General features: G+C 41.3%; 1 protein-coding gene across 1 annotated transcript; it reads right to left on the bottom strand.

Annotated features, from left to right (window-relative positions):
- Positions 1-14,806: 14,806 nt before the first annotated feature.
- Positions 14,807-52,742, bottom strand: LOC143933385 (cell adhesion molecule CEACAM2-like; the record flags this gene model as incomplete). The annotated part of the gene is made up of 7 exons (XM_077456252.1): positions 14,807-14,903; positions 22,679-22,708; positions 41,534-41,672; positions 43,252-43,357; positions 44,026-44,174; positions 46,856-47,110; positions 52,442-52,742. Coding segments are annotated over 7 exons (1,077 nt in total), but the record flags the coding sequence as incomplete, so codon positions are not given.
- Between the last annotated feature and the right edge of the window lie 266 nt (positions 52,743-53,008).

The following is a 53,008-nucleotide window of genomic DNA, read 5'->3' as shown; positions in this document are numbered from 1 at the left end:
CAGGGCGGCATTGAATATTGGATGTACATGTATGCCAATATGCCTGCCCGTGCCATTCTGTCGACGTACATCGTCGTGCGGTGTTCGGAAACCGGTTAAATCCGGACTGTTTCACACCCTGCATGTCCAGGCAAGTTTTCAGGTTTCAGCACTGTCACACTTTGAATGACAAATACTCAGTTATGCAACACTGTACCCAAATTCATTTCATATGTTTTTGCAATATAAAGGAAAAAAGATCAATCCTGATGTGCTGACTGCCTATTTCATTTGTTGAGGCCCTAAAATGCACAGTACAAATTCCTCTCAAATGACCTCTTTTAGGAAAGTGGGCAGTCCAAGGTATTTATTAACAGGCATGGTGAGTTTTTTAAAGTTGTATTTTTTGATCACGCTTTTTTGAAAAATGAATATATTAAATAAAATGTGTTTTTTTTTGTTTCACAAGTTACAATTTTGCAATTTTCACAAGTTATTTCTCACACAATTACACCCTAAAACACATTCTGCTTTGCTTCTCAGTATGGAGATACCACACGTGTGAGTCTTTTTCATAGCCTTGATGCATAGAGGGGCTCAAAATCCAAATAGCACCTTTGGGTTCTTAGGGATCATAAACTACATGTCTAGTTTCCTGACTACATATCATATTTCTTGAGTCCCTGAAGTGCCGGACAGGAGAAACACTCACAAAAATGAAAACAAAAGGCAAAAGCTAAGCGCAACCACAATGTAGTAAACAAGGGGAACAATATTTATTAACCACTTGGCGCCCATACTACGTCTATTGACGTCATGGGCTTTTGGTGGTTATATCTGAATGATGCCTGAGGCCACAGACATCATTCAGATATCGGCGTTTTCAGCCGGCGATTTCCTGCACCATAAAAAGATCATAGCGGCTGTTCCGCTGCTTGATCGTTCTTACGGCCCCCCCTCCCGCCGCCCTCCGGTGCTTGTACCGACTCACCGCTTCCATCGGTGAGTCGGTGACAGGATCCGCCGCCCCCCGCCAGTTACCATAGAGATTTCCGGCAGACCAGATCATCCCCGGAGTCTCTATGATCGTTCGGAGGTCGGGCGCGATGTTATGACGTCACGCCCGGCCTCGTTATTCAAATTAACGGCGCCGATTTGGCAGGGAAGCCAGGATCGTTTTTTTTTTTTCATTTTATTCTTCCCAGCCTAGAGGTGAGATATGGGGTCTTATTGACCCCATATCTCACTGTAAATATGTCCGATCGTGCCATATTCCTATTACAAGGGATGTTTACATTCCTTGTAATAGGAATAAAAGTCATCAATTTTTTTTTTTTAAGTGTAAAACTAAAAAACTAAAAATAAAATTAACAATAAAAAAAAAAAAAAATGTAAAGTGCCCCTGTCCCCGTGAGCTCGCACACAGAAGCGAACGCATACGTAAGTCCCGCCCACGTATGAAAACGGTGTTCAAACCACACATGTGAGGTATCCCCGCGAACGTTAGAGCAAGAGCAATAATTCTAGCTCTAGACCTCCTCTGTACCCCAAAACATGTAACCAGTAAAAAAATTTAAAGCGTCGCCTATGGGGATTTTTAAATACCAAAATGTGGCACCATTCCACGAGCGCGTGCAATTTTGAAGCGTGACATGTTGGATATCTATTTACTCGGCGTATCCTCCTCTTTCACATTATGCAAAAAAATTGGGCTAACTTTACTGTTTTGTTTTGTTTTTAAGCATGAAACTGTTTTTTTTCTGAAAAAAACGTGTTCGAAAAATTGCTGCGCAAATACCGTGCGAGATAAAAAGTTGCAACAACCGCCATTGTATTCTTTAGGGTCTTTGCTAAAAAAAAATATATAATTTTTGGGGGTTCTATGTAATTTTCTAACAAAAAGATTAGGAATATTACATGTAGGAGAGAAGTGTCAGAATTGGCCTGGGCGCGAAGTGGTTAATAACTACAAACGCGTTCACAAAAGGGGAGCTTGTGCAAAGCAGGCACCTGAGCCGATGTGGAATTCCCCTGCTTTGGCCATCAGCGGGGGAGAAGAGCACAGGCAGGAGGAAGACGCTGCTGCAGGAAGACAACCAGACCAGGAATGGAAGCTGGAGTGTGGATGGAGAGGATACCTGACATGGTAGGGAATGTGCTGGGAGATAGGAACGCATTTCAGTATTTTGCTTCTTCCTTAGCCTAAAAGTGGCTACCGCAGAAACGAAATGCTGCACTAAAGGGTTGGGTCTAGGAATGGCTGCAACTGCTCACCAGAAGGGTCAAAAAGCCACAGGTGCTGGTGACTGAAGCCAGCTGGAGCCACAAAGGGCAGAACGTAGGAGAAAGGAGTGAACTACTAACACATATCATACCCCCTAAAAAGGCTGGGTTCACACTGAAGCACATAGCGACTCACAGGGGTCCAGTGGGTGCCTGTTCACTGTTTCAGGTCCGATTTCACTCTCCGAATTTTTGGCTGAATTCGGACCTGAAATAGACCAGAAGACACACAGGACTCCTGTGCAATTCACACAGGAGCCGCCCACGGACATGTGTGAACTGGCTCAGTCACAATCTCCTGACATGCAAATTTGATGCAGAGAAATCCTCATCCAATTCACAATAATGTGAACCTGGCCTAAGAGCAAATAATAAAGTTGTGGCTGTGTAAAATCATAATTATAAAAAAAATATCAAAAGGACCAAAACACCTTAAAAAACTGTTTTGCAATTGTATATACATTATAAAATTGTACAAATATACGGTAAATGTACCTCTCAAGACCGTACAATAGAAATCAATGTAAATATTTTGGATGAAACCAGAGATAATGGCTGGGCACTATTGTCTGGAATTAACTGTTGATTGAGGCACTGGTCTGGTGTGGTGACAATCAGGAACAGTAATTGGTGACAATCAAGAACAAGAAGTAGGAATTCTAGCAACACTTGTCTGACAATACTGTAACTAATGGGGTGGTGATCAGAGATGCTGACTGGCTACACCATTAAGGCTCATTCACATGTGAGGTTGGGGGGTTGGTAAAACCTTCTGGTGGAGCTGTGGTTTTACCGCACCTCAACCGTTACCACCTTTAGCTACAGAGGCAGTGGTCAGGGGTGTACACATGCTGTAGCTACAATGTTTTGCTTCACAGCTGTGGCAGGAATTATACTCCCTATACGCCTGCCAAATGTGGCCCGTTCAAGTGAGTTGCCTTGCTTGTGCAGGGTCCAAGGAGTTAAAGCAGGTGGAGAGGAGGTAAGACAACACCTCCCCACTGCCTGTCAAATGCTCTCTTAAGAGAGATCTGCACAAAGATCACTCTTCGTAGAGCAGAACACGTGTGAACAAGTCCTTATGGTGATACTATGACTGGTGTGGCAGTGATCGAGGCACAAAGACTGGTGTGGTGGTAGTTAGAAAAACTGTGACTGGTAGGGTGGTAATCAGGGAAACTTGACCTTTGCTTGCCTTTTGGGGCACAAGTCCCACAGTTAAGTTCCTCTTCAAGTTTTGAAATGCAAAATAAGCATAAATTTACAGCTCACTCCTGGAGGGGCTGTTGAGTATTTGCCCAGGTCTCCCTTGCTAGTACAGAGGCTGCCAGTCGCAAGCACAGTTCCATGCACAATAACCAATACCAGTTCTGTTTAGGGGATAACTTTTAGAATTTATTGTTGTGTAACTTCGGTAGGTCTTACTCACAATGTCCCAGGAACATTCTGCCACCAAGCTTCCATAGGTAGTTCCTCAATGGAGGAGATAAAAATAATCTTTCTCCAGACCAGTGCTCAGGACAGTTCCTTCCAGCAAAAATTCATTAGTAATCTTCTCTCTGGGCCCCCAGTGCTGCACCTGGTGAGCCCCAGATTGCAATTCTTCAGCACACGCTAGCCGCCTCCCAGGGGCATGAGGCCCAAAGAACAGACACCTTACCTGAAGAAAAAAGAACCCACTGAAAAGGCTCTTAAACATCTATCACCTCCCCAGCCACCTTCTGGATGCCTGCTTCCAGGGATTAGCTGGTGCATGTTAAATATTCATACTGGAGTTTGACTCTCTCTGATCTATATTCTGGAAACTTCTCCCAGAAGCAGGTAGGAGAGATCAAATACCCAGTTTAGGAAGCCCTGGTCAAACAAATAATAGATCACTGCTCCACTGACTGCAGTGAAGCCAAAAACTTTAAAAAGTTTTTCAAAAATTTAGCCCAACAGCTTAATTAGAGACGGGTGCTACAAAAGTAAGGGAATACTTTTGGCAAGTGAATTCTACACTGTTTGTGAGAAATAACTGTCTGAAACACTTCCTGGAAAGTCAATCTCCTTTATCCCCTCCGTAGTAGACAGTGGTCTCTTCCTCCAACCTCTATGTCACTACTGAGTCTTGTAATGATGTAAAGCCCAGAGGTAAAAAACACTGAATAATAATAATGGTTAATGGATACTCCAAAAGGAGTTTGTGTTAGAAAGTTTAATTTGTCTAATATTATTAATTTTTATTAACAAATATTAACAAATTAATGAATGGATTAGATCTTACAGAATAATTGGGTTGAATATATATATTTATTATTTTTACTATGGAAAAAGTGAAATTATATAGATTCTTATACTTGTAAAAGTATATATATGATGTTATTAGCTCATAAGCATTTCTTTGGCGAGCTCACATGTGGCAATAATTAGTTGGTTTCCTTCACCTTCCCCCATTTGTGAGAAGGAAGGATTCACATTTTTTTAAGATGTAAAAGTTTTTCTTTTCTTGATTAGGATATTGGTTTTATTTGTAATATTCTAAATATACTTACACACACACATATTATATATTTAGGATGTTAAACGGTTTCACACACAGTTTTTGCCCACTCCTCAGGAATGTCAAAGCAACTCCCATCATTACATGAGGAGGATAAGCCTGTAGTTTCCTGTAGAACAAGAAAGCTCAAAGAAACTTTAAACCAGCCCTTTTAAAGATAAAGTGGGGGTCAGTTTTTAGGAGTAAAAAGCTAGTAACAGAAGACAGAAAGGCAGATCTGCTGCAGACACACCACAAGACATTGACGAAAGCTGCCATATCTACATACACACACATCTGATTCCATCTTCAGTTTAAGAAAATAATACATTATTAAAGATATTTTTACAGTCTACATTTTGATATTGTTCTTGTACTATTTTGCTATTTTTATTATTAAATCAATTTTTGAGTTTTTACACAAGAACTGAACGGACTTTCTTGGGATTTTCCTAATCAATATGAATTATTGAAATATCGATATTAAAACTATAAAACAATATTTTAATATTGGCGAGCCTTAGCCATCTTCATTTTGTCTGAATAGCGAACATTTTTAAATTATTTCTCCTTCTGCTTGCCGAGAGTCAATACAAGCACAAGCATTGATTATGAAGTCAAGTTTCCAGGAGAAATAGAAACAGCAAATGAACTTTCGGCACCATTGAATGAATTTGGAATCATAGAATTAGTGAAACGTTTGTGCATGTGCAAGAAAACTCTGATTTTTGATAATGTAATTTCCCGCCAAGAGAGGGAATGTGTTACATGAAGGAAGTCTGTCTAAATTGTTACGTAATTAATTTTCTTGACAAATTATCTAGTGAGAGTAAATTAGAATTCAAAAATCTGTCGAAATGTGTTAAAGATTATGAATTATGGTGTTACATGTTCAATGAATGCTTACTAATATTAAGAAAAAAAAATGTAATTTTAAGGAATTCAGCAAACAAATTAGGAATTTGATCCAGTTGGTTAAAGTTTAGGATACAATGATAATAGAAGTTCCTAAAAGGAATGTTGTTGGTACAAAAGACTCAGCAGGATAATATGTGTGTTATTTGTCCGATTTTGATTAAGCGAATAAATGATTTGCAAAGTGCAATTCAAATAAAAGATATTCAGTTGTCTGAATTACAGAATAAATATAAATACGATGGAGATCTGCCTTTCTGCAACATTATGGTGGACAGATTAGACACTTTTGACACTTTTTTAAGACCATTGCCATTTATACAGTGTGCCCACAATGCCGTGTCTTAAAGGGGACGTACAGGTACGCCCATTTGTGCAGCCGTGCCATTGTGCTGATGTATATCGTCGTGAAACTGGTCAGCAAGCAGTCAATGATAGTGCAGACTCTAAACAAAAGTCTTTTGTACCAGATATGGAGTCTATAGAGATTGATGACCAGGATCATGAAGGTCTGCTTAGACCAAAATTAATGAATAAAGATACAGTATGCACAAGTCTAGACAGACAAAAACAAAATGGTGATCAGAGAGTTGCCATGTGTATGGCCACAAAGGCAGAAACAAAGTTTCAGAGCAGAAAGGAAATGTTATTTGCTTACATTGTAAGAAATGTGGCCATGTACAGAAAGAATGTTTAAAATATAAATTAGATTCACAAAGAACAACTTTGGAACGTTGGAATTAGAAAATGAGGACATTTCTAAGCAATTTATTCATCTTTCTCCAAACAATAGGTTGATTGATTTGCCTTATGTCTCAGAAGACAAACAGATTAGTACACTTAATGACAGTTCAATCAATATGACAAACAATGCTAAAAATAAGAGAGATGGATTACTTCCATTGCCAAAATCGGGATTTAAAAAAGTATTGACTTGTCCAACATTAAAGGGGTTGTAAAGGTAAAGGTTTTTTTACCTTAATGCATTCTATGCATTAAGGTGAAAAAACATCTCACAGTGCCGGTGCCTCCAGTCCCCCCGTTTTACCTACCTGACCCCTCGAAAGTCCCGTGCACGCCCCTGTCATCCTCTTTGCCGCTCAGCCTGACCGCTGATTGGCTGGAGTGGATGGATTGAAAGCAGCGCAGCCATTGGCTCGCACTGCTGTCAATCACATCCAATGACGCGGCACGCCGGGGGGCGGGCCGCGTGATACAGCGAGTGGCTATAGCCACCAGCTGTATCACAGGAGTGCGCCCGCAGGTGCTTCTCACCATGCGAGGGAGCTCGCATGAATGTGAGAAGTACCTGAGGGAGGAAGCCGAGACAGCCGCCGAGGGACCCCAGAGAGCAGGTTCGGGGCCACTCTATGCAAAACGAGCCGCACAGTGGAGGTAAGTATTACATGTTTGTTATTTTTATTTTATTTTTTATTTTTACTTTGCAATCCCTTTAAATTATGTTACTACAATTTTAATAGATCCTTTAATGTAAAGTAATGTTGGAAATTTTTGTACGGCAGTTGATATGTTTTTTAAGATTATAATTGGCCACATACAGGAACCAATCTCGTATTGGAACAATTGGTTCAATCACATAAAAGTGTTTGGAGTTAGACCATAATTGATACAGGTTCGTTTAAAGATATTGAAATAGAAATTGAGGGAAGAGAACCTGAACCCCAAGTTCAATATAAGTTGCCACAATAATCAATAAATCCAATTTCTGGCATTGTACAAGGATTTTTACAACAGGGAATATTAAAGAAGGCACAATCAGTGGTTAATAATTGTATTTGGCCTATCAAGAATGCTGATGATTCGTATTCTTTATCAGTTGATTTAAGATCACTGAATAAATGCATTACAAATAACAAAGCTATTGTTCCTAATTTTAATTTAATGTCACACATGGATGCCAAAGCCAAAGTATTTTCACTACTGGAAATCGCCAATAGTATTTTTTTTAGTACCAGTAACTAAAAGCTGTCAATAAAAACTTGCCTTCCGCTTTAATAAAGAAACCTATGCATTCACTAGAATAATTACAGGATTGGATATTAGTGACACTTTAGTGCACAAGCGTTTAAAGAAAGTATTATCAACATTTTCTAGGCCAGAATGTATTTTCCAGCATGTGGACAAGTTTTTGTTGTCTACACAGAGTATAGAGGAACATGTCACAAAATCAAGTAGAATTCCTTTATATGCAAATTAGTCATGGACAGAAACAGTTATCTCAGGAAAAAGTTAGAACCATTTCTGCTATTCCAATCCAATTAAGTAAATTGTTGCAAAGAGTTTTTACAGAAATATAATGATATAATTAAACCAATATTAGATATTTTGAGACAAAAAGATGTTGTGTTTGATCAATGGGGTCAAACCCAGACAGATCCCTTTGACGTGTTGAAAAGGGATCTGCAGATTGCTCCTTCACTGAATACAATTGAAGTTGGTTTATCTATGCCTGTTATTTTTCATACTGGTGTATCTGAGAATTCGATTTCAGTAATTTTGTCTCAATTAAAAGAAAGTGCTCAGAAAATAATAGTTTTTTTCTCCAGAGGTTTGACAAATATGGAAAAGACATTTGATACACATATGAAACAATTGTTAAGTGTTTATTTTGCAGTCAAAGTAACACAAAAGAGTGTGAGATCTAGTAAGATCATATTACAGACACCTGATCTATCATTAAAACGTCTAAGAGAGAATTAATTCAGGAGAATTTTATAACAAATATTGCCCATTTTTTTAAACTTTACAATTCAAACCTATACAGGTATATTTGGTAACAGAACATTCTCAGCTCACAAAATTATGTTTGTACAAATGTGTTCAGAAAACCTGTAAATGGTATTTCTAGAACAAGTGCTGAGAGAGGCTTTATTACAGTATTTGTTAATGTTATTAAATGTCGTTCAGCAGGTCTTTTTATGTGTTACCCAAAGAATGGTTATGCTATTCAGCAACAATTCTACAGAAATTGCTGAATTACTCTAATGCCTTGTACACACGGTCAGACACACCGACCACAAAATCCGTCTGATTTTTTCAGACGGATTTTGTCCCAAACTGGTGTTGCATACACACAGTCTGATCGTTCGTTACGACGGGACTATGTTGAGGCTAGTAGCCAATAGCTTTGGTCTCGTAATTTTATCTGAGCATGCGAGGCACTTTGTCTGATCAGAATTCTCTACAAATGATCGGAAAAAGTCCTATCTGATTATTTTGTCTGAAAATTTGAGATCATGCGCTCAAATTTTTTCTGTCTGAATTTCTGATGGAAAAAGTCAGATGGAGCCCACACACGTATGTACAAGGCATTAATCTTAAAGAGGAGAAGTGAATGGATATAGTTTGCTTCAATCTTCTGGATTGATTTTAAACTTTTCTTTGTTTGTAAAAAGGAGGTTTCAAATCATGACAAAAAGGAGAAATTGCGTCCTGTTATATTTAAAATATTTAAAATACGCAGAATAATAGCATAAGGAGTATAGGCCAGTTTAAGAGCAATAGAGCAAAGTAAGGTAATTAGAAATGTTATTACTAAAATATGTCTTTCATGTCATAATAAAATACTAGGACTGTCGTATGTAAAATTAAGGCATATTTTGCATTAGTAAATGCAAAATAATGATACTGCATTTTGTTTCAGGACCTGACTTGTAAGTCACCAAAAGAAGAACAATTTCATATTTCTAGACCTTCCATATGAAAACAAACCCTTGAAGTTTAAGAATGTCAGTACTGGAGAAGATTTGACACAAGAGATTAATTTGTCATAATTATTGTTGTCTTTTCATGTTCAATAAAGTTTTTCCAACTTTACAGAGTGCAGGAAGAAGAATAATAAAAAGAAGAAACCTCAAGACCCTTAATAAGAGAAACTTCTAAAAACAATTGACTTTTGATTTTTGACTACTGATGAAATAATTTATCCATCAGATATATTGCAGTTTTTTATATATATACATTTTTTGTGACGTGATATGTTTATCATATTAAGATGAGATATTTTTTACACAGCAAATTTTACAAGCACATATAGAGAGTTATTTACGAAAGGCAAATCCACTTTGCACTGCTAGTGCACTTGGAATTGCAGTCGCTGTAAATCTGAAGGGAACATCTGAAATGAGAGGAAGCTCTGCTGATTTTATCATCCAATCATGTGCAAGCTAAAATGCTGTTTTTTTATTTTCCTTGCATGTCCCCCTCAGATCTACAGCGACTGCACTTCCAAGTGCACTTGCTGTGCAAAGTGGATTTGCGTTTAGTAAATAACCCCATAGCGTATTTTCAGAGTTGAAAGGGTTAAACATCCTTACAGTAGAGTCACTTTAGTTAGGAGGAACATCTGGTGTTAATTAAGATAACAGTACAATTTTTCTAAGTCATATAGACAAGATAGGACTAACTTTACATTGTAATATGTATTTATTTTTAAAATCATCTCACATATATGAATGAATTGAAGTTAAGAAACATTTTAAGTTCAAACTTTGACAAGGTTATTAGAACGTTTATATGGATTATTGATTTATGCTAAACACAATTTGGAGGGAAAGTATGAAACACATATTTTTGAAGTGACATCCATACGTCAAAGTATCGTACTACATTGTTACCTTTATGAAATTAAATGGATTGATTATTTGGTAAAATATAAATAAAATAAGGGTGAATTTTTTTTATTGTATATGAAGCAAAAGGTTTAATAATTAAATTTTTACTATATAGAATCAAAATTACAAATACATTCAAACAATTATCTTAAAGAGGAAGTAAACTCTTCCACTCTGATGCTTCTTTTCATTTAGTCCATTATAATAAGTAATTATCAAACTATAGCCACTGTAATCCAGCCCAAATTGCATGTTAGTTACTGTTTAAAGAAACTTTAAAAAACTTGTTTCCAGGGGTTAGGGAGCGCCATTTTAAGTATTGTTTTCTGAGTCCACAGTGGAGTGTATTTCCGTCCTTACATTGAGCACTTCCTGTACTGTTAACTAAGCCTCCTTCTCAATCCAACGTTTCTATGGCAACCCTGCTTCCCCGTTCATAGCTGACATGTTTATTTCATAGTATTTACTTGTACTGATTACCTAGTGTTTGCCTGTATGAGTCCTATCAGCTTCAGCTGATAAGACTGCAGTACTGCTGTCCCATCCCCTGCTTTACACTGAATGTGAGGTCACATGGTCACATGGTGTTTAGAAGGAAGCTACATTAGCAGCCTGCTGGGAGTTTAGTGCTGTGCCGTAGGAAGTCCTGAAAACAGATAGATAAGACATAGAGAGTGTGCCGTAAATCAGGGGAGATCTGGGCATGCTCAGTGACATCATTCTAACGAACAAAAAGGATTACAACAATACTAAGCAAGTAAGGAGCTATCTACAAGCAGTGTTCATTAGGGTTTTTTATCCTGATTCACATGGGGCAAAGTTGTAGGGGAGGGTTTACAACCACTTTAAGATCTAAAAGCATGTATGGATATGAATGAGATGTGGTGGTAAATGAATTTAGATTAGAAAATGATTAAGATTGTTAAATCAATCATTTTGAGAGGGAAATGTTGAAAAGTTTCTTTTGTCTAATATCTAATATCCATCTATTAACAAATATTAACAAATGAGTGAATGGATTAGATCTTACAGAATAATTGAGTTGAATATATATATATATATATATATATATATATATATATACCTTTTAGTATGGAAAAGGTGAAATTATGTAGATTCTTATACTTGTAAAAGTATATATACATGATGTTATAAACTCATAAGCATTTCTTTGGAGAGCTCACAGATAGCAATAATTACCGTATATACTCGAGTATAAGCCGAGATTTTCAGCCTCTTTTTTGAGGCTGAAAGTGCCCCCCTCGGCTTATACTCGAGTCATCGCTGTCTGCCCGCTCGATCAGCGTGTCGAGCAGACAGACAGCGGCCATTCTATAATTCAAAAGCCGCGCCTCCGGCTCCGCCTTCGCCTGTGATAGGCGGAACACTGAATTTCCCAGCAGCCTGTGTTCCGCCTATCACGGACATCGTCTCATCCTCGTACTACGGACGAGGATGAGACGATGTCCGTGATAGGCGGAACACAGGCTGCTGGGAAATTCAGTGTTCCGCCTATCACAGGCGAAGGCGGAGGCGCGGCTTTTGAATTTTACAATGGCCGCCGAGGCGCCGACGAAGAGGGCACGGGACGGAGGCAAGGCACGGCACGGCACGGGACGGGACGGGACGGAGGCAAGGCACGACACGGGACGGAGGCAAGGCACGGCACGGGACGGAGGCAAGGAGGCAAGGCACGGGACGGAGGCTCGGGACAAAGGCTCGGGACACAGGTAGGCTGGACACACACACACACACACACACACACACACACACACACACACACACACGGACACACACACACAGGGATGGATGGATGGAGACACACACACACAGGGATGGATGGATACACACACACACAGGGATGGATGGATGGATGGAGACACACACACACAGGGATGGATGGATGGAGACACACACACACAGGGATGGATGGATGGATGGAGACACACACACACAGGGATGGATGGATGGATGGACACACACACACACACAGGGATGGATGGATGGATGGACACACACACACACAGGGATGGACGGACACACAGGGATGGACGGACACACAGGGATGGACGGACACACAGGGATGGACGGACACACACACAGGGATGGACAGGCATGTCTCACCCTCGGCTTATACACGAGTCAATAAGTTTGCCAGTTTTTTTGGGGGTAAATTGGGGGCCTCGGCTTATATTCGGGTCGGCCTATACTCGAGTATATACGGTAGTTAGTTTCCTTCACCTTCCCCCACCTGTGAGAAGGAAGGATTCACATTTTTTTAAGATGTAAAAGTTCATGTTTTAGTTAAGATTATAAGTTTGTTATACTACAATATTTCTTGATTAGGATATTATTATTTCTTCATTAGGAATAATAACATTAGTTTTTCTTGTAATATTCAAAATATACTTACATATATATAAATATAAAACCATATATTTAAACCAGCCCTGTTAAAGATAAAGTGCGGGTCAGTTTTTAGGAGTAAAAAACTAGTAACAGAAGACAGAAAGGCAGATCTGCTGCAGACACACCACAAGACATTGACGAAAGCTGCCATATCTACATACACACACATCTGATTCCATCTTCAGTTTAAGAATATAATACATTATTAAAGATATTTTTACAGTCTACATTTTGATATTGTTCTTGTACTATTTTGCTATTTTTTATTATTAAATCAATTTTTTAGTTTTTACACAAGAACTGAACGGACTTTCTTGGGATTTTCCTAATCAATATGAATTATTGAAATATCGATATTAAAACTATAAAACAATATTTTAATATTGGCGAGCCTTAGCCATCTTCATTTTGTCTGAATAGCGAACATTTTTAAATTATTTCTCCTTCTGCTTGCCGAGAGGGAATACAAGCAGATCTGCTGTAGACACACCACGAGACATTGAAGACATTGAAGAATGCTGCCACATCTACATACACACACATCTGATTCAATCTTCATCTTAAGAATATAATACATTATTAATGATATTTTAATTTTTTAATTTTTGTAATATTTTAATGATATTTTTACATTCTACATTTTGATATTGTTCTTGTAATATTTAGCTATTTTTATTATTAAATCAATTTTAGAGTTTTTACACAAGAATTAAACAGACTTTCTTGGAACTTTTCTCATCAATAAAATTTATTAAAATATTGATATAAATACTATAAAACAATATTTTGTTTGTTTCCCAGCTACAGCCATATCCCAACTAACCACACTTTTCTCTTATCATAATGTAAAAAAAAATAACATTCCAGATCATATACAGTGGATGTGTTAAAGCTTATCTCCAGCATTAAAAAATAAAATAAAACATCACAGAAGGTATACTACAGCATTAAAACATCCAGAATGGTGATTAAGAACCTTTCCAAGGGACAATTATTAGGATTGGTAGAGTTCAGAAGCTCCTGTCAGTGCTGATGCGTTACAAGGTTTCCACCCCTTCATCAATGTAGTGCCACCAGTATGAATGAATGAATGAATGAATAACTTGTATAGCACTACATATGTGAACTAAATCGCCACAGGGCGCTTTAAGGAAGGTATCTAGTGCTAACATTGGTATAGAGTTTGAGTGCTCTCCTCTTCTTAGTACACCATCAGGAACTGATCACTAAAGCTACACAATATACCCTTCCAAACGATCTCCTTGTGGTCTTCTTTCATACCACCACTATGCCTGTGGGAGCCTATAAATGATTGCCCCTCACCTCTTGAATGTTGCAAAAAGTCTGAAACCATTATTATGGAAGCAAAGCACAATCCCTACACGAAGAGGCTGACACATTAGGGTGCCAACTACAATGGGAGATGAGGAATGGGTACCTAAAGTAAAGAAAGGCTATAAGCAATTCTATACGTCTTGGACCGCCTAGATAGAATTTACCACCTCTACTGAATATAAGACAATCATGATAATTATAGTCCAAGTCCTCTTGGTGCATGCCTAGATGCTGAATTCAGAGATGTGAGATGATATAATAGGTGTTTTCTTAATGTTTCTCTTCCGCTTTCTTACTCTTTCTATATCCATTCTTTATTGTTTTCCCGATTCTGTACAGGTGTAGATTAACAATGTGTTCAGTCCAACCTTGTGCTCAACTACTATTGTAATTTTCTATGAACTGGATTCAATTCAATGACCTCAATATGGAATCGGTTTATTAGGCATGAAGCCTAAATTAATTCACTTGGATTTTGCCTTTCCTCAGTAATCCTTTCATACAGTTTGACATTGTTTCACATTGAAACTTCTGCTGCTTTCTTCAGGCCAGCCAATTACAGGTGGAGCTGTATTGTACATCAATATGGATTTATGATGGGCATGATACAAGTGTGACCCTTGTAAGTGTGTTCCCACTTTTTATATTTGTTATTAAATTATTTTTTTGCACAATCCAGTCTTACCAGATATTTCAAATTGGCAGGTATTGATAGGTGAAAAGGAGTATCTTACTTGGTGAATGTGTTCTCTTTTATATACTGTGACATATAATACTTTTTATCTTGTATTTCAGTTGAATCTTTTTGAAAAACCCCAAGGGGAAACCTGAAGACAAAGTATGATATAAAAACAAATAAAAATATAAAAACATAATATATATAGTGTATGTACACACACACACATACAGTATACTGTGTACAGTTCTGCAAGCATGTGCTGAAATAATTAATTTAGGTGGAATTATTTTTTGTCCTCTGGTAATTTAACATATTTGTATACATTACTACCCAATCTTACAGTTTTTTTTTTTTAGCTTAAAGCCTTTGTTACCTCAACACTTCATATTCCTGACACGTGCCGCTTTACCATGTACTTGTATTAGAAAGTATACTGTTTTCTTTGTATTGCCTCCTTTATGTGAAATCCCTGGTATTCCTGCTAGTCTCCCTGCTTTCCTATTGAAAATATGAGCACACTAAGCAGGAGAGCACACTGCGGTCAGTTCTATAGCTATGCTGGGAACTCAGCCTGCTCTCCTCCAATGAATTGTCCTGACACCCCCCCCCCCCCACACAGCCATTTACTGGGGAGATCAGTGTGCTGCTGCTTCTCCTCCCCCAGCTCTTATGCAGCTGAGAACATAGGGAATGTGATCACTTATAAAAAAAGAAAAAAAGGTATTTATAATTATATATATATATATATATATATATATATATATATATATATATATAATGTATTTGCCTTTCATTTATATTTTAAACAGAGTGGATTGTTTTACAAGGCTATCATCTACAATCACTTTAAGCCCCCGTACACACGTGTTGTCGGATAATCCGACTGTGTGTGGTCTGCATCGGACTGTTTCCGTCGGAATATCCGTCGGACCAAATTTTCCAACTTGTTGGAAATATTTTCCGACAAACTGGTCCAATAGGACATACTCCGATCATGTGTAGAGAATTCCGATCGGACAAAGTGCCACGCATGCTCAGATCAAATTCCTACACCAAAGCTATTGGCTACTAGCCTGAATGTAGTCCCATCATAACGAAATTACGTCATCATTTTCTGAAAGATCGGATTTTTCGACAACTTTGTCCGACCGTGTGTATGCAACAGTTTCGGACACAATCCGACGGACAAAATCCGAGGGATTTGGTTGGCAGAATGTCCGACCATGTGTACGGGGGCTTAGACTGCCCATACATAAACAATTATCTTGTACAATTTTCCTTTAGGTTTACCAAAATCAATATGAGGTCAGACCTAAACACTGTCAGTTTGTATGCAATCAGGCAGGCCCTTGTACTACATAGTTGAAGGTAAATCTAAAGGAAATTGAATAAGACGATTGTATAAGGTATGGCCCACACTGCAAGGGTTAACTGCTCATTTAGTCTTGGGGAGAGTTAAAGCAATTTAATTTACCTGATCCTCCACTCCCCAGGCAGATGACACCACATATGCTCTGGAGTTGGACTGTCTCTTGGTGTTATCATGTCCATGCGGGGCTAAGAACCCTGTGTTGATGCTGATGAAGTAAGGACCTTAGACCACTGGAACATGGATGAAAATATGCTATGAGGACAGGTCCAGCAGTGTAATGAAGTGGAGGATTAGGTAATTATATATTCTTTCTCTGCCCCTTAGACCTAAACAAACTAAATCCACACTGCAAGGGCTGATTTTTAATTTTACTGTAGTTTGGATTTAAGTATATCCTCACACTAAAGTTATCATTGGGGGAGTATAAGCTGACCATGAAGTAAAGTGAAGAAGTACTGTATAGGCGGACAGAGCAGAAGCAGAGCATGGACCACAAGGGATAAAACAGGAGAAAGAATGGAGTCTGAGCATAAACAGGAAGAGGGAAGTAAAGGAGGCAAAATTACAACTGGTTGAAGACCAGGGGGCATAAAGGAGGCAGAGGGTGAGCTATTGATGGAAAGAAGTATAGAGGACAGGGTGACAACACCTAATCATAAAACACTAGGAAGGGTTGAGAAGGCAGCATAGAAGTTAACCAAAGAAGAAAGAGGCATAGCAAGAGTGAGAGAGAAAGCACATCGTAGAGGATCGTGGGCCAGGGAAAGAGAGAGGAGAATGTTGGATAAGCTCATAGACAGGGGATAGAGGAGGCAAAGTGGATCATTGAGAGAATAGGTAGAGTGAGACTGAGCATGATTATGGCTGGTGGGAAGAAGGTAAGGGTGAATATAGACAAGGAAGAGAAGAGGTAGAATGGAACTAATTGTTGCTAGGGGAAGGAGATGGGAGAAGACTGACAACGGGTCATAGTCCAGTGGAAGAGGATGCAGAGGAGGAATTGGTCAGCCATGAATCAAAGGATAAAGAGATAATAGGCAAAGAGGGAGCAGCAGGGTTTCTGCTAGAAATCACAGGGCCCCATACAGCCTACCCAAGAGGTCCCCCTCCGGCCAAAAGTGACTAAGGACATAGATTTATCAGTCTCTTTCTCTACAGCCCCAGCTGCACAGATGAATGAATAGGAAGCAGTCTGAAGCTTCCTGCTAATTCACAAAATGAAGCATAGTAAACCGTTTGTTGAAGCTGTTATAGCTGCAAAGGGTGGGCCACCTCAATATTGAACCCTACAGGCTAAGACTGGGATGCCATTAAAGTTCATGTGCGTGTAAAGGCAGGCATCCCAATACTTTTGGTATTATCGTGTATGTGGGCTTCACAGGGACTGAAATAAAAAAAATGTCTGGCGTTAGAGACTTTAATAGATATTCAGTAAACCTGTTCTTACCATCAGGGCTTCCCAGTCTTAGATGGAAGGGTGCTGTATATGGTTCTGTCCTTATGAGTTAATTGCTGTTCAAAGTATGAAATTGATGAGTTTACATATATTCATGGCACAGAGACTACGGGGCTCTTACACTTGTGACAAGAAATGCTAGGTTCAATGTAAAGCACTGGCGGCCCATCTCCTTAACCGATTCAGCCCCAGAAGATTTTACCCCCTTCCTGACCAGAGCACTTTTTGAGATTTGGCACTGCGTCGCTTTAACTGACAATTGCGCGGTCGTGCGACGTTGCACCCAAACAAAATTGACGTCCTTTTTTTCCCACAAATAGAGCTTTCTTTTGGTGTTATTTTAATACCTCTTCGGTTTTTATTTTTTGCACTATAAACAAAAAAAGAGTGACAATTTTGAAAAAAACGCATTATTTTTAAAATTTTTGCTATAATAAATATACCCCAAAAAGATATATATATATATATATATATATATATATATATATATATATATATATATATATATATATATAATTTTCCTCAGTTTAGGCCGATATGTATTCTTCTACATATTTTTGGTAAAAAAATAAAATAAAAAAATTGCAAATAAGTATATTGATTGGTTTGCACAAAAGTTATCGTCTCTACAAAATAGGGGATAGTTTTATGGCATTTTTATTATTAGTTTTTCTTTTACTAGTAATGGTGGCGATCTGCGATTTTTATCGGGACTGTGACATTATGACGGACACGTCAGACAATTTTGACACATTTTTGGGACCATTGGCATTTACACAGCGATCAATGCTATAAAATGCATTGATTATTGTGAAAATGTCACTGGCAGGGAAGGGGTTAACACTAGGGGGCGATCAAGGGATTAATGTGTTCCCTAGTGTGTGTTCAACCTGAAAGGGGGAGTGGACTGTGTAGGGGGACAGATAGATTGCTGTTCATACTCTGTATGAGCAGACAATCTATTACTTCTCCCCTCAGGCCGCGTACACACGCGGGGACTGTTCGCCCAACTTTGTCCGTCAAACAGTTTCGGCAAACAGTGCGCTCAAAATTAGCATGGACGGACATGGCCACACACGACGAACGAACAGTTTGCTGAAACCGTGCGCGATGACGTGAACGGCACGTACGACGGGACGAAAAATACGACGTCCTATACACTGCATTATAACTTTCGGCGTGTAAATCCTTTCTGAGCATGCGCGGAACTTAGTTTGACGAACAAGCCTACACACGAGGGGACTGTTCGCTGAAACAAAGTTTCAGCAGACAGTTTTTCGGAATTTCCGAAAAACCTTGTTCAGCGGACTGTTCGCTGAAACTGTCCGCTGAAAGCCCACACACGAGCGGACTGTTTGCCGAAACACTGTTCAGCGGACAAAGTTGGGCGAACAGTCCCCGCGTGTGTACGCGGCCTCAGAGAACCAGAAACTGTGTGTTTACACACACAGATCCCGGTTCTCCGTGTCCCCCGTGGAGCCCGTTGGTGATTACGACCACCGTGCACTCGCATCGGCTCTGTGGGCGAGCAGGTGGTGCGTGTGCCCCTAGTGGACAAAGACTGAACCGAGATAACATGAATATAAAATATTGGGTTACATCAAGTAAGTAGATACCAAACATCAAAAATAATCAATCTTGATTGGGAAAGTGAAGTTCCACTTTAAAAATGCACTAAAAACTAAAAAATGTGATATGCATTTTTACCACTTTTTTTTAATGGACCAGTGTAAAAGGCCCTTAGGCATGCAAAGTAATAAGCGCATAAACATTTCAGTTTAAATGTATCTGATGTACATAATTATATTTGAAATACCAAAAAAATATTGATAATTGTGATTACAATACTTACCTCGTATTGAGATTCTTGAGTTGCTTGCATCTATATTTAAAAAAAAAACATCCAAAATGTATAATACATGGGAAAACAAATATCAAGAGTCAGATGACGCCAAGCTATGCAGTGGAATAACGTCCTTACAGGATGTCTCCAATTTACAATTTAATTGGGCAACTAAGTGGCAAATGAGGTTTAACCAGTTGCCGACCGCCGCACGCCGATGTACGTCGGTACAATGGCACGGGCAGGCATAAGGACATACATGTACGTCCCTTGCCTCCCGCGGGTCGGGGGCCCGATCGGGCCCCCGCCCGGTGCCTGCGGCGGTCGGTATTCGTACGGGAGCGATCCCGGACGAGGGGACGGCCATTCATTCATGGCCACCCCCTCGCGATCGCTCCCGACGAATAGAAATCCCCGGTGACATCACTTCCTCTCCTGTAATGTAAACACAGGAGAGGAAGTGATGTATTCTCTCCTCCGTGTCGGTATTTTTCGTTCCGACACGGAGGAGAGCGGATCAGTAAGTTGCACCAACACTCTACACACACAGTAGAACATGCCAGGCACACTCACACCCCCCCTTTACCCCCCGATCACCCCCCCAATTACCCCTGCCCCCCAGTCACAGTGACACCAATGTCATTTTTTTTTTTTTTTTTTTTTTTTTTGCATTGGTGTCATTTGTGACTGTAATAACTGTTAGGGCAGTTAGAGTTAGCCCCCTTTAGTTCTAATGTACCCCCCTAACCCCCCCAATAAAGGTTTAACCCCGTGATCACCCCCCGTCGCCAGTTTCACTAAGGCTGGGTTCACATTGCAGCGGTTTATGAGAACGAATGTGATTCGCACCGCACTGCAGTGCAAATCACATCCGATCTCTGTGCGATTCGAGTTCAGCCATTCGCCGCACCCGCCGCACCCGCCACACCCGCCGCACCCGCCGCAAATTCGCACGGGACCCTTTTTTTGGCCCGCAGCAGAATCGGATCGCATGGGTGTTCACACCATGCGATCCGAGTTTGCAGATCGCACTGCGATATGCGAACTGATCTGGGGGTGTCAGTAACATTTCACTGACACTCCCAGCAGTTCGCATAGGGCAGTGTGAACTGCCGCCGGGAGGCATGCGATGCGGGAACCCGCCGCGCATTCGTGGCGTTCCCGCATCGCTCCAGTGTGAACCCAGCCTAATAAGCGATCGTTTTTCTGATCGCTGTATTAGTGTCACAGGTGACGCTAGTTAGGCAGGTAGGTATTTAGGTTCGCTGCAGCTTTTTATAGCGCCAGGGACCCCCATATACTACCGCATAAAGCCCCCTAATTGCCCCCTAGTTAACCCTTTCACCAGTGATCACCATATAACTGTTACAGGTGACGCTGGTTGGTTAGTTATTTTTTTATAGTTTCAGGGCACCCGCCATTTATTACCTAGTCTCACTAGTGTACCCCTAAATTTAGGGGTGTCTACTTTCCAAAATGGGGTCATTTGGGGGGGGTTTGTGCCATCTTGGCATTTTATGGCCTTCAAAACTGTAACGCCCTTAGAAAGCCTGAAGGCGGTGCTTGGTTTTCGGGGCCCCGTACGCGGCTAGGCTCCCAAAAAGTCCCACATATGTGGTATCCTCGTACTCAGGAGAAGAAGCAGAATTTATTTTGGGGTGTCATTTCACATATGCCCATGGCATGCATGAGCAATATATCATTTAGTGACAACTTTGTTAAAAAAAAAAAAAAAAAAAAAAAGTTTGTAATTTTCCCGCAACTTGTGGCAAAATATAAAATATTCCATGAACTCAACATGCCTCTCAGCAAATAGCTTGGGGTGTCTACTTTCTAAAATGGGGTCATTTGTGGGGGTTTTGTGCCATCTTGGCATTTTATGGCCTTCAAAACTGTAATAGGTAGTGAGAAGTGAACTCAAAAATTTACGCCCTTAGAAAGCCTGAAGGCGGTGCTTGGTTTTCGGGGCCCCGTACGCGGCTAGGCTCCCAAAAAGTCCCACATATGTGGTATCCCCATACTCAGGAGAAGCAGCAGAATTTATTTTGGGGTGTCATTTCACATACGCCCATAGCATGTATGAGCAATATATCATTTAGTGACAACTTTGTGTAAAAAAAAAAAAAAAATTTTTTTTTTGTCATTATTCAATCGCTTGAGGCAAAAAAATAAAATATTCAATGGGCTCAACATGCCTCTTATCAATTTCCTTAGGGGGTCTACTTTCCAAAATGGGGTCATTTGGGGGGGTTTTGTACTGCCCTGCCATTTTAGCACCTCAAGAAATGAGATAGGCAGTCGTAAACTAAAAGCTGCGTAAATTCCAGAAAACGTACCTTAGTTTGTAGATGTGACAACTTTTGCGCAAACCAATAAATATACAATTATTGACTTTTTTTTTACCAAAGACATGTGGCTGAATACATTTTGGCCTAAATGTATGACTAAAATTGAGTTTATTGGATTTTTCTAATAACAAAAAGTAGAAAATATCATTTTTTTTCAAAATTTGCGGTCTTTTTACGTTTATATCGCAAAAAATAAAAATCGCAGAGGCAATCAAATACCATCAAAAGAAAGCTCTATTTGTGGGAAGAAAAGGACGCAAATTTTGTTTGGGTACAACATTGCATGACCGCGCAATTACCAGTTAAAGCAGCGCAGTGCCAAAGTGTAAAAAGACCTCTGGTCATTTACCAGCGAAATGGTCCGGTCTGAAAGTGGTTAAAGTGGTTGTAATCCGTTACAAACCACTTTGACCTACAGGTAAGCCTAGATTAAGGCTTACCTGTAGGTCCAAGAAATATCTCCTAAACCTACACGGTTTAGGAGATATTTACAAAAAGACAGGCACCGATGTCTACGTTAGTGGCCGCTCCCGTGCGCATGCAGTGGGTGGCCGGAGCAGCGATACCCGGAAGAAGATGGACGCTACGTACTACAGGGGACAGCGGTGACATCACTGGCTTCTGTGTTAAGTGACACATAATGGGCTACTATGTGATGCATAGTAGCCCATTATGCTTTACCTTTGCAGGGAGACCAAGAAGAAGTAAACCCATCAGGGTTTACTTCCTCTTTAATGTTGATAAATGTAAAGTTATGCACTTGGGGGATAAGAATATGCATGTATCATACATACTAGGGGGAGTAAAACTGGGGGAATCAATGATGGAGAAGGATCTGGGGGTTTTGGTAGATCATAAGCTTGAAATATCAAACAATTTTGATAATTGTGATAATAATACTTACCTCATATTGAGATTCTTGAGTTGCTTGCATCTACATAAAAAAATAAAAAATAAAACATCCAAAATGTATAATATATGGAAAAAACAAATAAATGTCAGAAGTCATCAGAATTAATTTTATTAACTATATTTGAATTACTTCTAGTAGGTTCTTTTTAACAAATTGTATTTCCTCTCGAAGCAATAGTCTAATAAAAGATATAAAATTTGTGTTGGATATCCCAAACGTGAGATGTTCCCCATCATAATTCCTGAAGCTATTCCGTGTTCATTGGGAGCTGTAAGTAATTCCACCATCTTTGGTGTGTTCTAGCGCCTCCTGTACCATTCCCCATAATAGAAAAAATATAAATAAAATTCAACAGGCACGTGGGAACTTCTTATAATGGCCACAACAGTAGGTGCATAGGCCCAGGAACCTGAGCAGAGATGCAGAGATATATCACCAGTAGGGATGAGCCGAACACCCCCCGGTTCGGTTCGCACCAGAACTTTCGAACGGACCCCACGTTCGTTACGAACGTTAGAACCCCATTGAAGTCTATGGGACTCGAACGTTCGAAATGGAAAGTGCTAATTTTAAAGGCTAATATGCAAGATACTGTCCTAAAAAGGGTTTGGGGACCTGGCTCCTGCCCCAGGGGACATGGGTCAATGCCTAAAATGTTTTTAAAAATGGCCGTTTTGGCGGGAGCACTGATTTTACTGACGATTAAAGTGAAAAAAAAAAGTGAAATAATCCTTTAAATATGGTACCTGGGGGGTGTCTGTAGTATGCCTGGGAAGTGCCACGTGTTTCCCGTGTTTAGAACAGTCCCTGCACAAAATGACATTAAACGGAAATAACACCATTTAAAACTGCTTGCGGTTTTAATGTTATATCTGGTTCCTGCAATATGGTTGAAAATCATTCAGAAAAATGGCATGGGTAGCCCTCCCTGCCCATTACCAGCCTATTTGGGTCTTGTACGCATATTAAGGGGAACTCTGTACCCATATTAAAAAAGGAAATGCGTGTGGCCCCCAGGCCCTATATACTCAGAACAGCAGTATACAGGCGGTGCAAACAAGACAGGGACTGTGTAGGTTTGTTGTGTTAAGTTGAATCTGTTTGTAATTTTCAACTGGTACATTTTTAAAGTGTAGCTCCAGTCAAAAAAACGATTTTTAAGCTTTTTGGAAAACATAGGGAAGGGTTATCACCCCTGTATAATTTGTTTTGTTGTCCATCTTTTTTCATCTCACTTGCTGTTGTCTCCTTCCGTTTGCAAGTAGGAGATGTTTGTAAGTTGGATGTTTGAAAGTAGGGGCCTGCCCTATATGCTCTGCAGAAATGGCGGAACAAGGTGTTGGTTTTGCCACAACATTGTAAGCCCTCAAAGTGACTCTTGGTGGGCGCTGGAGCGCCCTGCTGTGAACGATTATATCAAGAATTGTAATTACATGCCATTGTTGAACAGTGGTAGAAAAAATGACCTTTGGTGGTTGTGGTGCTGGTGCCACAACACTATAAGTCCTCACCGTTACTCTGGGTGGGCACAGGAAGGGGCCCTCCTGTGAAATATTATATCAAGAATTGTAATTACATGTCCCTGTTAAACAGGGGCAGAAAAATTGGGCCTTAGGCACTGGTGCTGGTGCCACCACACTGCAACCTCTGCCATATACTCTAGTTTTATTGCAGGAATTAGCCCTGCTGCAAAGCATTGCATCAAAAATTGTACTTAAACGCCCCTGTTGCGGTTCAACATGTCCAGCTGCCGAAAAGAAGGACAAGCATGTCCCATGGCCACGTGCTGATGACAATGCACCGCGTCCATGACCAGCACTGTTGTCTCTAGACACAGAGCCTGCTTGCCCTCTTTTATCGGCTCGTGCCTGTCTGCCTCTCCTTGCTGGCCTTCCAGACATGGTAATGGCCTGAAGGGAGTTGGGTAAAACAGCAGTTGGGTAGTTTATATTGTGCTGGAGGCACACAACACCCACTAACTCCTGCAGATGCCTTTTTTATAGAACACCAGTGATAAAGGGGTATATACAGATGTATCTCCTAAAACTACTGACTGCAAGCTCTATTATTAAAGATAGATCACTAGCTATATAGGTGAGGTGAATATCGCGGTGTATACTGCGGTCAGGGCATGCAGACAATAACCAGAAAACAGCAGAGATAAAGGGGTATATACAGATGTATACTGTGCTGTGCTGGAGGCACACACAACTTCCAATAACTCCTGTAGATGGCAAGTGGGCTCAAATAGAGAACAGCTATGTAGGTGGATATAGCGGTATGTACTGGGTACAGAGCACGCAGACAGCACGCACTATCTCCTAACACTACTGACTGCAAGCTCTATTATTAAATATATATAAATATAGTGAAGTGAATAGTGAATATAGTGGTGTATACTGCGGTCAGGGCACAGACAATAACCACTACACAACAGCAAGATAAGAAATCAGCCAAAAACGATCGGTGTGTACTGTGTTGAAGGTACACAGAACACCCACTGCTTCAGATGCTAACACACTACACGAGGCCGCCTCAATGGCGGCCTTATATAGTGTGGGGCGTGCACTACACAGCCTGAGCTACGATTGGCCACAGGCATCCTGCCTGTGGCCAATCATGGCTCTCCTCGCTGCTGGCGCTGCGATTGGCCAAGCATGCGGGGTCACAGTGCATGCTTGGCCAATCATGAGCCAGCAATGCACTGCGCCATCGCAGTGCATTGTGGGCCGTGAGCGCCATGCGAATTTTGACGCGAACGGACCAAGTGTTCGGATTTCGCCGAACGGACGAACAGCCAATGTTTGAGTTGAACGTACGTTCGACTCGAACACGAAGCTCATCCCTAATCACCAGTACAGAAAAGCTCCTATTTTTATATATATATATATATATAAGTCCACGTCGGTCATTGTAACATGTGCAAAAGCAATCAAGCCCTCCCAAGGGTTTATAACATACCAAAAAAAAAAAATCAAGAGGGATTGCTGCACAAAAAAATGTTTTAATGAAAAAAATTAAATAAGCCAAAGTATACAGGCAGTCATAGTGGTAACGGTTTCAGGCTGGTCCAGATCACGCCCTTCTTCAAAACTTCATGCCTACAAGTGACTATATACAAAGTACAATTTATATAGAGAAAACTCATCTGCACTCTGTCAAGCAATCAGTCTGTCTGGAATCAATTCATTACTGGATCACAGTTAGCAAAAACTTTGTAGTAAATGACATAATATAATATAACATAATATAATCCCGGAACAAAAAGATCAACAGGTGTAACAGCATTTCCACATTTGACAGATAGTATCAATCGCCCGGGAATCCTAAAGAAAATGAAAAAAAAAATAAAATAAATTGTATATATATATATATATATATATATATATATATACATATATTATATATATATATATATATATATATATATATATATATATATATATATATATATATATATATATATATATATATATATATGTGTGTGTGTGTGTGTATATATCGGCAATTTTCTAAATCTGTGTTGCTGTGTACTGCGCATGCGGACACTATCTGATGGGGGACCTTATATGATGGGACAACGGGATTATATTATGTTATATTATATTATGTAAGTTCACTATAAAGTTTTTGTTAACTGTGATCCAGTAAATAATTGATTTCAGACAGACTGATTGCTTGATAGAGTGCAGATGTGTTCTCTCTATATAAATTGTACTTTGTATATAGTCACTCATAGGCATGAAGTTTTGAAGAAGGACATGATCTGTACCAGCCCAAAACCATTACCACTATGATTGCCTGTATACTTTAGATGCTTTAATTTTTTAATTAAAACACTTTTTTTTTGTGCAGCAATCCCTCTTGAATATATATATATATATATATATATATATATATATATATACCGTATTTGCCGGAGTATAAGGCGGCTGGGCATATAAGACGACCCCCTACTTTTCAATTTAAAAAGTTGGTATTGTGCTGTACTCACTGTATAAGATGACCCCCTTGTGCAGGAATTCCATATGTTCAGAAACGAAGTTGGCGCCGGGTAACATGCTGTCTCACAGTATACATATAGTATACCGCCCTGAGCCAATCACGGAAAGCTATGCATTCTATTATTGCATACAGTGCCTGCTCGGATTGGCAGAGGCTGTTACATCATCAGCCCGCGCCTCTGACTCTCACAGCCAATCCGAGCAGGCTGCAGAGGTTGTTACTCCAATCCGAGCAGGCGCTGTATTCATTAATAGAATACATCGCTCGCCGGGATTGGCTCAGCAGTGTATATTGAATGTATACAGTATTACCGCACACTCGGCGAGTATTCGGCTTTATATTCGGCGTATAAGACGACCCCAGCTTTTTTCTCATTTTTTTTTACTGTTAAAGGTTGTCTTATACGCCAGCAAATACGGTATATATATATATATATATATATATAATGTTTTTTTAACGATCACATATCAATGCAGTTGTATCTGGCACAGTTCAAAGACAAAATTAAAATGGGAATAGGGCGCACCCTACTGTTATGATTGATATCTTGCAAAGGTTTGTAGAATTCTTATTTCACACGGATATATGCTCCTCTTCTTCTGACACTTATATAATGGAACCATGCATCAGAGGGGGGGGGTGGGGGGTGGGGTCACGGGTGGCCCCACCCTCCATTATATAAGAACTGTCAGAAGAAGAGAAGCGTCACACAGCGGGAGCCTCCCATTGATGCGGAGCGGCCCGAGAACGAAGCAGGGAAGAAGATGCCGTGGAGGAAGATGCCAGACGAGAACACCGTAGCAAGAAGCAGAGGATCGGAGGAAGAAGCAGAGGAAGAAGAAGATGGAGGAAGACACCGAAGGATGATGGAAAGAAGAAGGAAGAAGACCCGAAGAAGATGGAAAGAAGAAGACTTTAAATAAAGGAATTGTCAAAAACGGCCTCTTGTCATTTCTAAAAATGTTGACACTTTTTTTGTGAAATGATAAGGGTACTTTTGTACCCCCTTACCATTTCACAAGGGGGGGCGGGATCTGGGGGTCCCCTTGTTAAAGGGGGCTTCCAGATTCCGATAAGCCCCCTGCCCGCAGACCGAGCTACCTGTATGCCCTGTTCCTCTGCCTGCTAGGTTGGATTCCCTTGTTGATGACCTCGGATCGGATAACGATTATTCTCTGAACTCGACCTGCCTTTTGACTACAGATTGCATATCTGTTTGCTTTGCTCAGTTTGTGCCTGCCCTGGTGTCGTAGCCAGGCACTATAGCATTGTCTATAGCAAGTCCTAGGGGCCACCAAGTACCGGTAGGCCTGCTTACCTTATGGGAAAGGGGGCTGCTATAGGTGAATAACACAGAAGCTAGCTATAGTGACTGGCCACCTGTCTTAGGGGTAAGAGTGACAATCCAGCTTAGCAACTTATTGAGGAGGTCTGACATTAAAAGAGAAGTATGGCTTTTTTTGTCATGCTTCTCTTGTGGGCATTAATTACTGCACTCCTGTGGCCAAAAAACAGCCGACAATGGTGTAAAAATGTCATCAAAACCTCTAGTGAGACCAGGAAAAGGAGAGAAGAGCTACAACAGGCGGGCACAGTGCTGGATCGAGAATGGACTCAGGTAAGTGTTTAAGGGGGGTCTGGGGGGAGATGATAATGAAAGGTATTTATCTAAATGCAGAGAATACATTAAGGCAAAAACTTAAACCTGAATATATTATTTCTAATATGCAATAAATAAACATAAAAAATAAATAAAATAAACAGAGTTATTACAGTAATTTCTGGCTGAGCAGTTTCAGAAGTATGTGATTGAGAAGCACTTACATTTTCATATACTGGGTTTTCTGGAGAAGAAGAACAATTTAATATTATAATGCAAAATAATACCACAAAAAAAAAAGTAAAATAATCAAACAATGCTAAAAGTGGTTTTAAAGGCTGAAGATGTTTTACCTTCATGCATTCTATGCATGAAGGTAAAAAAAACCTTCTGTGTGCAGCTCCCCCTAATACTCACCTGAGCTGCATCTCGATCCAGCAATATGCACGAGAGCCTCGGCTGTTTCGAGTCTCCCTACCTCAACGGCTGAGACAGCAGTGGCAGCTATTAGCTGCCACTGCTGTCAATCACAGCCAGTGATCCAATGAGGAAAGAGTGGAGGGGTGGGACTGAGCCACGACTCTATGTGTCTTATGGATGCATAGAGCAGGGCTTGGGAGCGAGCATGCACCAGTGCCTCAATAGCAAGCTCCCCACTGGTCAAGGTAGAGGAGCGAGGAGCGCCGGCGGGGGACCCAAGAAGAGGAGGATCGGAGCTGCTCTGGGCAAAGCCACTGCACTGCTTTTTTAAAGCCAAACCTTCAATAGCACTTTAAAGGAAAAGTATGTACCGTATATACTCGAGTATAGGCCGACCCGAATATAAGCCGAGGCCCCCAATTTACCCCCAAAAAAACTGGCAAACTTATTGACTCGTGTATAAGCCGAGGGTGAGACATGCCTGTCCATCCCTGTGTGTGTGTCCGTCCATCCCTGTGTGTCCGTCCATCCCTGTGTGTCCGTCCATCCCTGTGTGTCCGTCCATCCATCCCTGTGTGTGTGTGTGTCCATCCATCCATCCATCCCTGTGTGTGTGTGTCTCCATCCATCCATCCATCCATCCCTGTGTGTGTGTGTCTCCATCCATCCATCCCTGTGTGTGTGTGTCTCCATCCATCCATCCATCCATCCATCCATCCCTGTGTGTGTGTGTATCCATCCCTGTGTGTGTGTGTCTCCATCCATGTGTGTGTGTGTGTGTGTGTGTGTGTGTGTGTGTGTGTGTGTGTGTGTGTGTGTCCAGCCTACCTGTGTCCCGAGCCTTTGTCCCGAGCCTCCGTCCCGTGCCTTGCCTCCTTGCCTCCGTCCCGTGCCGTGCCTTGCCTCCGTCCCGTGTCGTGCCTTGCCTTGCCTCCGTCCCGTCCCGTCCCGTCCCGTGCCGTGCCGTGCCGTGCCTTGCCTTGCCTCCGTCCCGTGCCCTCTTCGTCGGCGCCTCGGCGGCCATTGTAAAATTCAAAAGCCGCGCCTCCGCCTTCGCCTGTGATAGGCGGAACACTGAATTTCCCAGCAGCCTGTGTTCCGCCTATCACGGACATCGTATCATCCTCGTCCGTAGTACGAGGATGATACGATGTCCGTGATAGGCGGAACACAGGCTGCTGGGAAATTCAGTGTTCCGCCTATCACAGGCGAAGGCGGCGCCGGAGGCGCGGCTTTTGAATTATAGAATGGCCGCTGTCTGTCTGCTCGACACGCTGATCGAGCGGGCAGACAGCGATGACTCGAGTATAAGCCGAGGGGGGCACTTTCAGCCTCAAAAAAGAGGCTGAAAATCTCGGCTTATACTCGAGTATATACGGTAAATCTAAAAAAATGTAAGCATCCCTGCTGCAGCATGGATGTGTTGTTGCAGCTGTCCCTTGCTGACTCTAAACCCTACAACTGAGTGATCACATGATCGCTGATTGCTCAGTTCTCCATCTGCTCAGAGCAGAGAGCGATGACTGTCAGTCAGCAATCTCCACTACGCCCCTGCAAAGCTCGCTGGAGTTCCGGGCTGGCAAGGGGGCAGGAGCGGCTGGCTCAGGCTTTCAGCGTCACTACAAGGATTAGCCAACTGCCAATCAGGCATCTGGATAGACCTCAACATCATGGTCAGGATCATTCTAGAGCCTGGAGCAGATCTGTAACATCAGCTGACAGTGGGATTTAGCCCACTTTCAACTGTTTCTGGGTCAGAGGAGAGCAAAAGTAAGTTTATCTAAGTTGGTTTAATTCCCATTAATTAAGAAAATAAATGATTGGTCAGAGTATAGATATTGTTTTAGGTCTGTAGGAACTTACCATTTTTTGCACTGTTTGATTGCCTGCAAAGAAAAAAGGTTGTGAGTTTCTAATATGGTGAAATACATTTGTAGCTTATAGAGATACATTTTACAAAGATGATAAGGAGAACATTTGATAGTAATGGAATAGTTACAAAATAGCAGTCTGACAATATCATTGGAAGAATGATCATTCTGTAAAACTCATCTAAAGATGGAAAGATGTAGGATAAGACATATTACCATTCAGTTTAGCATTGGAGCCTCCCTCTTACTGTTTGGCAGCAAAACCAAGGTGCTTGCCTTATTATCAGGCGTACCAGTGTTGGCCACACAAGGTAACTGCATGACGATAGCACAAGGAAACTGCATGATGGCAGAGCAAGGAAACTGCATGTCGTTCAACAAAGTTTTATGTTTGCTTAAATAATATGTGAGTTAACACACCCTCGTGATCACTGGACAGACCATCTGATAGATCTCATACTAGAAGGAACATTTCTTCACTCCCACCATAGACACCGGTCCCAGTCTGGAGGACAGAGTGATTTTGAGTGAAACTTATACACAATACATGTTACTGACCTCACTCTGAAGACATAGAGGGGAGCCACTGAACATTTCACAAGGCCTTGTATATTCATGGCCCAGGCCCAATCTCTGGGAAGCTCTGTTCCACAGCAGCCTTAAGATAGGGACCTAATTGTGGGAAGAGTGGATCAAATGGTCATCAACCCACCCCTCCGACAAGGCCTTTGTCACCAGCCACCACTGCTCTCACTCCTGAACTGGCTCCTTCTCCTATTTATACAGATATTACTCTCTCTTAAATTTACTTCATTACCGCCATAGTTGTATACTTGGTGGTACCTGGTGGTACTAGGTGGACACGCTCTGCTTAGTGGAGACTACATTGTTGCATGTGTGGCCTTCCTCCAGCTTCCCATTGAAAGGGCCCTATGGGAGGGGGCGTGGCCAGCGCATGAGCTGAATGGAAGCTCTGTGAGAGATCTCCGTGACACGAACGGGCATATTAGCGACAATTCACAGCGAATATCGGTAAAAAAGATACGAACAGATGATGGAAGAGTTGCTGAATCCGAAGGTGATGTCAAAAAAGCGGAAAGACGAACGAAAAATGAAAAAACTAACGACATTCTCCTCTCAGTCAGCGGGAGGGAGAAAAAAAGATGGCACAGATCCTCTCACAGCTGCTGTACTAGCAACAGCCTCCTCAGGGAGAGCGCACTAAACTGACAGGCCTGATGCTGCTCTAGAAGAATCACCTCAGAAAACACATCTGGAATCTCCTCATGAGGAAGATTACCTCAGCCCTACATGTCGCAGCCTGGCTAAAACTCGTATCAAACTGGATTTCACAGGCCAGGAGGTAAGCTATAAAATACCTCATATTAGTCAAGATAACACAGTCATAACTCCTATAGCTTCACCTATAGCCGCATTCCCCACTAATAACCAGCCTATTCTGGACACCCAATTAAAAGAAATGCTATTAACTTTACATACTTCGCTTCATACGGATATTTTACAACTCACAAATCAATTCTCCAAAGCAGTGAACTCCTTAGGTGAAAGAGTACACACTATTGAGAACTCTATGGGAGACATGACCAATACTATTAATGATTTAATAGATGCTCATGAAGAAAATAAAGCTGAATAAGGCCCCTTTCACACTGACGTCCCGTTCAGGCCCGCCTGTCAGTTTTTCAGGCGGACCTGAACGGGTGCTCCATAGAGCTCTATGGAGTGTCGGATGTCAGCGGTGACATGTCCGCTGACATCCGACCTGCTCCGATCCGAAAAAGTGTAACGGAGGAAAAAGCTATTTTTCCATCCGTCTGCGGATCGGATCTGGTGACGACGGGCACTGCGGTCCGTCGTCATCCGATCTCCCATAGGGGAGAGCGGCGCTGTGACAGGTCTGTCCCTGCGCAGTGTGCAGAGATGGACCTGTCATCTCCCTGCTCAGCGAGGATCGACGGAGTGATCCCCGCTGAGCAAACGGATATCCACGGGGCGGATCAGAACTGATCCGCCCCATGTGAAAGGACCCAAAGAGTGGCTTAAATTTAAAATCGCAGATTTAGAAGACCGCTCAAGGAAGAACAATCTCAAAATCAGGGGTATCCCTGAAAATATACAGCAGTCTGATCTTAAAAAATATGCCACTGACTTATTCTCCAACTTGCTGTCAGCTATACCAGCCTTAGAGCTCACAATTAATCGTATCCATCGGATTCCGAAACCGTCATTTCTCCCTCCACAGATACCACGTGATGTACTACTTAGAGTACACTTCTACCATGTTAAAGAACAAATCCTATATAAAGTGCGACATCTAGGACAACTTCCACAACCATATAATACAATCCAGATTTATCCTGACTTGTCTAAACATACTCTAGATATGAGAAGACAACTTTCCACGATTACAAAGGCTCTGCGTAATCATAAAATTGAATACCGTTGGAAACAACCATCTAAACTACTGATACAGAAGAACGACACCTACCATACAATCACTTCTGTGGAACAAGGCATTAAGTTACTTCACGCATGGGGTATTATCCCCGAACCAACTCCACCTATCGGAGCTAAGAAGAATCCGGAGAAACTTACGCCACAATGGCATTAGCTTTCATTGACTAGATCCGGTCAAAATACAATCCTATCTATAGGAAACCGATCTATCAGCTTGCCCGCCGTGCCGTGCGATACTAAATCTTTGGAACAGCTGACCTTTGAACTAATTCCCCATTCTAATGTTGCAGTATGCATTGAAATGTTTACCACTGCAAGTTAAGTTTAATGTTTGGTTATATTTTTGTTTGTGCTTTTACTTTTATTTTTTTCTTCACAGTATCCTATACACAACTCATAGCATTCAAAGGGACAGGTATGTTGTGAACCTACAAAATTTGAATCAAAACTTTTCAGTCACTAAATTTTTGGACATTCATAGTCATTTCAGACTACAGATTGTTCACATGGAAGTAGAATTTAAAGCTATTATCAGGCTAGTATGTACTTACTTTTTCCATCTTATTAATATCCTTTTATGAGTATAAAGTTAATATCTTTAAATACTAATGGTCTTAACCATCCAGCAAAAAGAGCGTCGATGTGGCAAATGGCTAACACCCAGCGATGTCAAATATTGTGTATACAAGAAACCCATTTCAAAACAGGCGCTACTCCCACTTGCACCCATAAGAACTTTCCTCACATATTTACAGCATCAGGCCAACAGAAAAAAAGAGGAGTACTTATTGCCATACATCATTCAGTTAATTTTCAATTGCATGAATTTATTGTAGATACCAATGGACGATACCTCATATTAATATGTACCATTGATAATACACTTACTTCATTGGTAAATGTGTATGCGCCTAATAAAAGGCAATCCCATTTTCATTATGGCCTGATGAGAAAAATAGGTAAATGCCGAAAAGGTGCCTTAATAATTTGTGGAGACTTCAACACAATACATGAACAAGAACTAGACACTTCTAATCCCAAAACCAGAACCAACTGTGCACTTAAATTTTTTTTGAATAAAAGCGATCTCTATGACGTATGGAGATGCTATCATCCTGGAGATCGTGAATACACATATCATTCCCTGGTACATAATACCTATACTCGTATCGATTATATTTTTACGGATAAGTGGTTATTGCAGCGGGTGAGGGAGTCTGACATTGCACCCATCACTTGGACTGATCATACCCCAATTAGTATGACTATTCTACCTAAACACTCTCAAACGACCCATTTTCTATGGAGAACAAATGCATATCTTATCAAAATGCCTACCTATGCTACAGCTATAGAAAACCAGATAACTGAATTCTTTAAATATAATGTGGGATCGGTGTCAGACTCCGCCACCCTATGGGGTGCTCATAAAGCATTTAGTAGCGGAATCCTAATGCAACTGAATGCTCAATTAAGGAAAAATAAAACGAAACTCATTGAGAAACTTACTGCTGACATTAAAACATTAGATTCCCAAAACCAATCTCACCCATCACAACAACTGAAAACTAAACTACAAATATTACGTCAGGAACTCAGAACGACTTTATTGGATACATTTGAAAAACATACTAGAAAACTTAAAGCTAAATATTACCATACTAGCAACAAAGCAGGAAAAAACATGGCACTTCGGATCAAAGGCAGATATTCCAAATCAAAGATTCCATATCTATACCACCCTATTACTAGAGAAAAATTGCAAGACCCCCAAGACATAGCGAATGCATTTAGCTGTTATTATAGCTCCCTTTACAATCTTAAAGATGATTCTCAAACTCCCACACCTACCCCAAAGATAATAAGTGATTTCTTAGATACTATTAGTCTCCCATCATTAACTACTGATCAAATCTCTGATCTTAACGTCCCATTTTCAGTGGAAGCAATTGCTAGAACTATAGACTCCCTGCCCAACAATAAATCTCCGGGCCCAGATGGAATGATAGGAGAATACTATAAATTACTTCGAGATATACTGGCTCCCCACTTATGCTCACTTTTTAACGAAGCGGCATCCAAATCAGAATTTCCGGCTGAGATGCTTCAGGCCTTGATCATAACACTGCCTAAACCAGGCAAAGATCCCAATGCTCCCCAAAATTTCAGACCGATTTCATTATTGAACATTGACATCAAAATATACGCCAAAGCAATAGCGAATCGACTGATGAACTACATACCAGACCTCATTCACAAAGATCAATCTGGCTTTACTAAAGGTCGACAATCTTCAGATGCAACAAGACGTCTGATTGATATTATACACTTCACTGAGAGACATCAAACGCCTTCTCTGCTCCTTTCTTTGGATGCAGAGAAGGCGTTTGATAGGGTCCATTGGGGCTATTTACAGTCAGTGCTTTTAAAATTCGGCTTTCATGGAAATATTTTATCGGCAATTTTTGCACTGTATAAGGGCCCCTCAGCGAGAGTATACACAAATGATATGATGTCTAGGCCCTTTGGCATCTCGAATGGAACACGACAAGGTTGCCCCTTATCTCCTTTAATTAATTTAGCCATCGATCCTCTAGCAGAACGTATACGATCTGACACAAAACTATCTGGTATAAAAATTGGACAAATAGATAATAAAATAAGTCTGTTCGCAGATGACATAGTGCTTATAGTGTCTGATCCTATTTCATCTCTCCCGAATCTCCAAAATATACTAACGACATTTGGAGCAGCATCATATTATAAAATCAATGAAACTAAGTCCAATATTTTAGACCTAGGATTAGATAACACAACCAGGCAGTTATTGTCTAATAAATACCCCTACCACTGGAAAGACAAGGGGATTTCTTACTTAGGAATGACTCTCACTAACAAAACAAAACAGTTATTTAAAACAAACTTTTTACCATTTAAGAAACATTTTGAAACAGATCTGACAACACTTAGTAAATTCGAATTTACATGGGCTGGTCGCCTGGCAGCTTTCAAAATGATGACCTTACCAAAATTATTATATCAACTCAGGTCCCTTCCAATATGTATCCCTAAATACTACTTTAAATCCTTACAAAGCGTTTGGGAAAATATCTATGGAATGGCAAAAAATCCCGTTGCGCATACCATATACTAATTAAACATAGAAATATAGGTGGTGCGACCGTACCTGATCTACAGGATTATTATGACGCAACTCTTTTGACCCAATTGCAAGAATGGTTCTTGCCTACTCCTAAAACTTTATGGGGACAAATTGAGAAAGACATCACACGACAGCCTAATATGCAATTCTGGTTACTTAGTAGGAAAATTAAGTCCACAATTACAGCTCAATACCCACCAACGGTGAAAGCGACGCTACACTCTTGGCAGAGAATCATCACATACAAATGGGATAAAACTCCAATCACGGTGTTAAACCCTCCTCTAACAATTATACCAACATTAATTCCTGGCGTACAAATAAACGACTGTAATTTGGGTCGGGATATCAAACTTGGTTCCTTCTTCCAACAGGGCTCATTAAAGTCTTTTTCTCAGTTAAGTAATGAATTACAGCTACCGAATTCTGAGCGATCTACATATATTCAAATAGAAAAGTGTCTGCTACACAATCCACAACTCAGAGCTTCAATCCCGGTTAAAATATGGTCTTTCCTCAATAACCATGCCACCTCACAGAAAGGAGTAGCTACAATATACCCAATTCTAGGGGAAAAAAACATACCCAGCAAACTACCTTCCTTCCTTAAATGGGAACAAGATTTGGGGCAAGACTTTTCAATTAAACAATGGATGGCTTCCCTACGAAGCATATATAGGGCCACTGCATGTGTTACACTATGGGAACTGGCACAAAAAATTGTTCAAAGACAATACCTGACTCCACATATCCTAGCAAAATTCAAGGGGAACTCGTCACCTAATTGCTGGAGAAATTGTACCCAATTGGGGACCCTATTTCATATTATGTGGGACTGCCCAAGCTTACATAACTACTGGCAGGCAATCTCCCATTTACTCACTTCCGTAACAGGTATTGTCCTTCAACTTTCACCAGAACTAGCCATTCTGAATATGAATTTACATACGATTCCCAAACAATATCGTAAAGTAGTAACACATATACTTTTAGCTGCGAGACTATCCATAACTAGAAAATGGAAAACTGACTCTCTTCCTACTATGACAGAAGTTATAGAATTAACCCAACTCCACCACTCCTACGAATTGTTATTTCCTAATGACAAATCCCTATATATTAAGGAACAACAACTATGGGAACCTTGGAGTACATGGTACAAAAATTATACTTCCACAATTTAGATAATGCTGATTCTTTAATCATATAGAAGAAAGAACTCCTGTGCGTTTTAATATTTTTTTTTGGATGGCTTTAAAAATAATTTCATAACAAAGTGACAAATATATCACGTGTTTGTTTATCTGAATTGAGCTGCGGAGTAAGAATAGATCTTTATTTTCCTTCATAAAAGATAACTACTGTGTTTGAATTTCCTTTAGGATGTTGGACTAGGTACTCCAAGACACAGATAGATCCCTGTGAGGGGTGTCTTGGGGTCCAGAAGTGGCCATTATTCATATCGCTATCTATAAATCTTACAATAATTATATTACGGACTTTATTATACAAATTCTAAGAGACTTACTCTTGTTCGAGTCCCTTTATGACTATGAATATTAGATACTTGGGAATACTACTTTATTCTTTATTGTGGATTATTTGTTTATATGCTATATTGTGCTGAGAAAACCCTGTCACTACATTATACTGTGTTATGTTACTTTCATTACTATATATTTTTTTTTTTTTGTTTTGTAACCCTTGTTGTAACTAACTCTGCTAAAAATCTCAATAAAAACATTTGAAAAGAAAGGGCCCTATGGAACAACTTCCTCTAACGTGAAATGACTTAATCTTAGGCTGATGCAACACTGCATGCAGTACAATACTGCAGAACCTGCCTACAAGCCCACCATACATATAATTCTTGCTCTAGGACCTGGCTTATTTTCAACAAAACAATACAAACTTATAACAATATTGCCTAATAAGAAATGTATGGATAAGATTCATCAGAAGGTTGACCAGGGCCGTCTTTAAGGCAGGGCAAAAGGGGCAGCTGCCCAGGGCCCTGTCATTGTTGTGGGGCCCAAAGCAGCTGCCTCATACTTGCCAACTATCTCAGTTTAAATTCCCTTGTCCCTTGAAGTTTTAGTCCTGTGATGTGTCCTGATATCTCAATGTGAAGTGCTGGTACTAATTCTGCCCAGCTCTGCCCTGTTGTGTACAGATGACTCACCTGCAGACCCTGTTTTAACATGTAAATAATCAGCATTCATATGTAAATAGAGACGTCATTACTAAGCAAATAGATATGGATAGCGGCATTGATCTGTAAATAAAGGCAGCATTCATATGTATATCATGCTTCCCTGCAATGAGAAGATGATGAGCTGTAACCTGTAGCAACCAATCAGCTCCTGCTGCTGACAATCAAAATCAGGGAACAGAGGGGGCGTGCTCCGTATCTGAATGCACACAGGGAGCTGTGACTCGGCTCAGGTGCCCCCATAGCAAGCTGCTTGCCGTGGGGGGCACTGAACAGGAGGGAGGGGCCAGGAGCACAGAAGAGCCTGAGAAAAGGAAGGCTTGGAAAAATACAGGCTTATAGGTGTAACACCGGCTTAGTATTGCCTCTGTAATATATGCAGATTATGGCTCTTTGAAACATTGCATTGCATTTTCTGGCTAAACTGATAGCAGGAGAGACTGTATTGGGTACAGCTGCAGGATTGAAGGCAGATTGGTTACTGCTGTAGCTAAGAAGGAAGCCCACCCCTAACAACAAAAACAAGGAAGGACAGGATTGCATAGAGCTGTGATTGGGGAAGAGAGAGGAGGACACAAGAGGAGAGACAGACTGGCATTGTGGCAGCCAGACAGAAAAAAGTGTCCCATGTGCCCGTCTCCTGAGCACTTCCAGAGCCTGTGATGTTGTCCATGACTCTCCTAAAGGAGAGATCTTCTGCCATCCTTGTGTTAGTGGATCTTGCCTAATCCTGCTAAGTCCTATTTACCGCTAATGCAGCTCTATCTGAAGGTGGATCACCACATCTGTTAATCTTTGTGACACTTTGCGTAGATACCCCTTTCCATTCTGTGGATTACAAATATTACTTCACAAATTAGCACTCAAACACAGGATTTAAAGGGGCCCAACACTGGCAGACTCTGTGTGTGTGTGTGTGTGTGTGTGTGTATAGACTTCCCACTGGCCAGTGGTTTAGCTAGAACCTACAAGACCTAGATAGGCTTTTATAGTCAGTAGTATCACTTTTGGGTAATTGTTGAAAATTATTTTTGTATTGTGCAACTGGCAGTTTCGTTCACTATATTTCAGGCAAGGCCTCCCACTTGCGATTAGGCCCCTTTCACACTGGGGTGGTGCGGGCGTCGGCGGCCAAAAAAGGGTTAAAACCACCCGCAAAGCGCCGCAGCAGCGGCGTTTTGCCGGCGGTATAGCCGCGCTGTCCCATTGATTTCAATGGGTAGGAGCGGTTTAGCAGCGGTGAATACACCGCTCCTTCACCACTCCAAAGATGCGGCTAGCAGGACTTTTTTCACTGTCCTGCCAGCGCACCGCTCCAGTGTGAAAGCCCTTCCGGCTTTCACACTGGAGTGAAAGGGGCCGGTTTTTTCAGGTGCTACACAGGCGCTATTTTTTGCGCTGTAGCGCCTGAAAACCGCCTCGGTGTGAAAGGGGCCTTAAAGTGAATGAACACTAATCCTGTTTTAATTTGCTGAGCGATTGTACTATATCATTGCATTTAATATTGGTATTCTGTTAATCAGTTTATCTCTTTTCAGGGCATATTGCTAGTTCTAATAAAGCCCAGCTAAATGTTTAAACAGTGTATTGGCGTTACTTGGATCCAGGGGAGGGCGAGTCATCACTGGTGTGGGACAGAAGACCTGTATATTACAGCGGCCCTTGCGGGAGGAAGAGCAACATAGGAAAAAATAATGAGCCCATACAATCACTTTAAGCGTTTCAAGAATTCATTTAAGTGAGATGAACTTTGGTACACATGGTTTTAATATTTCAAGCCACTGAAGTGTCTTGTCTCTGCACACATTGCTTGAATATCTGTAAGTTATATTCATATTCGATGTTACTGTCACTATACATTGGGGCTGATTTACAAAGGGTTTGCGCCATGAGTTGCGGCGCAATGACCGTTTTCGTATTCACAAAGCATTTGCGCCTGTAACACAGCACAATTCCCCATTTACTATTAGCATGTCGCCGCATGGGCGACCGCAATCTGTGCACCCCTATAGACCTGGTGCACGCATTCTTCAATAAGGGTCTGGTATAGATTTGGAGGGGGGACCCCTACGCCATTATTTCTTTTTTTTTTAGCGCGGCGTTCCCCTTAAAATCCATGAAAGACCTGAAGGGTCTGGTATGAATTTTGAGGGGGACCCCCACGCCATTTTTTTTTGGCGCAGGGTTCCCCTTAATATCCATACCAGACCTGAAGGGCCTGGTATGCTCTTGGAGGGGAACCCATGCCGTTTTAAAAAAAATTAAAGTCACCTGGCCTGGGGGCGACTTAAAGTTGTGTTATAAGTCGCCCCAAGTCGTGTTGAAGTTGCCCCAAGTCGCGCTGTGATTCACACTCAAGTAGTCTCCAAGTTGCCTCCCAAAGTCGCGCTGGAAGTCGTGTTGCCCCTGTGTGAATGGACTGTTAATGATACGGCGTGCGCTATTATCAATGGCATATTATTATCGCGTGCGCTGGCATAGTATCATCTGTTGCGCTTATACTCATACGCTCACTTAATAATTTATCTGCCGCACAAAATAAGGTATGAACCGGCACAGCGCTTTCATTTTAGTAAATCAGCCCCACTGTATACTATGATCTGTATCTTGATATGATGTCCCATTATTTCTTGAAATATTTGAATGTTTCTCATATTCTCACTCCTGAAGAAGGAGGGAGCCACAGTCTCTGAAACGCGTCGGATGTGAGAAACCATATAATTATGTCTATTATTTACATATTGTACTCATTTTGAGTGATGGTCAAGCCCTTCATGTACTTTGTTTTTAATGCATACATTCTTATTTGTCCTTTTTTTTCGAAATAAATAATTTATAATTGTTAATCTACATTATTTAAAATTCTTTTGTAAAAAAATGTTGTGCCTTAAAAGTCCACCGAATAGGGGACCTTTTGTGTTTCTCTTCTCAATATCGGATGTGGAACAAACAATCTTTGGGTAACGGCGCTGGCTAAACACATTGTTTTGGTACAAGGTGCAACTCCATACACTTTGAAGACTTAATTTAGCTAGAACTGGGAAATTGTAGGATAATCTTATTTGCACGGTGATTTTATCCTGTGTACCACACTTACTTTTTGTGTCGTCTGTTTCTTGAAAAAAAGTAAGCTAACACAATGACTAGAACCAGCGATAACACAGCGCCAATCCCAATTCCAGATGCCTGACCATAAATGTAATTGTAGTCATTGTAGTCGTCATCGTCTGTTGACTCTGAAGGAAAGAAAGAACACATTTTGTAAGTCAGTGACACAATATACATTTATTTTTGTTAGTTAAAAAAGACAAAAGTCAAAGTATGTATGTCAAATGTATGTAAATCCAAAACCTTTTTTTATTTTAGATTTTAGAATGTGGAAGGTTAGAACCTCTATCAGGTTTTTACTGTTGTCCCAAATGGGGAGATTCCTCCTCGATCTTGCCTTGGTCACAGAAAGTGATGAAAAAGCCAAAAAATTGCTGTCATAGGAACATGATTAGTGGTAACATCTTCTAATGGGTAAAACTATTCTGATGACATCTGTCAAGGAGGTATTCTCCTTTTTGGAGAAATCTAATATTACATCCTCCTGTGTCTCTAGGACAAGAAATAAAGGAATCTAAAAATCTAAATGTAGCTGATGGACCACATACAGAAAAAACTTGAAACAGAAACTTGGCAGTGGTCCTATTCATCACCTACTCTATCCAAATTCAAGGTCCCCATTCATATACTAGGGCCAATTTTTTTGGACAGAAGCCAATTAACTGGGGTCCCTCGGCGGCTCCCGTGATACAGCCGGTGGCTATAGCCGCTGACTATATAACTCGGCCCCGCCCCCCGGCGTGCTGCATCATTGGATGTGATTGACAGCAGCACGAGCCAATGGCTGCTCTGCTTTCAATCCATCCACTCCAGTCAATCAACGGCTAGGCTGATTGGCGAAGAGGATGTCGGGGATAAGCGCGGGACTTTCGAGGGGTCAGGTAAGTAAAACAGGGGGGGCTGGGGGCACCGGCACTGTCAGAAGTTTTTTCACCTTAATGCATAGAATGCATTAAGGTGAAAAAACATTTACATTTACAACCTGTTTAAGTTCACACTGGTATTAAAAGCAGGCATTTGAGAGGCATAAAAACACCCCTCAAACGCCTATGCAAATGATGCAATGGACAGCACACAGTGCTGTTCACACTATCAAAAGATGAAGCATTAGTGTCACGTTGCTTCAAAATTACAGCTTCATGTTGAGTCAGGAGGCGTTTGAAGCCTTTCAACGCCTCCTATTCAAGTCTACGGTAATGCTTTGAAAATGCTCTGGAAAGCAGTTGTGGTGAGGTTTTAGGCCGTTAAGATTGATAAATAGTTGAGGAGAAATCACCTAAGAATTGTTTCCCAAGAAACTCCTACCACATCCAATAATACAACAATTTTGGAAAAAGATGCCCTTTGGGGATTATGCGGGTAGGAGTGAGAAGTAAGAGATAGATCTATCCCTTAATTCTTACTCCTAACCGCATAATCCACAAAGGGCGACTTTTTCCAAAATTAGTGCGTTAAGATTAGTTTATTTCCGGTTATGGAATAGGCATGTGTGGAACGGTTTTAACGCGCCATAACGCTCATCAAACGCATAGGGCATTTGGGGAGTATTTGTAACTTGTCTTTAACACTTGTATAAAAGCCAGTCTAACGCCTATACTGAAGCTCATTAACACGAGTCTAACGCCCATACTGACACTATAGGAGCGTTTGTTAAGCATTAGAAATGTGGTCAAGTATGAACAAGCCCTAGGATGTTCTTAAACTTACCGATAGTTACATTCACATATATGGAATCCATGGCAGTAAGCCGCGTCACTGAGTTATTGGCCACACATGTGTAAGTCCTCTCTTCCTTGGTCTTGCTTAGATTTACCTGGAAAAAATAAAATTAACGTATTTATCATTTAACAAGCACTTTTTCCCCCCTTAACCACTTCGCGCCCGCACTATAGCTGAAAGACGGACGCCAATTGCCAGGAGGGCGTCCCTGGACATCCTCCTGTTTACTTCCCCAATGTGTGATCCCGCGAGCGTGCATCGGGGAAGTTCTGTGCTGGCTGTGTCCCTTGGACACAGCCAGTCACAGATGGCTGTAAATGGCCAATCACAGCGTGTCCAATGAGAGATGATCTCATATGTAAACATATGAGATCATCTCTCATCGCCAGCTCTCCCTCCTCACACAGAGACAGCGTGTGAGGAGGGAGAGACGAGCGGCTGCAGCCGTAAGTAAAAAAAAAAGGAAAATAAAATGCCACAGTACATGGCAGTGCAATCTGTCCCCACTGCCATCTGTCCCCACTGCCACCTGTTCCCAGTGCCACCTGTCAGTGCCATCTGTCCCCAGTGCCACCTGTTGTCTGTGCCATCTCTCCCCAGTGCCACCTGTCAGTGCCATTTGTCCCCAGTGCCACCTGTCCCCAGTGCCACCTGTCAGTGCCATCTGTCCCCAGTGCCACGTATAAGTGCCATCTGTCATCGGTGCCACGTATAAGTGCCATCTGTCATCAGACCCTCTTCCTTGGTCTTGCTTAGATTTACCTGGAAGGAATTCTGCTGGACATTTATATCTATCCCGTTTAGTCTCCATTGATAAGTGGCTGGTGGGACAGAATCAGCAGAACATTCTAATAAAATGAAAGAATTTGATGGTGACCGTTGGGTGTTTACTTTGATGTTTTCTGGGCCATCTGCAATAACAAAATGCTTGTTAGAATAAAAGGGCTGAAGGGAAAAAAATAAAAATAATTGACAAAATAATACAAAGATATAGAGTAAAACCTTGGTTTGAGAGTAACTTGGTTTGAGAGCGTTTTGCAAGATAAGCAAAATTTTTAAATAAATTCTGACTTGTTTATACAAGCGATGTCTTGATATACAAGTAGCGTCATGTCACAACTGGGTATAAAAGAGAAGACAGGCGCCTCTATGGTTACATTTAATGAAGGTACAACATTTAGCAACTCACATGGTTGATGATTAAAACAGACATATCTAAGTATACAGACATCCGGGGTAAAACTGTCCACATAGACTGTCCCTTGCACCGCCATCAATGTCATCCCTTCCACGGGCACTTGATAAGCTCTTCAAACCTCCCTTTCAGATCGCTCTACTACAGGGTAGTCTTCCCGGTCAAGATTTCAGACTGACAGTGGTGAGAGCCGGTGGTGCGGAGTACGGTCTATGTGGACAGCTTTACCCCAGATGCCTGTATACTTAGATGTGCCTGTTTTCTATTTCAATATTTTTTATTAAAGTTTAAAAAATCATAGCATGCCATGGTCTGCCCACACAGGGGCATCTTCAGACAAGCATGTGAAGAAACAGCGTATACCAGATCATCTATCTTCAGATCATAGTGAAATTTAAATAACAAAGTTAACGTATTTATTGGTGTATAACATGCACTTTTTCCCCCTTAACAACTTCGTGCCAGCGCTATAGCTGAAAGACGGCTACATCACGGACGTCAATTGCCGCGAGGGCGTCCCTGGACATCCTCCTGTTTAATTCCGCAATGTGCGCTCCAGCGAGCGCGCATCGGGGAAGTTCTGTGCTGGCTGTGGCTGTAAATGGGCAATCACAGCGGCCGTTTACAGTGCGATCAGCGTGTCCAATGAGAGATGATCTCGTATGTAAACATATGAGATCATCTCTCATTGCCGGTGTTCTGGCGTATAGAGTCCGGGCATCACATAGTGTCCACAGCAGACGAAGCTTCGGAAAATCTCCGAAGCTGAACGGCGCCTGCGCCGTGAGTGGAGGTGGTAGCCCCACCATCAAAGCGGACATAGGGTTGTGAATTTTAGAGGGCCCCTCGCGGGCGAGCTTCGCTCGCCACGCTTCGGGCTCGGCCTCGCTGCGCTCGGCTCTTTTTTATTCTAACTCTATGTCCACTTGGATAGTGGGGATAGAACCTGCTCCTAGAACACGTGATGGTGCTCCCTGCATGTTGGTCCTCTCTAAGTGGCTAGGCTGTGGAAAAGTCCCACACATGTGTGTATAGGAATAGCAAAGTGTATTTTGGGGGTGTCATTTGTGGTTTACACGTGCCGTGTGAGAGAAATAACCTATTACAATGACAATTTTGTGGAAAAAAAATCTTCATTTTGCAAAGAATTATGGGAAAAAATAACAACATCAAAAACCTCACCATGCCTCTTACTGAATACCTTGGAATGTTTACTTTCAAAAAAGGGGTAATTTGGGGGGGATTTGTACTTTCCTGGCTCAAGAAATGAGATAGGCCACCAGCACATCAGATGTGATCAATTTTGTACGATTTGCACCACATATTGTAGACTCTCTAACTTTCATAAAAAGCAAATAATATCCACTAATTTGGGTAATTTTTACCAAAGATATGTAGCAGTATAAATTGTGGCTAAAATTTATGAAGAAAAATTAATAATTTGCAAAATTTTATCACAGAAACAAAGAAAATGCGTTTTTTTTCAAAATTTTTGGTCTTTTTTCATTTATAGCGCAAAAAAATAAAAAACCCCAGAGGTGATCAAATACCACCAAAAGAAAGCTCTATTTGTGGGGGAAAAAAAGCTCAAAAAATGTAATTTGGGTACAGTGTTGCATGACTGAGTAATTGTCATTCAAAGTGTGAGAGCGCCGAAAGCTGAAAATTGGTCTGGGCAGGAGGGGGGTTAAGGTGCCCAGTAGGTAAGTGGTTAAAATAGGGGAAAATCGTGCGTGTGTGTTATACGCTGATATAGGCTGCCATGGAGGGGAAGGAAGGGACAAGCGCTGCCAAAATAGAGCCTTATTTCCTGTGTACTCGGCTCGGCTCACAGTCACGCTCAGTCCCGCCCCCTGGACAGCTCCTAGCATGGACATCCCAGCATTGGACCGGCGTTATGTCCATCATAGGATCCGGCCCAAGGGGCGGGATTGGGCGTGAGGCCGAGCCAAGTACATAGGAGATCTGGCTCCAATTTGGCAGCTCTCGTCCCCTCCTTCGCTCGTCCCCTCCTTCGCTCCTAGGCTCCTACGCTCGGCCACAGCCTATATTGGCGTATAACACACACATGCGATTTTGCTCCTATTTTAAGGGTGCATGTTATAGGCCGATAAATACGGTAAATTTGTTATTTAAATTTCACTATGATCTGAAGAGAATACTCTTTCTTTTCAGATCGACTAAATCTCTCAACTTTTAGATTAAGACTCTCTATCTGTCCTGTTTACTATTATCACTGAAAGTGAAAGTAAAAGAAAATTACAAAATTTGGGATGTAGAAAAAAAAAATTTGGCCTTTTTGTTACACTATAAATCATAGGGTAACTAAATTAAAATCAGTATAGTCTCTGTTTTATGGCTAACATACAAAAAAATCTAGATGTCATTGCTACTTACACCCAACAGTTATTGTGATGGGATCACTGTTCGCCTTACTGACAGGGTTATTCGTCTGGCATCTATAAACTCCTGAGTCCGAACGTTTAATCATGGAGAAGCAGACAGTCCTGTTATCTGGAGATAGAGTAGCCCCAGAGGGGACCCGGCTCCATGCTATCATCTCCGCATTAGTAGAGGTACAGGTGATGTTGACGGCATCATTTTCTTTGGGATGTGAAGTAGAGGTTGTGATTGTAGGTTTGCCAACCATATCTGTAAAGAGAGGAAAATGGGAAGAGTTAGACTACCTGACGGTCTTTCTGGTTAAACTACACTAATATTGATCCCACAAACACAATTTTTGACATTTAAAAACAAAATCATTATACTCTGTCCTTTGCATAATATGAATTAAAGGACATGAAAAAATATCAAACCTTTGCCTAAAATTTTGCTCAGCCGTCTGCTGCCCATTAACATCTCTAAGTAATTCTTATGGAGAAGGTTTATCTTTGAGAACTTGGCTCCCCCCCCCCCCACCCCCTTTAATGCCGCAAACACAATCTGTGAAATTCATAAGGCATGTCATACAAAAGATTCCCATTAGAATATGGAAAACCAAATACTAATACCCTTGGAACTTTACTAGAGGTGCATCATCATCCATACAAAAGTTTTCATACAATACCGTTTAGGTGTTTCCACCAAACATTGCCTTCTTCACTCCAAACCGTTCTAGCAGACCGAGAGCCAATACCAGGCTTTTTACCCCAAGCATCATACACAGACAAAATGTTTAGGTAGAACCCAAGGAATGACTGTTTATTGAACAGAAATACAGGTTTTTTTATACACCTCAAAAGTAGGTCAGTCACCACATGAATGAATGAATGAATGAATGAAATACTTGTATAGCGCACAATGCGAACTGAATCGCCTCTAGGCGCTGTCACACAGGAACAATAAAACCAAAATATTACCCACAACATCACACAATAATGGTTAGATAACCAAGTAGAGTTAACACAAGGCTAATCCCGTCATGTAGGATCCTCCAAGAGTAAGCAAAATTATCCAACAAACAGAAACAATAGGTGACACAATTAACTTATATAACAATGGGAATTCACACCTAGGAGGCACACAATGAGAGAGACACACTTAATAAACACATAACACCTTAACCACTCCCGCCCGCCATATAGCAAAATGACAGCTAGAAAGTGGTTCTGTTATCTTGACCGGGCATCATATGATATTCAGCAGGACAAACCGCGACTGTGCGTGGCGATCTGGGGTGTGGTGTGACACACATATCTTTGATTGAGGTAAAGAGCCTATGACATAGGCTCTTTACCACATTATCAGCTGTGTCCAATCACAGCTGATCACAGTGTATTGGCTTTTCCTCTACTTGCACTGACAGGCGTAGAGGAGAGCCGATCGGCTGATTTCCTGACGGGGGAGATTGATTATCATATAGCCCCCCCGAGGTATCCCACCCATGGCCACCAGGGATGCCCACCCATGACCACCAGGGATGCCCACCCATGACCACCAGGTATTCCCAAAAGAGCCCACCAATTATGACACTCTGTGGTCATCAGTGATGCCTGCCAGTGCCTCCTGATCAGTGATGCCTATCAGTGCCGCCCATCCATGCCCACCAGTGCCATTTATAAGTGCCCTCCAGTGCCACCTAGCAGTGCCAGCTATGAGTGCCCATAAGTGCCACCTATGAGTGCCCATCAGTGAGGCCTATCAGTGCCACCTATCAGTGCTGCATATAAGCACTTCATCACCAGTGCCCATCAGTGCAGCCTCACCAGTGCCCATCAGTGAAGGAGAAAACTTACTTATTTACAAAGTTTTGTAACAGAAACAAAGAAAAACTTTTCATTTATATTTTACATTTTCAGTCTTTTTTTTATTTGTAGCACAAAATATTATAGGTTGGACTTGATGAACTTGGGTCTTTTTTTCAACCTCACCTACTATATAACTATGTAACTATGTAAAAAATAAAACCCCCATTGGTGCTCAAATACCTCCAAAAATAAGCTCTATTTGTAGGAAAAAAATAATACTAATTTTGTTTGGGTACAGTGTTGCATGACAATTGCAATTGTCATTCAAAACGTGAGAGCGCTGAAAGCTGAAAATTGGTCTGGGCAGGAAGGTGTATACTGTAAGTGCCCTGTATTGAAGTGGTTAATAACCAGACAATAGCAGGAGAACTTCTGCATGAGGTCGCTTGACCTAATTATCACAGTCTGAAGCAGTCATTGCTGGTTAGGGCCTAGAAACCTCAAATATGTTTATGGCTCCTCCAGTCCCCAGAGTCTGTGTGTTTTGGGGAAACATGGACTTGAATCCGAAGCACGAACACTCCAAGGGTCCTCCAGGCACACACCCCCCAAAGAGTAGTGCTCCTCAATTAAAACAACAAATCCCTATGAGGGGGACACCAAAAGAAGCCTTGGGTGGGAGTTGTAGAAAGAAGACAGGGATGCCAAAGCAGGAGAGGGACGGAAAAGAGAAAAAAAGCCAGAAGATCAGTCATCAACAATCGTTCTTCCTACAGGGTGTACAATGTTATAGATCTTTCTTTTTAAAAAAAATAGGGTTCAGTTATAATGTATAAAGTTTAAATTTTATTGTATTTATTAAATTGTCTATAACATTATACTGTATATACAGAGAAAACATTGGGTATAATAATTAAATACACCCCCTGTAATGGTAAAAAATTATTTAAAAAGTACAAAAGGACATGGGAGCATATAATATTACTAAGCTAATATTTTCCAGTCAATAGCCCTCTTTGAAATTTACAGGCAATTCTCACTCAGTGATAGAAAAAGGGGATGAATAAATCCTGAGAACAATACCTTATAGATGCATCCTAGGGTGCTTAAACCCATCCTGCCTCCAGTCCCACCCCGGCCATCTCCCTTATATGGGGTCCCCATTCCCCCAACTCCCAACTGTCATGCGGAATGCTGACAAGCACAAGCTGCACAGGCCAAATACCACCAAAATTGCAAACAGTGCAAACTGTTTTCTAACTATATGGAAACTGTGGTATGGATGATAATGTACCCAGAGGCGAACTGACCATTTGGCCACTCGGGCACTGCCCGAGGGCCCTGGGCCACTAGGGGGCCCCATCTCAGGGTTGCCAGCCTCAGTAAAACCAGGGACAGTATGTAAAAATCTGTGTTTTTTTTTTACATCTGTCCCTGAAATGTCCCTTACCAACATCCTTTTGGTCTAAAAATCCCAAGATTATAGCTGCCCCACCTCTCAAGTACCTTCTCAGCCAATAGAAACATGTCTGTGTATACTGTGTGTACATGTATGTGTATACTGTGTGATTGTATACTGTGTGAAAGTTTGTGTGTACTGTGTGGCCCCATAATCTCTGATTGCCCGGGGGCCCCATAATCTCCTATTGCCCGGGGTCCCCATGAGTTGTCAGTTCGCCCCTGGATGTACCACTAGTAAAGTCCCACGAGTATTAGTATTTGGTTTTGCATAGATGTACTGTATATGGGAATGGTGGTACATCATCTTATGTTCTAGATCACAAACTAACTTTTGGATGATACCCATTAAAACTCTGGCTTGCAGAACTACAAATATGGTGCAACTTGCAACAAATTCATGTGCATGTCAGTAAGATGAATTTGAGGTGGAAATACTTCCGATAGAATTTTGTCTGCAACACATTTACACATGTAACACAGTTTATTTCAACATGGAAATCCAGAAATACAGGGGCCTGTAGAAGACCGATTGGTCGAAAAGCGTAGGGATTGGTGTTCATTCTCTTTTCCCATTGCCTTGTTTTTATTCATTTACGAGTGATCACCTAATATCGTTTTTTAGAAATAAATCCCCATTTTGATATATACCATGTGGAAGCCCTTTATCTTTTTTCCACATATTATCCGGATGTGAATGTGTGTGGTGTTCATCCTAGAACTTACCATCGAGTCCTAGTTGTGACGGATACCTTTTGAGGCCACCCTGGAGGTTTTGCACTTTCTCCTTGGACCCTAATTCGGGAACCGGGACCACCATGAGCACCCGTCATTTGTGACACATTGCCCGCTAGACTCTGTGTCCCTGACATTAGAGTCCATCTGTTCTGGTAAGAGCATTCACATTTCCTTTGTGCAATAGATGATTGATGATGGGTTTACTGAAAAGGATAGAGTCTTTCTGTTCATCCATCTGAGAAGTGCCATCTTCTGGTGTTTGATGCCATACTTTTTGCCATATATTGCCATTGTTAGAACATTATTTTGCACATTGTTTGTCCACATTTCATTATAGATGGACTTTTGGAGCTGTTTATATTTTATTAGCATTGGCACTATTATATTACTATTACTATTATATAGTGTTTTAGCGCTGCATTTTCTCTATTTATGTCTATTTGTGTTGGTCACATTTTTATGTAGCTTCTTTTTTTTGTTTTTTCTTTCACATATGCACTTGGGATCAGTGCAGTAATTTCTAAATTTTCTACATATCTACAGACTGGTCAGGGCAGCCATGCTGACCCGTGTTCAAAGCCAAAAGCAACTACAATGGACATGTGAGCATCGGAATTGGACCATAGAAGCAATGGCAATATCCTGGTCTGATGAATTCAAGAATGTTTTGAGAAACACAAGAAAGAGTTCAAGGTGTTGACTTAGACTCCAAATTCTCTAGATTTCAATCCAATCGAACATCTGTGGGATGTGTTGGAAAAACAATTCTGATCCATGGAGACTCACTTTAAGACTTATAAGACTTAAAGGATCTGGTACTAAAGGCTTGGTGTCATATACCTCAGCATACCTTCAACGGTCTAGTGGAGTCCATGCCTCGATGGCTTATGGTGGGTGGTCATAAGGTTATGGCCGATTGGTGTTTTTTATTTTTTTTTCATTATTTTTAATATTCTCCATATGGAGTGGCAGCCCCATATCCTTAAAGAGGAGCTGCACAAAAAAAAAAAAAATATTAAAAGCCAGCAGCTACTAATATTGCAGCTGCTGACTTTTAATAATATCACACTTACCTGTCCCAGGTTCCAGCGATGTCGGCGGCAGATGACGAGCGATCGCTCGTCTCGCTGCAGCCACCGCCGCCATCCTCTGTCAGGGAATCGGGAAGTGAAGCAAGAGGGCTTCACTGCCCGGTTCCCTACTGCGCATGCGCGAGTCGCGCTGCGCTGGTTCCCCGCTGTGTCTCTGGGAACTGTGTGTTTCCCAGAACACAACGGGGGGGGGGGGGGCAGAGCCATGCGGCGGTGGGCGGAGCCATGCGGCGGTCTGGCCGGAAGTGGGTGCAGTTACCTGGATTATCCAGGTAACTGCACCCCCCTCCCCCCCGAAAGGTGCCGATTGTGGCACCGGAGGGGGGGAGGGATAATACTAGCGGAACTTCCCCTTTAGGGTGAAGAACCGCTTTAAGTATACCAAACTCAATGTCTGCTATAGCTCCTTCACGACCCCTCTTACCACCCACCCACCCCCAGAAACAATTAAAAAAATACAAGCACATTTCAGGTAAATCAGTCTGACAATTGTCTGATGAGTTACTCACCAAAGATTTTTAAGTAGACAGATGTATCGCTTACATGTTCTGCTTGTATCCTCACTATGTAATGTCCCTCATCAGATATGTTTAGGTTGGAGATCTGTAGTGATCCATTGGAGAAAGGTGTCACCCTACTATGGAACAGATATCCAGGTTTAACTGGGGACTTATCATCAGAGATATATGAAAGGATTGTATAATTTACGAACGTGATTGGTCCTTTATGCCAAACAAAATAATTAATGCCCCTAGTATTCCCAGTAACACTCCCCAGTGACAGATCCCCCGATGACCGGATACTGAGGGATCAGCTGAATACTCGTCATTCCACTGGATACATCCACCAAGACACCGAGGAGAACTGCAAGAGAAAGTGATAGATAAGAAGATCAGTGATCGCATGTTTAAAAGAGAAGCTCAGGATTGTAAAAAAACTAACAATTATGCTCACCTAGGTGGATGCAGCATCGATCCAATGCTGCATCTGTTCCCTGCCATCTCTGTGGTGAGAACTCAGCGATCAAACACAGCTGATCGCTCAATTCTCCCCCCTCCGCTCTGAGTAGAGAGCCA

This window comes from Lithobates pipiens, unplaced genomic scaffold (genome assembly GCF_037356315.1).
Source record: "Lithobates pipiens isolate NorthernLeopardFrog02 unplaced genomic scaffold, aLitPip1_a1.2 Scaffold_27, whole genome shotgun sequence".
NCBI lineage: Eukaryota > Metazoa > Chordata > Amphibia > Anura > Ranidae > Lithobates > Lithobates pipiens.
This window is presented reverse-complemented; position numbering and strand designations above follow the sequence as displayed.